Below are 72,089 nucleotides of genomic sequence, written 5' to 3'. Positions count from 1 at the left end.
GACCTTCTTCTTCGACATCTTGGCGAAATACAGAGCTTTTTTTCCGAAATCGAAATATTTATAAGTTTTGGGAAACGAAAGCAATACCGACGATTATGTCAGTATGTAATTAGTTCTGCCAAGTATAAATATAGATCCCTCTGTCTGTAGGATAGCTTCCTCTCACGCTTACAGATTGCGGTAGAAACAGCCCATTGGCATGGGAACAAGAAGAAAGGAACGATGTAAAGAGAATGAGAATGTAAGCTAATCATTTCGTTTTGATCACTGCATTTGTGCCTAGTTTAATTACTACAACTGCATGCCCAAAAGACAATAAGGAAGGAAGAAATAGGAATGTGAATGTTTGAAAAGAACAACGACATACTCCATATTAATTTACTCTCTAAAATCCGATATCCCTTACACCGAAACATTAGTTAATAAAGAGTAGCGGAACAATGTTCAAAACATGACTAAAAGTACGTTAACTAAATAGAGATAGGTACATTTATGATTGACATGTCCTCTAAAGTCAACGTACAATTTTAAAATGTTAGAAATAAGGAAATGAAGTTATACAGATTGCTATGCTTGTAACGTACGTTGTTGTTCTGCATTGTTTAGCTCTGGTATTTACAGGGTCACTGAGAAAGCATCCTAGGTTTTGGAGGGAAAAGCCGTAATTCTAATGATCTGCACTACTACAGAAACAAGAATCACAACTAAACGAAAAATAATGTAATGTGTGTTTCAGCTCACAAGAGACATTGAAGCATATAGTTTCTGTGACTTAGTATGGGAAGAGGTTATATTCTACAACAATAAATTAATAACTGGCTCCTTTTACCGACCCCCGGTCTCAGATGTAACAGTTGCTGAACAGTTCAAAGAAAACTTGATTCTCATCACAAATAGGTACTCTACTCATACAATTGTAGTTGGCAGTGACTTCAATCTACCTTCCGTATGTTGACAAAAATACCTTTTCAGACCCTATTGTAGTTAGAAAACAACTTCCGTAATTGTTCTAAATGCTTTTTTAACTTATTTTGAACAATTAGTTCACGAAGCCATTCAAATTGTAAATGGTTACGAAAACACACTTTACCTCTTAGCCACAAATAATCCGGAGCATCACGACGGATACAGGGATTAGTGAACACAAAGTCGAGCGAGGCTCAATTTCGTAACAAAGAAATTCACCGAAACTAAACGCGAAAAATATCTATTTATAAAAGCAGCTAAAAATTCGGTTGACGTCTTTCTAAGAGACAGTCTCGAATCCTTCCAAACTATGTAAGTGAAGACCATATGTGGCTTAGGTTCAAGGAAATAGTATCAACAGCACTCGAGAGAGTCATACCAAAAAAATTAATAAGAGACGAAACTGATCCCCCATGGTACACAAAACACGACAGAAAGCTGCTGCAGGAGCACCGAAAAAGGCACTATAATTTAGACGAGCGCAAAATCTCCAAGATTGGCGAAGTTTTACCGGGGCTCGAAATTTGGAGCGGATTTCAATGCGAGATGCATTTAATAGTTTCCACAACGGAAGTCTCTCTAGAAATGTGGCAGAAAATCCAAAGAGTTTCTGGTCCTATGTTAAGTAAACCAGCGGAAAGGCTCGGTAAGTACCTTTACTGCTTGACAGCTATGAGGAGGAGGAGAGGGAGACAAGGGATCCAACCCTTCGGAGCAGGTAAAATGGTGGCAAATGTCCAGGGTAGCAAATGTCCGGCGTGGCAACTGTCCGCACCCCCCCGCATATCTTTGCCGAGTTGGCTTCCCGCTCGCTGGGAGGCGACATTAGGAGGAAGAAGGGGGTTGCGGTGGTGTGAGCTCTGTTCGGCGCGTGACGTGCGACGTCAGTGTCGGAGGTCAAGGCCGCTTGGTCGGTGGTCCCCGCGGAAGCAGTTGGGGACGGAACGCCGTGGGCTCGAAGATCCTAGTGTGGAGGGCCGGTGCTGTCCCGATGGTGGTCATCGTTTCGTCATTCAGGGGTTGAGAAGTGATTTCTAGGTTCTGCCCTCGGATTCCGACAAAGAATTACGGCAAGTTTGGTGTATGAGGTGAACATAAAAATTCTAAAAAAGTGCACGTTGGCGGCGCGTATATCAGGCTTCTGAGTAGTACTGCAGTCTGCAGTTAGAGCGTTGATTAGGAGGAGAGAGTTGATATCTGCATTGTCATCTATTTGGCTGCTTTAAGGTAAATGACTGTTTTGGGTCGAGGTGGACCCAAGTGAGGAACCAAGGCATTGCTTGTCTTATTAAGAAACCTAATCGGCCCCCAGCGTGTTAAACTCTCTAATCTACAGTTGTAACGAGTAATTAACAATCTGGAAGTGTCCACGAGTGAGCTTTGGAGGTACTGTTAAATGTATGTAGTAATGGAAAGGTTGATTGTGGAGCTTTTCAGTCGGACGCATATGAATCGTGTTAATTGCACTTCACTTCTTATGGCATTTTACGGTTCTACTTGTCGTGGCGAAATCGCCGATAGTATTTTCATAATTTAGTTTGGGACGTCATTCTGTGGTTTGGTGTGGCACTTCCAAGAGTTTAAAGCCCCAAATATTTTCTTACTGCCTTTTCTGAGGCGCCTCGCAATAGTTGTTGATTTATCTCTTGTCTACCCCACCGTAGTGCTCTTTGGTGCGGTGCGGTACAGTCGAAGTGTTCAGTAGTAACGCATTTACTCCCTCGTCCGTTTTAAGGTTTGCGAGCCGCATCGATATCGCCGTATAATCCGAGCATGCAATTTTGTGTAAGTTGGTAACCCCCTGTTAAGGTTTTGTACATCGTGGAAAATCTTTCCAGTGACGCATGTGATCCTGAAGGACAGCACGGTGCACAACAGCTCATGACCACGACGAAATCAAAAGACATGTATTGTATAATTTTTTAACGGATGTAACCACTGAGCTTAAGAGATGATTTGTGTTTTTTTTATTTCATTTGAAAGGGAAAGATTTACATACCTGGTTAATTATAACATCTGTGCTTAATTATTTGTCATAATTCGTTGGGTGTCGTATGCATCACATGTAGGGAGGTTTGCGGTGTAAAGTATCTAAAAGGAAGGAAAATATTTTGTGATACAGTGCACGACGTAGAGGCTGCGGGGTTTGAGTGTACGTTGACGGTAATCAGATTTTATTGCATTTAAGTTGATGTTGAAATTAAAATTTTGTGATCAATATTTTATTGCCTTTTGAGATCACAGGTGATATCTAGTAAAATTTTGGTATTGCCGTATGGCGTTAGAATCTTTTAATTAACCTTGCATTATGCAATTAGTATTTTTTTCCTTTGCTTGAAAAGAGATTTTAAGTTTTAAGCGTTGTAAATTGATTCTCAGAGCTGTTCTTTGATCTGTTATTATTCAAGAGATTGTTGGTTAAATAATGCTTCAAGAACTTTCATTATGAAACTATATTGCGGATCTTGCTGTTTATGGTAACGAATGTTCACTTAATATTTTAAAATCAAGTTAATAAAGTTGTAAAATTTTGAAGGGAAAAAAACTTTTAGTAGAGAGACGGTGCCTGCCCGTACTCGCCACGACTTCGACGTATTCAAGGTATTGGCATGTGGGCGTTGTCTGATGTTTTGCCCGGTATCTGTCCCAGCTAACGCCTGCCGGGCCATGTCGCCAACTAATCAAGCAGAGATAAACGAAAGACGCCCCATTTCCACAGGCCTCGTCCTGGTCGTGACACAGCTACCTTGCGCGACCACCCACACACGCGCTGGATCGTACTCCACACCGCGCCACACAGGTGACTGCCACTTTGAGGAGCGAAAATAATTAATTGTAAAACCTGTATTTAATGACAACGGATCTCTTATAATCGAGCATCTTTTAACAAGGAAACAACAATAGTAGCGATAATCACTGCTCTCTTTCCACGAATACAGGGACAATCCATTTTATTTTAGTTTTATGAGCAAAATCGGTATAGTTTTACGTTCGACTGCAGGATGCTATTCGCATCTCTTTATTTTGCGACATGCAACGAAGCGCACCACCGCTGTTTACAACTGATCAGACTACAAAGACATGCCCATCCTGTGTAATACCAGGAAAGAAAGTCTTCCACAATTTTTATGCGAAAACTGCCGGTCACCGCAGAATGTTCTAGTTATTTCTAAACCGCCATCGGAGTAAACAAAAAGCGAGAATTTAAGCTGTGAAGATAAAAAAATCTAAATTAAGCAACATATTTCAGCCTGGTGGACAAATTACGTGACTTGAGAGCGTCTCTCAAACTCAAATAAGTCTCTGTAAATAAACTGTGATGTACGTATGCACACTCCTGGAAATTGAAATAAGAACACCGTGAATTCATTGTCCCAGGAAGGGGAAACTTTATTGACACATTCCTGGGGTCAGATACATCACATGATCACACTGACAGAACCACCGGCACATAGACACAGGCAACAGAGCATGCACAATGTCGGCACTAGTACAGTGTATATCCACCTTTCGCAGCAATGCAGGCTGCTATTCTCCCATGGAGACGATCGTAGAGATGCTGGATGTAGTCCTGTGGAACGTCTTGCCATGCCATTTCCACCTGGCGCCTCAGTTGGACCAGCGTTCGTGCTGGACGTGCAGACCGCGTGAGACGACGCTTCATCCAGTCCCAAACATGCTCAATGGGGGACAGATCCGGAGATCTTGCTGGCCAGGGTAGTTGACTTACACCTTCTAGAGCACGTTGGGTGGCACGGGATACATGCGGACGTGCATTGTCCTGTTGGAACAGCAAGTTCCCTTGCCGGTCTAGGAATGGTAGAACGATGGGTTCGATGACCGTTTGGATGTACCGTGCACTATTCAGTGTCCCCTCGACGATCACCAGTGGTGTACGGCCAGTGTAGGAGATCGCTCCCCACACCATGATGCCGGGTGTTGGCCCTGTGTGCCTCGGTCGTAAGAAGTCTTGATTGTGGCGCTCACCTGCACGGCGCCAAACACGCATACGACCATCATTGGCACCAAGGCAGAAGCGACTCTCATCGCTGAAGACGACACGTCTCCATTCGTCCCTCCATTCAAGCCTGTCGCGACACCACTGGAGGCAGGCTGCACGATGTTGGGGCGTGAGCGGAAGACGGCCTAACGGTGTGCGGGACCGTAGCCCAGCTTCATGGAGACGGTTGCGAATGGTCCTCGCCGATACCCCAGGAGCAACAGTGTTCCTAATTTGCTGGGAAGTGGCGGTGCGGTCCCCTACGGCACTGCGTAGGATCCTACGGTCTTGGCGTGCATCCGTGCGTCGCTGCGGTCCGGTCCCAGGTCGACGGGCACGTGCACCTTCCGCCGACCACTGGCGACAACATCGATGTACTGTGGAGACCTCACGCCCCACGTGTTGAGCAATTCGGCGGTACGTCCACCCGGCCTCCCGCATGCCCACTATACGCCCTCGCTCAAAGTCCGTCAACTGCACATATGGTTCACGTCCACGCTGTGAGCTCCGTATGCCACGGCAAACTGGCTGACACTGACTGCGGCAGTGCACAAATGCTGCGCAGCTAGCTCCATTCGACGGCCAACAACGCGGTTCCTGGTGTGTCCACTGTGCCGTGCGTGTGATCATTGCTTGTACAGCCCTCTCGCAGTGTCCGGAGCAAGTATGGTGGGTCTGACACACCGGTGTCAATGTGTTCTTTTTTCCATTTCCAGGAGTGTATTACATGCATTGGAGACACGTTAAACAACATTAGAGAATATAATCTGTCACGCCATTAACTCACACGCCGGAAAAAAACACAATCATTTTAGGTTCGACAACAACAAAGTATAATACAAGAGGACGTTGCTGTTTTGTATACTATGGCAAGTCATTTACCCACCTGGACCCCCGGGGTCAGCATGGCGGCGGTCCCTGTCCCGCTGAGATAATTTGTTCTTTTAGGACAATTATCTGAGCAAGCACCCACGCCAGCAAAAGGTTGGCACGTGTAAAAGTTTTCGTTTTGGAGTGACAGACATGTCAGTATTGATAACTGAAGTTGGTTAGCAACCACTACAGTAAATAAGGGGCATGTTATTGTCGTCTGTACAGTATGTCCTCTGAATCGACTTCGAAAACTTCTATTGACGCTAGCGAGCTGCCAGAAATAGTAAGTACACTTCTATTACAATGGAAATTTAATTTCATGTTAAATTCGTATAGGTTTCCAGAATGTTATATATTTAATAAAAGTGAGAATGCTCCAATGATTTGTGAGATCGTAAATGATGCATTAGAAGATTGTGCAAAAATAAGAGCAGGAATTCCAGTTCCATGGGAAACACTTGGTTTAATCACAATGTCTTCTTTTGACATTAGTACATTCTGGCAAAGTAGATTCAAAATTAAATTATTTTTTTACGAAGTAACTTACAAGCATTTTGTATATACTATTTGTTAGAACTGTTTATATAAATTATCCGATTCATGGCAAAACGTGCTATTGAAACCACTTCTTATTGGAATGAAAATTAATATGGTAACTAAGACACCATCATTTTCATATGGGGTAACTTGTCCACCACATATTAAACAATATAGTCATTGGTGCATGTTTTGTGCAAATACTCCATTATTCAGAAGTGTACGTTGTGGTGGCTCGTTAAGCAGTGTATCGGATTCAGAGGAAGACGACGCTGATATAGCTGATTTGTTGTTTGCAGATTTGTAATGGAGAATCTCTTGGAAGCCGTCCAGACGATCTTCACTCTTTTGGAAGCAGAAATACCAACACCATCGTTGAAGGCAATGATATACTTAATGACGAGATTGAATTGCAAGCTGGCACAGAGAGATGGACTCTTAGGCGAATACATCTTTACCATTTTGAACTATTTGACGCAATTCGAAAGTTCTTCATTAGTCTCGTCCGTTGGTTTCCAGAGCTTCTCCGAATATCTGAGATCTCTGAAAGATGGTATTACACTGACGTTATTGTCCTCAGAGGAGAGAACGAAGTTGATGAATTCTGTAGACGAATTAGTATCATTGCACAAACCTACCATGGCCAGATTATCATGTGGAAACATGATGGGGAACCACATCCACCTCATACACGACTGTATCTACTCATCAAGACGGTGCCGCTGTAGGTTTCGAACTGACAGATTTATTGCCAGTCGAATTAAGAAAACAACAAGACGCACTAGAGCAATCGCAGCCATGTCAGACATCGACTGGCTCAATGTTCTTTTATATCTCTACTTGCAGAAACGGCCAAGTAGGGGACAAGTTCGGCTTAGAGGAACCGATAAGCGATTGCCTGGTGTGCTTGAAATTATACAATGGAACAGTTTCGTCGAGCAATCCCTCACAGTATTGGAGGAGCAAGACACTGGAAATGTTAATCAATGTGGAAGCGGACTCGCCAGTGATGCAGCATGTAAATGGCCTCATAGCAAGCGCCAGCCAATCGTTACAGGGAAAGGGTGCAATGCTGAAAAAACAGCGAAAAAGGTAGTATCCCTTTTATTAAGTTATAATTGTATCCCTCCGGAAAATATAGTCAATGTAATACCATCTGCTCATCCATATTTTATTAATTTGGTTGACCCTAAATTCAAACGATTTTTTGATATGGGCTTAGAATTGTATAAAAAAACTAAAAATGAATTGGATTTACATGGTATAGAAAATTTATTGTGCTCTGGTTCTGAAGATAATATTTTTTATTCTCATTCGACAAATGTTTGGGAATATTATTATACTCTTGAAGATTCTCTTTCTTGGCTAAATAAAATTTTATTATTTCAATGTGAAGATGATACTGACGAGGCTACCAAATTTTTAACAAATCTTGTATCTTGGATTAATAAGAAAGGATTGTATCAATGGCAAGAATTTGAAGGTAAAAATATATATGTACCAAATGAAAAGTTAAACACATTATGTATTATTGGTCCACCAAATAGTGGCAAAAACTGGTTTTTTGATTGTATAGTTTCACTTGGTTTAAATGTTGGCCACATTGGACGTTGTAATAATAGAACGAATCAGTTTGCATTGCAAGATGCTGTTAACAGACGTGTCATTGTTGGAAATGAAATTTCTTTAGAGGAGGGTGCAATTGAGGATTTTAAAAAAGTATGTGAAGGAATTGCATGTAACATCAGAGTGAAGTACAAAGGAGACGCTATATTAAGACGTACTCCATTACTGTTAATTTCAAATTCACAACCAGTTATTTGTTCTCACCCAGATTTTAAAGATATTCGTGTACGTACAATTAGGTGGAGAAAGTTTGATGAATTAAAAAATGCTTGTAAAAAGCCGTATCCTCTGGCTTTCTTTCAATTACTTCAAATGTATAATATTGATTATTGAAATGAAACACTGTTCTAATGTAATAATTCATTTATTTACAATTTTATACAATACAAATGTTTTTTACAATAAATACAAGATATTATATTCAAGCTTGTTTAATTTCATATTGTCCCTTGTACACTGATGATTGCTGATTCCTTTTCACATTTGATGTATAAATCATATCAGATACCTGAACATTTGGCACATTTGCTCTGGGATAATGAGTTTAAGAAACAAATCGTGAGAGCCTATCCTGTAGTAGAATCTCCTACAAAATTTTACTCCATCTCTCTCTCTTCCATTACATAAAAGCCAGGTACCATATGCATGCCTACATTTGTAATTTTTTGCTCCATAACTCCCCCTGTGGAACATGTCTGTAAAGTTTCTATTATACAGCAGATTCTTGCGTTATAGTTTTGTAAGCAATTTGATCATATCAGCCTGTTTCACTTATCTACTCACGTGTCGGGAAAAAAGACTATCATTTTTAGGCTCCACAACTAGCTATAATTCTAGTGGTGTCTATAATTACAGATTATGAAGTATGAAATAATAAAGGTCTTGCAATATCATATACTTTTAGTCACACAATCGTAGCAGTAATAATAAAAACAGTCATGATTCCATGAAAATAGATATATCTGATTTCTGTAAGTTTTGTGAACAAAGTCGGTGTAGTTTTGAGAGAACTATTGGCATCCAACCATTAACCAGTATTACTACTCACTGTAACAGATCTTCCTATACAATTTTACCACGTCTCTCTTCCGATATATTTAAAAAGCAAATACCGCCGGCATGTTGTCATCGACCTTATTACATATACACGTATCGCCCAATTGGAGCATGTGGCCAGTGAAGTCTTGCACCATAGGAACCAAGGGAAAGGATGTTGTTTGGTGGCCGGTATACTGTTTCCACAACAAAACTACACACATGTATTAACAGGGCTATTTATTTACTTGAATAGGAAGCTACCTGTCTTTGAGAGAGTCCGTGTGTTGCGGAACAAGCTCTTCCACAATAGTCCACTGCTGGTGAAGTACAAGTGCCGCAATGCGATGAATGACAGACGCCAATCTGGAGTGCGAGTTGGTGGGCCAGTGGCTGAGCAGCTGAGCTAGTGGCTGAGACTGAGACGGAGCTAATACTTGTGATCGAAAGGGAGAGTATGAAAGGAGGCGTGACAGGCGCAGCACTAAGCCATGATTTGTTGTTACTGCTGAAGAATGTAGACAGTATTGTCACAAAATATCGGTAACATAACTTGCATCAAAGATGTTATGCCCTTCAGCAGGATGAATTTAAATGTGCCTTACATCCCATACAGAAACGTTTTGCGAAAAGTTTTTCACTCTTTGTGGGACTGCAGCATTGTCGAAAATAACGTATGAGTGGTTGAAATTGAGACTTCACGATTGTTAATATGCAGTCATATTTGTATGTGTGTGCAGTTGTCAGCGGAGCACGTTTGTGGTTCGCATGCATAACGCTAATTTTTCGCCGCTTTACCTCCGAGGATGTCTCCCGCAGTCGGAGACGAAACGTCAGGAGAGTGTTTTATACTTCGACCACGGCCTATCAGCCCGGAAGTTTTAAGTGAAGACAATACTGGCCGTGAAAGCTTACATTGTATGATCAAAGAACCGGTAAGCCGGCAATGACATTATACAAACGGAAAAATATGAAAAACATGAAAAAACGTTATGAGGCGTAGTGCCCTGCATCGCGTCTATTTAAAAGACAGACAGACAGCTACATACGTAAGTCATGTCTCGTATGATAGATGCCATCGCATCCAGAAGTTTGCTACACGTAGTTTCGGCAGTGATCGAAACGTGTCAGCATCTTACAGACAGTGAAATTATCAAGTATATTTGAGAGTATTGCGAGTTTCATTAATTATTTGTAACATGTTTAATTATTAGTGTGAATGCCAAGTATGAAATAAATGAATATTGTTATGTCTATTACTGAGTTTACGCTGGTGTGAGAACTGTACACTGGGAGAGTGAATCATACTAAGGGGAAATTATTAAGAGCATTTAGTCAGGTTATCGGACTGAGGGAACAAGATACATTTTACTATAATTCTGTTACTTAAAGAGGAACTTATTTTGATATCTGTGAATGTCATAAATTTGTTCATTTAGTAAGTTCCTCATAAAAGCTATAAAGTTATGATTCGTCGAACGTAATAGATGCAGGATTGCACGGGTTAATACTATTATTGCCGCGCGGGGTAGCCGTGCGGTCTGAGGGGCCTTGTCATGGTTCGCATGGCTCCCCCGTCGGAGGTTCAAATCCTCCCTCGGAAATGGGTGAGTGTGTGTCGTCCTTAGCATAATGTTAGTTTACGTTAGTGTGTAAGTAAGTGTGATCTCAGCAGTTTGATCCCATAAGAAATTACCACCAATACTATTATCGGACTAGCTATGATGTTTATCAGCCAGTCAGAGGACAGTACGTTAGCGCGTATTTTGTGGGCTAACGAAATGCTTTGTAAAGTCTTAAGAGTTTAGTTCGATGCAAGTTGTGATCATGTTCGGATAAGGAACTCTGAATACATGAGAAAATCTTACGGAATAATTGTTAAAACTTGACTGTGAAGTGCTACAAAGTAGACGCAAACGTGTGAAAAAGACAAACCCCTCAAATTATAATTTTAATATGTACACTGTGACTTCCGAACAACCAAAATTCCCGTGGTTTGTTACACAAGGCGCGACGGCAAAATGAGCATTTGCGGAGGTCAAATTGCGTAATATTAGGGCGAGCATTCTGTCACAGACGATCTGCTTGTTAATACTTTCGGTAACGGGTGTGTTAATTACCATAAGTTGGCAATTACGAGTGAGTGTGATTGCGTGGGAATGTCAAAACCGTAACTTAAAGTTTAGCACAGACCTGGCCGTATTTTGTAACAAAGAATTCACAATATACACTCCTGGAAATGAAAAAAAGAACACATTGACACCGGTGTGTCAGACCCACCATACTTGCTCCGGACACTGCGAGAGGGCTGTACAAGCAATGATCACACGCACGGCAAAGCGGACACACCAGGAACCGCGGGGTTGGCCGTCGAATGGCGCTAGCTGCGCAGCATTTGTACACCGCCGCCGTCAGTGTCAGCCAGTTTGCCGTGGCATACGGAGCTCCATCGCAGTCTTTAACACTGGTAGCATGCCGCGACAGCGTGGACGTGAACCGTATGTGCAGTTGACGGACTTTGAGCGAGGGCGTATAGTGGGCATGCGGGAGGCCGGGTGGACGTACCGCCGAATTGCTCAACACGTGGGGCGTGAGGTTTCCACAGTACATCGATGTTGTCGCCAGTGGTCGGCGGAAGGTGCACGTGCCCGTCGACCTGGGACCGGACCGCAGCGACGCACGGATGCACGCCAAGACCGTAGGATCCTACGCAGTGCCGTAGGGGACCGCACCGCCACTTCCCAGCAAATTAGGAACACTGTTGCTCCTGGGGTATCGGCGAGGACCATTCGCAACCGTCTCCATGAAGCTGGGCTACGGTCCCGCACACCGTTAGGCCGTCTTCCGCTCACTCCCCAACATCGTGCAGCCCGCCTCCAGTGGTGTCGCGACAGGCGTGAATGGAGGGACGAATGGAGACGTGTCGTCTTCAGCGATGAGAGTCGCTTCTGCCTTGGTGCCAATGATGGTCGTATGCGTGTTTGGCGCCGTGCAGGTGAGCGCCACAATCAGGACTGCATACGACCGAGGCACACAGGGCCAACACCTGGCATCATGGTGTGGAGAGCGATCTCCTACACTGGCCGTACACCACTGGTGATCGTCGAGGGGACACTGAATAGTGCACGGTACATCCAAACCGTCATCGAACCCATCGTTCTACCATTCCTAGACCGGCAAGGGAACTTGCTGTTCCAACAGGACAATGCACGTCCGCATATGTCCTGTGCCACCCAACGTGCTCTAGAAGGTGTAAGTCAACTACCCTGGCCAGCAAGATCTCCGGATCTGTCCCCCATTGAGCATGTTTGGGACTGGATGAAGCGTTGTCTCACGCGGTCTGCACGTCCAGCACGAACGCTGGTCCAACTGAGGCGCCAGGTGGAAATGGCATGGCAAGTCGTTCCACAGGACTACATACAGCATCTCTACGATCATCTCCATGGGAGAATAGCAGCCTGCATTGCTGCGAAAGGTGGATATACACTGTACTAGTGCCGACATTGTGCATGCTCTGTTGCCTGTGTCTATGTGCCTGTGGTTCTGTCAGTGTGATCATGTGATGTATCTGACCCCAGGAATGTGTCAATAAAGTTTCCCCTTCCTGGGACAATGAATTCACGGTGTTCTTATTTCAATTTCCAGGAGTGTATTTAAGTTTTTACTCGGAACCTACCTTCCAATTAATCTTTCAGCTAATCTGATACAGAAAACCATTTGTGGCACCATTAGTGCATAGTGTGCCCGTCCAACAACAACTGATCGCCCCGGAACACAGTGCATCGCATTCTCGTCGCAACAGGTGTTCAAAGTGGCCTCCAAGGGAAGCAATGCAAGCGTTCACTTGTCGCATCATGCGCTGTCGCACTCATTTGCACGTCCTGGACTCTGTTCGAATAGTGTCACAGGTGACACGGATTTGCTGATGAAGGGTCTGCACATCAGGATCCACAACATACACAAAGCTCTTCAGATGCCCTCAGAGGTAAAAATCCCAGGGGTTTAAGTTCGGTGATCTAGTACGCCATACAACAGGCCCTCTGAGTTTCACCCAGTATCCAGAGATGCGGACGTGGAGTGGTGCTCCGTCATACAGAAACAACACAACCTGCCTTATTGTCAAAGGCACGTTCTCAAGCACGCCAGGCAGCGTATTTCGCAGGAAGTCCTCCGTCGAGGCGTTCTGGAATAAAAACCGGTCCAAGGGTGTGGTCGCAAAAATCTCTGCCCACACATTGACGCTGAACCGATATTGACGAGACGCCTAAACCATTCTCCGGAGATTGTCTGTAGCCCACAGATAACGATTATGCAGATTCATGATGCCAGTTCTGGTAAAGGCTGCTTCGTCGGTAAGTAAGACTTACGACAGAAATCCCATAATTGTGATGGTCTCGTGCAAAAACCACTGACAAAATTCTTCCCATACAGGGAAATTCGCTGCTAATTGTCCTAGCACTCGTTGCATGTGATAGGGATAATACCGGTTATCATGCATGATCCACATAATTGTACTTTCGCTAACACAGTGATGGCGGGCCATTTGCCTGGACCTTGTACTAGGGTTCGTCTCAATCAAATCTATATAAGAATATATAGCCTACAGTTGCAGGTTAACTTTATCGTTTACCTAGATTTCAACGTTAGTAATAACGTCTTCTTCAGAACCTGCAAAAAGTTAATATTATAATGTGTTAATAAATTATATTAGATACGGCCATCCTACAGGATGCAACGTGTAGTACTTACATAAAATATTATTTAAATGTTTGCCTAAAACAAGCCATGTCCTAAGTCAGCTCTGTAAAACTTGATGCATAACCATAAGGTTTTGTCACTTCTATTGAATAAGCTGTAGCAAATTCACTTTAGGCCCGTTGTATGGGCCTTGTCGGGTGACTAGAGACTGCGGACCGCGAGGGCTTACTATTGTAACTTAATTACAGTATCCAGCATGACTAAGTTTTACATTCTACTACAGAACCTTATAAACTGACCAAAAAATCTCGTATGAACACCTGTGGGAAGGGTTCTATTTTTACAGAAACTGTAATGTTCACATGTTCATCCGTCGATACTTTTTATGCTCCAGTCATACTATGCCTTGTGTTCTTTTAATTGTCGCAGTGTCTGGCTTTTGTGTGCGCTACTTTTACACAGTTTTTTCATCTCCATTTTACAGTCGCCCCTTTTTTTGTCTATTGCCTTCCATGATGTTCCCCCTTTTTTATATCTATGTTCACCATATTTTCTCCTTTGTATATTTTTAAATGTCTTCTATTGTTTGCTCTATGTCTTTTGGCTGAAGATCAGCGCATATGCTGCTGCCAGCCCGCCCCAATGTGGAATTGAAATACATCTCCCCCCCCCCCCCACGTGTCACCTGCCTCTCCGTGTATCCGCTGATGCCCCTACTCTCTTCATCCCGCCGCTCCCCCTGCTGCCCCTTGCTCTCCCATTCTCTCTGACCTTTCCCTGGGCAAGTCCCACCTGGCAGTTTTATTCTTCGTCGTGTGCACTATAAGTGGGTTTTAAGTGTGTTGTTCTGTTTTTAATACTGTGGCCGGCTTTCTGGTGACTCTTTTAACTGTCCCCCAGGAACATCTCCATGTCAGTCTATTTTTACCTCCATTTTCTCCCTTTACTCTGTTTCATGTTCCCTTTTTTTATCTCCTTATGTATGTAACATTTTATTCTTATTTTAGTTGCCATGTCACTCGGCTGAAGAGCGGTGGATTGTGCCGCTGACAGCCCTCCCCTGCCCGTATGGGGCAGGGGAATGAAATCACAATAAAGAAAAGAAATGGTCACATGCATTATGAATTATTGTAAACCTAATTATAGGCTGGAAGCCTTCGAAGTATGGCCTATTTTTTAGATACAGTTGATCGTTCAGTAAATTGCCTCTATCTGTAATTAGGTATGCATAAATTTGTAGTTCCTCAAGCGTGTCGAGTCTATATCCCTTAACTTCATGATGTAGTAGCTCTATGTCACGTAAAGGTTTAGGTGTATGAGCCATTTGCACCAGATGTTCCGCAAAGGCTGACCCCGTGTTCCTACGCCCTTTATTGGAAGATGTTCTTTAAACCTTACTGCTATAGCTCTGCCTGTTTGACCTATGTAATAACATGGGCAATCATCACACATAATCTTATATACGCCTGATTTCGCTGTATTATCGCAGTCTTTCTCAAGTGTATGAACCAAATTTCGCTTTAAACTAATACTCGTCGAGAAGGAAATTTTAAAACCTGAATTTTTCAACAGGTGCCCTATCTTGTAGGAGACATTACCTGTATAAGGAACTGACAACCATTTCTTGGTCTGATCTTGGCTTTGAGTATTTGTGTTTACTAAAAATGTTAAAGATCAATCAAATCTGGTGTACACCACCTCCCTGCACTTTCCTCTGTCTGAAAGGACCCATGATCACACAAACACTCAAAAGGGCTTGAAATTTTGTGTGATGTTGGTGTGTATGAGGGTTCTTGTTTTGGTACATCCATGCTGCCTTTCGACCGTTTCCATCTGCTCCGCCGTACACAAACACCACCTCATCTTGTTCCCGACATGACTACTGGAACATTCTGCTGCTTCCAGTACACTGTGTCAATCACATGAGGAACACCCATGGTCAGAGGAACTGTTATTGCACAGTGCCAACTACCGCGCCAATGATGTATTTCCTGAAACAACTTCACAGGACCTTCCTCCTTCCATTTCCAGTCAGGAATCCACCCCAGTAGTTTGTCAGTTTCATTGATGTTTACACTATATACTTGTAAAGCAGGAAGAATTTAAGGTATAGTTATTCTCCTGACCCTAGAGGTGCCTGTCGTCTATTCTGCTGAGAACACCAAAAGATCATCGCAGATGCAGTGCCCCTCAAGTTAAACAGTCATCGAACTGGAAAAAGACCTAGGGATTATTTTAAAGCTGTGGGTTAAATTTTTACGATTTCGTTTATTTTTATTACTCACCTGAGACTCTACAGACAAATTACCTATTTATTTATGGGTCAGTTCAAGGTAAATGAGAGGTTTTGAAGAACGCAACAAACAAAATGGGTAGTACCTTCAACTTTCAGGAATTAGCTGTTGGGTTAAACGTATTAAAGATGATTGCTGGAGCTGCAGCTATGGCATCTGAACCGTGTGTAATCTCTGGGATATGATGAATAGTACGAGGCATCGTTAATATGATGAGCTCAACTAGTTAAAAACCGTGTTGAACTATTGTTGGAAAGAAAGGTTGTTTATTTGTGTGCGTGGTGCGTTTTATTTGGAACCCACAATAATATTAAATAGCGTTTGAAGGCATATTAAGTGACACAAACAGTATATTGTTATGAATAGACAATTTTTTGATGCATTATAAATTATAGGATCATTTATGTATTTGTTTAAAAACATGTAGGCAACGACAATTGAACGAAGGAAAGAGGAATGGAAACCATTCCCTCAAGGAGGTTCCGAAGTGCTGACATGTAAAGGAGGAGAAGCAGCCAGCATATCAATTGTTTTGACGCCGAATCGATTAAATTAGGCAAAATATAGTCGGTTGCAAATACTTATATAATACGAGGTACAAAGATGAGGGGATAAAAGAGTAAGAGAAGTTATAAGGTCGTATTATTTTCCTCTTTCACGTTTTAATAAGAGATAATACCGAAAGAAATGATGCCATCCAGGGATAGAGAAGAATTTTTCACTATTTTATGGCTCGCTGATAACACACTGATGGTACCATACGCTCCGAATAAAAATAAAGCAGTCATTCTAGCGTTTACTCTACGTGGAACATTTGACACTAATGCAGATGAGAAGAAAAAGCCAGAGGTTATTTTATTTTACAACAGCATAGAATCTGGAGGAGGTAATGTTGACATGATGGCAAGGCAATATTCAATTAAACGGGCTAGTAGGAGGTGGCATAGTGCTATTTTTTGTGATATGATAGATATGGCAAGTATCAATAACCATGTTCTTTACTGTAACGTAACCTCTATGCATGAAAAAGAGCAAGAAGGCAGTTTGCAATAGGCCTTGCTAAAGAAATGGCAGCATTCAAAAAAGGTAGAAGAATCAAACCCATGGAAGAGAACTAAGGCCAAAATAGGTATAGTAAACTCAAGTGGTTTTCAACATCTGATAAGATTCTGACAGTAAAGGGGATGGGGAGGAAGAGAACTAAATGTGTCTTGTGTTCGAGGAAAACAAATTGAACATGTTATGGCTGTGGTGTCTTTGTATGTAATAATCATTTGATGTGAAAATTCTTTGTAATAAATGTCTTGGTCATTCTGTGAAATAGAATTGTGAGCTATTGAAATGAACACTTGGGTGGAAGAACTTTGAATGTTTTATGTAAGATTTATTCTATAATTTTGTTTAATGATTTGATTGATTCCACATAATAATTATCTTATAATTTTTTCATGAATTATTTAAGTGTAACAATTGAGTAACTTTGTATATCAAATTCTTAATTAATTTATAACAATAAATAATGGAAACATCACCAAAATAAAAAATAAAAAATTAGAGAACAGTTAATAGCTTCAGAATAAGAATATAACAGACATAAACTACACATGATGCACACACAGAGTTAATGTGATTCTAGAAGAAACTGAGTGCTGAGGTTAAATAGCGTGCTTGAAGTAGGAAAATTGAAGAATGATATTCAATTGGCTATAGAGAAAATGCTCTTCTTATTTCCTTAGAGATCAAATAAAACCACATAAAACAACATTCAAATTAGATATTATCAGAAATGTCAAAGCAAAATCGATGAAAACTACCTTAAATGTTCTCAAGTGCTCCAATTCTGATAGTACTTTCAATAAAATTTTAAGCTCATATCAGTCATGATATATACAAAACTAGTGATAAGTTTTAATGCATTATTTTTACATCATATTGCAATGGTAAATGAATTGGTACCACACTATACCACTCTATTGGAATTCTGCATGCTTCTAATGTGTTGCTTTCTAGCTTTGTATCATACTTATAATTACATATTGAATGTTGTGAAACAATTTTCCATAACACAGCTAAACAGACGCTTCCATATACACATTCATATAAATCCGACAAATATACAAATAGAATATATGAGTGGTTTCTGTCATTATTCCCTGCGTGGTGGTATTAATGTGAATCAGAATATACAGTTGGTATATGTGTTCATTATTCATGTTAACTCAAACTGCTCATACTGGAACCTTTTGTCAGCTCTTATATCAGATAAATGTCTATACATGACAAATATGTGCAAACTAAGCATTTCAGACCTCTCAGAATTGACACATTAGTATACACTAGTTACATATATATATATATATATATATATATATATATATATATATATATATATATATATATATATATGGTCACTATAGTAACAATAATTTAAAAATAATTACAGTATTATGATAAGAATAACATCTATAAAGAGATCAGTGGTATTTTAAATACTCTACCAACTATAGTTAAAAATAGATTTACTTTTCTCTTTCAGTGTCATGGACACGAGACAGTAGATGAATAGCTGTAGAGAATAAAAGACATGCAGGATAAAGTGGAAGAATCCTTGATTGGAGCATGGAACTTGAGTCTCAAGGCAGTTCAGAGGAACCATGAAATATTTAATTCTCATACTGGCGTGTTTGTTTAAAGGTTTGCATTGGATATAACAAGTATGAACTTTATTCCTGGTGGAAAGGAACCACATTTTTCCATTACCAAGAATTTATGAGTTGTTTCTGATTCTTTGAAAAAAAAATGTAAGGAATGAATGGCGTTCTCATGGATGGACAACAACAGAACATTACTACATAAGATTATGAGAAACGACTTCATTAATATTTTTTATTGTGTATTATAGCCTATTGCCCAGTATCTTAACTCAAAATACTACCAATATACAAAATGTGTTTCAGGACCAATGCTCACGTCGTTCAAAATGTTCAAAGAACTGTAAGCATTATTTTAAAGGCAATAGTTGACGTTTGTAAGACATTATTGAAGGTGAACGACAAGCAAATTATGTAAGTAATCGGCGGAAGGCAAGTGAACAAATGTACAAAAGTACAGTACTGCTTGCCCAACTGGAACCTGTTGCAGGAATGAACAGTCGAATCTGTGAGGAACCTCCAGTGGGGTCAGGGACATCTGAAAGACGAAATGTGTTTATTAGGAAACTTAGAGCATCGATGTTACATTTCATAAGAGTCTGTATTCCTCATGTTAGGCATACTGTTATGATCTATGAGGCTTGCATACCAGAGGCTCGGGTGAAGTAAGGCAGGACGCTGAGTGGAGCCGAGTAGTTGGTGAGCCAGATAGGGCCGTCTATGACTGGGTGTTTTGGGTCCGCCTCATCCCTCCAGCTGCCCCTGGGCAGGTAGATGTCGCGGCTGACGGCGCCCTCCTCCAGCACCGGCGCCACCAACAGGTCTTCTCCAAGCAGGAACTCTGCACAGAAAACAGCACATGTCACAACCGTCTGCATAGTCCAGTCTCTTGGTAAGGGAAGAGCAGTACGAAAGTGCCAGACACGCAGTGGTATCACGATACAACATATTAGTTCCTTAGTATTTACCAGTCCAGTGTGTGAGGCTATGCAATCCACTATGCTGAATTCCAGTTTTGGTACTGTGTTATTGGAATCGTCATTGTTTCCTTAATTTGAGGTTAACATCAAGCATTCCTATGCTCTGCCTGATTCACAATCTCTACGTAAGTTACATCATCATCATCATCATCACGCAGGTTTTCACATGGTAGTTCTTCAGGCTGTCCGGTCTTCTGCCATCCTCTTCAGGTCTGCATAATTTCCTCTTCCCTTTATGTCGTCTGTCACCTTGTGTCTCCTTCTTCCTCTCAGTCTTCTCCCACAAACCAATCCTTCCAAAGCATCTACTAGCAAGCACTCCCTTCTCAATGAATGTCCCAGCCAGTTCTTTTTCCTTTCTCTTACAACCTTCAGCAGACATCTTTTCTCACCAACCCTTTCCAATACTCTTTCATTACTCACTCTTTCCATCCAGCTGATTCTCTCCATTCTCCTCCACATCCACATCTCAAATGCTTCTAACCTTTTTTCATCCTCTCGTCTCAGAGTCCATGTTTCTGCACCATATGGTGCCACACTCCAGACAAAACATTTAGCAAGCCTTTTCCTTAGTCCTTTATCTAATTTGCCACATAAGAGTCTCCTCTTTTTGTTGAATGCCTCCTTCGCTATGGCAATTCGAGTTTTCACCTCCTGGTGACATTTCAAGTCTTCAGTTATTGTGCTTCCGAGGTATTTAAATTCACTTACTTGGCTAATGGTAGATTGTCCTACTTTAAGTCTGCGTCTTGTGCTGATGACCATACTCTTTGTTTTTGCTGTGTTTATTTGCATCCCATATTCCAAACAAGCTTCATTCAGATCTTTGAGCACGTTATTCACTGTCCGCTGACTTTCTGCCACTAATACCATGTAATCAGCAAATCTTATATATTCTATTCTCTTTCCACCAATACATATTTCTCTTTTCCCATCTAAACTTTTTGCAATAATCTCTTCAAGGTATACGTTAAACAACAGTAGGGAAAGGCAACAACCTTGTCTAACGCCTCGTCCAATGCTGCTTCCTTCTGACATTTCATTTCTAATCCTTATCCTTACTTTCTGGTGTAAATATAGATTCTGTATCAGTCGTCTCTCTTTCCAATCTACTCCTTTCTTCTTCAAGATATCCATCAGCTTGTTCCACTGAACTCTGTCAAAAACCTTTTCTAAATCTATAAAAACAGCAAAGATTTCTCTACCCTTTTCCATATATCTTTCCCCTATAGTTCTTAGCAGACCAATAGCATCTCTTGTTCCTTTTCCTCTTCTAAGTCCGAACTGCACCTCTGCAATCCCTCTATCCAGCTTGCCATATAACCTTCTGTTCAACAATCTCAGCAAGTCTTGAGCAGCATGAGAAATTAGACTGATGGTCCGGTGCTATTCACATTTTTTAGTATTTCTCTTTTTCTCTATTGGAATCGTAACTGTTGCAGCGAAATCCTCAGGCCATTCCCCTTTGTCATATATCTCGTTACAGAGGTAGACTATTTCTTATCTTGCCTTGTTTCCCAGACTCTTCAACATTTCTGCTGGCAAATCATCTATTCCACATGCCTTCCTACTTTTCTACTTCTGCTTCCAAGATGGTAAATCCCTTTCCGTCTTCCGGCACATATTGCTCCTCTTCAACCTTAATTTCGCTTTGTATTTCATCCCCCTTATACAGACATTCAATATATTCTTGCCATCTGTTCAAAACCTCCTGTGGTTCTTCTGCTAGAGTACCACCCGCTCTTTCTATTTCCATGTTATTCCTCTTTCTTTTACGTTCAAAAACTATCTCACATAAGTTGCAGGGAATGTTCATATCCTGGATTTGCATGTGCTGACTGATTTGGGGGTGATTCCGTTGCTCCTAGGGTAGAACCCGTAATTCTATATCCGACCTTCAAAAACCAAGCGCGAAATGTTCATATTCTTTCGTGTGCAACGCGCATACAATTGGACCTACAGAAGAAAACTGAGAATGATTTTTCTGTATGAAATTGAATGTAGTTAAATTGTACTGCGATTCGTTTTCTCTGGAAGACCCGCTTTTCGAGTTATTCAAGAAAAAAGTACAAAAGTGACCTCCAAACGCACCTCCAGTCCCACACTCACTCCTAGGTAGTCAGATTTCCTGTTACGTTGCTCGTGGTACTTCCTCCTACCACTTTACAAAAATTCCGACTACACGAACTATTCGCGATATTAGACCTTTTTGCACTCTATTGATTGGGCAGTTACATCATTACCTTAACATTATTAATTTAAATGTCCTATTGACGGTGATGAAATGAAAACTATTTTTGTAAACGTTACCCTAAAGCGTATTACGTTTTTCATTTCGATCGAAACTTTTAAAAGCACTATAGATTCGTGGTCAGAAGGCCTGAAGAACACAACGATTTATTTGTTTCTTTTGTGCTGTTAAATCTCCACTATAAAGATGGTGTCTTCCTGAATAAAGACCTAACACTGTACATCAAACTGATGGTGTACAAAGCTGTAGTCATTTCCACCCTGCTATATGGTTGCGAAACCTGGACGTTATATTGCTGTGATCTGAAGAAACCAGAACGGTTCAACCAACAGAAGCTAAGATATATCATGAACCTGAAATGGGATGACTTCATATCCAACACGGCTGCTCTTGAGAAAGCAAAAATGTATAGCATGGAAGCTCTTATCATTGGGCATCAACTCAGATGGGTCGGACATCTCCAGCGGATGAAAAATGACAGACTTCCACGCCAAAAGCTGTACAGCGAAGTGAGCATAGGTAAAAGGCCACGAGGTGCCCCTCTCAAACGTTATAAGGATCAATGCAAGAAAAATCTGAAAAATTTGAACATCGATCCGAGTAACTGGTCCACAATAGCAGGAGATCGAAGTCGCTGGCGCTGAGCTGGAACGTCGAAGAATGGAGAATGACAAACGCCAGAGAGGTAAACTCCTCCAGGCTCAGCCACGTCCTCCACCTCCCATCAGCTGTAATGTCTGTGGCCGCCTGTTCCACGCTAGGATTGGATTGCTAAGCCATCAACGACACTTCCACGTCTGAACCGTGACAAAGGAAATCTCAGGAGAGAAATGAAAACTCGGACACGAGTATCAGGCGACGACGACGACGATAAAGATGAACATGGAGTCTGTGATACCGTTGCACAGTCGACACCGCATAGTGTTCGGTCACCGTCGTAGACGCTGAAGTTGGCAGCACAAGTGCAACGGCCGTCCACCAGCGGTCTCTAATGAAACGTTCGCCTTCCAAACGCAAGCGGCGCCAGGCCCGCGACTCTTGTGCGACAGCACCTACCAGGGTGCGAGACACAGCCGCGTGTAGAGGCGTCGTCTGCAGTGGCAGACCATGTACTCTCCAGTTACTCTCCAGTTACCCTCCAGTCACTCTCCGAGGCCCATCCAGGCCAGTCCACGTCGACGCCAGCGGAGCCACTTAGCAGTACAGTGATGTACATCGCTATTCAGTGTTTACCTGACCTCAGACAGGGGATGTCAAATTGATTCCATATTTTTAGATTTCCAGAACGCTTTCGAAACCGTTTCTCACAAGCGTCTTCTAACCAAACTGCGTGCCTACTGAGTGCCGCCTCAGTTGTGCGACTGGACTCGTGATTTTCTGTCAGAAAGGTCACAGTTCGTAGTAATAGACGGAAAGTCATCGAGTAAAACAGAAGTAATATCCGGTGTTCCCCAAGGAGGTGTTACAGGCCCTATATTGTTCCTGATCTATATTAACGACATGGGAGACAATCTGAGTAGCCGTCTTCGATTGTTTGCAGATGATGCTGTCATTTACCGTCTTGTAAAGTCATCAGATGATCAAAACGACTTGCAAAATGATTTAGATAAGATATCTGTATGGTGCGGAAAGTGGCAATTAACCCTGAATAAGGAAAAGTGTGAAGTTATTCACATGAGTACTAAAAGAAATGAGCTAAATTTCTATTACACACAAATCTGAAGGCTGTAAATTCAATTAAATTCTTAGGGATTACAATTACAAATAACCTAAACTGGAACGATCACATAGATAACATTGTGGGTAGAGCAAACCAAAGACTGCGATTCATTGGCACAACACTGAAGAAGGTGCAACAGGCGTACTAAAGAGACTGCTTACACTACGGTTGTCCGCCGTATTCTGGAGTATTGCTGTGCGGTGTGGGATCTGCATCAGGTGGGACTGATGGATGACATCGAAAAAGTACAAAGAAGGACAGCTCGTTTTGTATTATCGCGAAATAGGGGAGATACTGTCACAGACATGATACGTGAACTGGAGTGGCAATCATTAAAACAGATGCGTTTTTCGTTGCGACAGGATCTTCTCATGAAATTTCAATCACCAGTTTTCTCCTCCGATTGCGAAAACATTCTGTTGACACCCACCTACATAGGGAGAAATGATCACCACGATAAAATAAGAGAGATCAGGGCTCACACAGAAAAATTTAAGTACTCGTTTTTTCTCCCGCGCACCGTTAGAGAGTAGAACGGTAGAGAGACTGCTTGAAGGTGGTTCATTGAACCCTCTTCCAGGCGCTTTATTGTGAATAGCAGAGTAATCACGTAGAAGTAGATGTAGATGTAGATACTTCGCTTCATAGGTAGGGCAGGTATCTTTATGAAACTTTAACTTCAGTCAAGGACAACAAACTTATCGAAGAAAGACTTACAATTATGCATGTCAAGGCCATCAACAGAGAACGGACTTTACTGCACCACATGCATATCTTTAATGTGTAAGTTGACTATTCACAACACAACTATTTTACAGTGCTGTTTGTTTATTCGTTCGACGTTTCTTTTATGCTTCAGTTCCTGTGCGCTTCCCTGAAGAGAACTGTTTTTTGTAGACGTGTCTACCACTCAGTCGCATGAATGGTGCAGGCTTTGACAGTTGACCCTGAATGTAATAAATGTACCATAGTGCGTATACAATGGAAAAGAAACCCGCCACTTACACTACTGATGACAAATTTCTGGAAACAGTGCCTTCCGTAAAGTATCCAGGAGTAAGTAGCCACAGGGAGCTTAAGTGGAATGAGCACATGAAACAAATAGTAGGGAAATCAGACGCCAAACTGAAACTGGTAGGATGAATGTTAAGGAAATGTTACTCATGTACAAAGGAAGATGCTTATAAGACGCTTGTTCGACCGATTATTGAGGATTCTAGATTAGTATTGGATCTCTCCAACGAAGAGCAGCGCATTTCGTCACGGGATCGTTTAGCCGGTGCGAGTGCGTTATAGAGACGCACAACAAGCTCCAGAGGCAGACGTTACATAAGAGGCGTTGTGCATCACGGAGAGGTTTACTGTTGAAATTTCGAGAGAGTACTTTCCAGAAAGAGTCGTGAAACGTTTTGCTTCCTCCAGCATATGACTCGCGAAATGACTACAACGAGAAAATTTGAGCAATTAGAGCTAACACAGAGGCATTCCGTCAATCATTCGTGCCACTCGCCATTCGCGAGTGGAACATGTTAGGGTATCCTCAGCCGAAGATTGTAATATGACTTGTAGAGTATGATGTAGATATAGATTCAAGGAATATCATACTGTCAAATTAACAGCTATAGAAACATGACTGCACTACTGAGTACTCCGTGTACAATAAGTAAATAGTATTTGATTTAGTGTCAGTACCATTACTACGAAAAAGGAGCAGATGCTATGTGGTGTTATGAAGTAGTATTTTCTAAGGCGAAAACTTATTTTGCGTCTAATGGATACTGATGGGTCATCACCCACATGTGATATAATCAGAAACAATAAAAAGCGATCGTAAGTATCACCCATGGGTGTGTGAAAACACCAAAACTGTACTGTAAGTTGCATCAGTATCTGGAGACTTGTTGCTGGTGATTAAGATCATCGGACCTTCTTACTTCAGTTTACAAGCTGGTATGGTTGGTAAGCAACCACCAAAGTATAGAGATAAAAAGAGTAATCAAGGGAAAATGTCATTGCGATGGCATGTGGACAAATAAGTAAGACTTTGTAACCCAGCTTTGGTTAGCAACACTGCATCTGTCAGTAAGAGCAAGAAATTCAGTACCTGTCTGGAAGGGCAGGAAATTACACTGAAGCAGCCAGCTCAGAACTTAAATTAATAAGGAAAGATTTATTAAACCAAAAAATGTAATAATATTTGAAAATATTCCCATTTGAAACGCTACCACACACATTTCGAAAGCCATTGCGACTATACTATACTTCTATTGCATGTTGTTTTTTGTCTTCATTGTGGTCGATACTGACTCTAATTAACTTTTAAATTACATTATAATGTGATGGGTAAACGTAAGACATCACTAGAAGTCATAAGAAGTATCCGAGGTGAGAAACTGTAACAGTAGGATGAACACACACACACACACACACACACAGTGTCAGAGAGGGAACCCTCGCCCTCCGTACCTGAGTTTATGGCGAGGGCCGTGTCGTCGATGGGGTCGACCCACCATACTGGAGGGTTGACGGGGCTGCCATCCTCTGCCGCCTTCCTCATCAGCTCCACGATGCGCGGGGCGTACTGGGCGTGCAGTGCCACCAGCTGACGGCTAAGCTCCACAGTCTGCAACAGCGCCGACACTCCCAGAACTCGCTGGCCAATTCACCCACACTCCACAGAGCAAAAGAGAGTGCCGTTATCAGAGAAAAAAAGAGTGGGTAACAGGAACTGTAGACCCTGTTACGATTAACCCTTCTGAATACTATAATTCTTTCACTACACGGAGTGGAACATGCCTATAATCTGTTTACAATAAACTTATCAGGTACAATGCTATGTCTATTTAAAGTATTACCAGATTATAATTCATTCTGTCTTTTTAAATAACATAACAGTTTGATGAGGTCGCTCTTAAAGACATTATACACTGAGATAACGAAAGTCAAGGAATGGCTCGTAATATCGTGTCGGACCTCCTTTTGCCCGGCATAGTGCTGCAAATCTACGTAACTTGACTCAAAAACTCGTTGGAGGTCTCCTGCACAAATTTTGAGCAATGTTGTCTCTATACATGTCCATAATTCCGGAAGCCTTACCGATACAGGAAGAATTGACACCACTCGATTATGTTCTATAAATGTGTGATGGGATTCATTTCGGGCGATCTGGGTCCCCAAATAATCAGCTCGATTTGCCAGAATGATCTTCACAGCGACCGCGAACAGTTGTGGCCCGGTGATGTGGCGCGTTCTCATCCATAAAAATGTCATCGTTGTTTGGGAACGAGAACTGCGTGAGTGGCTGCAAATGATCTCCAGGTAGCCGAACATAACAATTTCAAGTCAATGATCGGTTCAGTTGGACTAGAGGACCAAGTCCATTCCATGTAGACACAGCCCATGCCGTTACGGCGGTGGCTGAGCGGTTCTAGGCGCTCCAGTCCGGAACCGCGCTGCTGCTACGGTCGCAGGTTCGAATCCTACCTCAGGCATGGATGTGTGTGATGTCCTTAGGTTTAAGTAGTTCTAAGTCTAGGGGACTGATGACCTAAGATGTTGAGTCCCATAGTGCTCAGAGCCATTTGAACCATTTGAACCATGCCGTTACGGAGCCTCCACCAGCTTGCACAGTGCTATGTCGAGGACTTGGGTCCATGGATTCATGTAGTCAGCTCTTACCGACTGAAGTCGGGACTCATCTGTCTAGGCCAACATCATGCTGTCAGCTAAGACACTCTTCTGACGTCTGCCGCTATAGCCCATCAACTCCAAATTTCACCAGACTGTTCCAACGGATAGGTTCGTTGTACGTCTCACATTGATTTCTGCGGTTGTTTCATCCAGTGTTGCGTGTCTGTTACTTTCTCTGTTACGTAAGCCCCTCTGCTTGTGGTCTTTAAGTGAAGGCCGTCGGCCACTGCTTTGTCCATGGTGAGAGGTAATGCCCTGAAGTTTAGTATTCTTGGCATACTTTGGAAACTGTGGATCTCGGAATATTGAATTCCCTATCGATATCCGAAATGGGAAGTGTAAGACATCATGGTCTCCTGACCTTCATTGCTTACATATTCCGCCCTCACAATCATATTCCGCACATCAAGACGTTTCATTCGAACCCAAACTCGGTAAGATAAAGTCAATGTTGTATGAATTCATGTAAACGATATGCAAGTAACTAACTAATCGCAAATGTGCACCGAGATTGAAATACTCGAGACTGGCGTACACACACACACACATTCAAGACACGATGGTTGCAGGGGCTTTTAGTTCAGGAGACGCAAATTGCACGCCGGGGAGCCGGTCCCCTCAGAGGACGACTCAGCCTATCTATGTCGGCCGGTGACCGCCTATAGTGCAGATAGCGTTTGTCCGAGTGAAAGGAAGTAGGACCCCGTGTTCAACTTAAAAGCAAATTCCGATACATTGTGTGGGAGCGCCCAGCCTACGCATTCTTTAAAACATAGCACGCAGTTTCAGAGATTTTAATAGGGAGACAGCAAACGCCAAACGCCGATGCTACAGATTTCCGGATTGGTCGCCTTGAACGGAACGTCATTCTCCCATTTTAGAAAAGCAATGCCGATTGGCAGACGATATTTCTGACGCCTTGAGCTGAAGGAGTAATGGAAAAGACCGAAAGATATACCCCTTCACGTCTGGCGTGGAGTGGGGCCGTTCCGTTGTCGCTCTTGGTGCGAGAACATGTAACGAGAGCGTGCGCGCTCGTACGTGTACTCAAAGAGCGAGGAACAAGTCTCTCCTCAGTCCTTCACTGCGAGAGCACCTCTGTCGAGAGCGAATCGGAGTGCGACTCTATATTGAGTCCTTGCGATTAAGTGTTGTTCACTGTGTTGGCCGCCACACTTATTGTGCGATGTGAACGGACAGAGTTATAGTTAAAACACCTGCGAGCGAATTTTTGAGTGGCATCGCAGTGGACTGGTTATCTGATAAGTGTACCACGCCAATAGTTAGACTAGGGGTGAATAGGAGTTCTTGACTTCATCAAGGCGTAGGGAGAGTTTGATTGGCGAAGGTCAATCCAGATAGAACGAGAGTTATATTTGTCAGCAGCGAGCGGTACAGACAGCAGTCATCGCAGCTTACAGTATTGTGCGCTACAGCTCTTGCGAGCCCCATATTTCCTCCACAACAGTAATACTTCACTGCACTTCACACGCGACAGCCTCGATCATACCTAGCAACATTCTAACGGATAATTATTCAAGTTGAGTACCTGCGGCTCTCAGCCATTCTGCCAAGTCAATAACAATCTTAAAATTTGTATAGAAATTTCATTAGCGAATCCTGTCCTTGAGAGGTAACTTCACATTCCGAAAAGAACCCGGAAATAACTTGTTCAGTTCATAACTAAAAGTGACAGTGTGATTTCTCAGAATTTTTGCAAAATAAATAATAATTTTCGTTAGTTTCATGTTTTTCTTACACTAACTAGCACTACTGTAGTAGCCGGCCGGAGTGGCCGTGCGATGGGCGCTACAGTCAGGAACCGCGTGGCCGCTACGGTCGCAGGTTCGAATCCTGCCTCGCGCATGGATGTGTGTGATGTCCTTAGGTTAGTTAGGTTTAAGTAGTTCTATGTTCTAGGGGACTGATGACCACAGTAGTTAAGTCCCATAGTGCTTAGAGCCATTTGAACTACTCCTGTACCCGAGTATCCCACTAGTTACATAAGAAATTTTGGGAATTTTTGTGTCATTTCCTTACAGCAGACGACTCCAGAAGATATTTATTGCTGAAAGATTTTCAGGCATTTCTCTTTAGAACGTTAGGAGCGTCTGTCTGACTTCTGTAGTAGTGTGGGGGTGGAAATTGCATCTTGCAAGACCCACAGGGAAAAGGGTACATCTCAAATTAATCCGTTGCGCAGAATGACATAATAGCACCCACACACTCACAAAAGTTCCATGCGCCTAGTTACAACAACCATTCCGCTTTCAAAACCTGTTTATTTCCGTCGCCCGCCACTATCAAGTCGAAAACCTTTTCGCAAGGACCACCTGAGTACAAGCGACGGCTCCGCCAATGCACTGCCCACTTAAACCTTGTGTACGAGATATTCCGGCCATCTGTATATGTGCATATCGCTAACCCATGACTTCCGTCACCTCTCTTCGTGTATTCTCTTCTTGAAGTATTGCGCTGTCCCCAGGGAAGGTAACTTTACGATCAACACATTCTCCGAGTTAGTATTCGTACTCTAATCACCATAGGGTGTTGTAATGTGGCTTACGTCAAAACATTATGACCACTGCCCATCACGACATCGGGTTATGCCTAGTGGTGTTGCAGGCACGTGACGCGCTAACAAAAGTATATAAGCGGTGCAGAGGCGGACGGATGATCACCTTAGTGAAGATATGGGCTGCAAATGGGGAATAAGAAACTTTTACAAAGGGATAATTATTATTATGCAGAGCCCGTGAACGAGTACCTTGAAAACGGCGAAGCTGGTCGAATGTGCACGTGCTACTGTCGTGAGCACCTGCGGAAAAAGGTAGAAGAGACAGTGAAACTAAATGACTGGACGTCCACGACTCGTCACAGAATGTGAGGCTTGTCTGCTCTGTGAGGTAGGATAGATTTTAATCGATAGCATCTCTGCCGAAACAGCACAATTTTGGTGCACGCACAACTATTTCGGATTACGCCGTTCATCGTACATTGTTGAACATGGAGCCCCTAATAGATCACCCTTTTGGGTTCACATGTTGACCCAACATCATCAGTTACGATTTTAGTGGGCATGGGAAGATCAGGATTCGACTGTCGATCAGTGGCAACATGTCAGCTCTTCGGGTGAATCACAGGTCAATGATCATCTCCACAAAAGACGTCATCGAGGTGAACGGCGGCTCGAAACGTGGAGCGCGCCACGGATGCAGGCTGGTGGGAGCTGTATTTTGCTACGGGAAACACTCTTCTGCACTTACATGGGACGTGTGGTAATAACCGAAATCACGCTGAAGCTGCAAACCACGTGGATCCCTTTTTACTTGATGTCTTCCTTGACGGCGATGTCGTTTTTCAGCAGTATAATTGTACATGTCTACCCGCCAGGTTAGTCGAGCGCGCTAACGCGCTTCTTCCTGGACTCGGGTAGGCGTGCCGGCCCCGGATCGAATCCGCCCGGCGAATTAACGACGAGGGCCGGTGTGCCGGCCAACCTGGATGTGGTTTTTAGGCGGTTTTCCACATCCCCCTAGGTGAATACCGGGCTGGTCCCCACGTCCCGCTTCAGTTACACGGCTCGTAGACATCTGAACACTTTCGCACTATTCTATGACTTACACTAGTCGCAGACAGTTGGGTACACTAATTCCTTCCTTTCTCAACTGATGTGAACGATTAAGGTGGCACCATGGCAGGACACCAGACTCGTATTAGAGAGGAGAGCGGTTCAAATCTGGATTCCACCATCCGCTATTTCCTTAGTTTCTCTATGTCGAAGAGAAACGCCAGAATGCTTCCTTTCAAACTGACTTGGCCAACTTTCATACCTATTCTTCCTCAATCTTATTGGACTCATTGCCCTTACGGTTACTCTCGTAGATAAGTCCGTGAACCCTAAACTTCCTCCACTTAATATGCTGTAGTAAGCATAGAGGTAGTCATGGTCGCTCCGTTTCGGACAATATTACTCAGTTGGGCTCGCTCACCTACTTTGGTAAACATTTCCGTTGTGACAGAAATTTAACTCTGCGCTGCTCCAATATCATATGTTGTCAGGCCTGGATTGTAGGCTAATATCTCAAAAGAGACTGCAGCACCAGATCAACGCATTTACACAGCCGATATACAGGGTGAGTCGCGTAAGACGTAACACCCCCTTTATTCCGGGGGCGATTGCACGTATCGGCATGCGGTTTTCGGCGAATCGTAGCGGACTATGGGGCACATACGTTGCTACATGCACAATAATCACAACGTTTATATTGACCGAGATAATGAGGCAAGTACATGTTTTTTAAATGGGACGGTATACTTTTTTTTACCATGATTCGAACGCTCTGGGAAAGAGGCGTATAGTGATGTAATGCATGCTACTATTGTGATTCAAAATTTGCTTAAAAAAGGGCAGATGAGGATTTACCTACGTAGCGTAGGCCGCGCATGCTGCATAGAGCACGGCAACTCGGTCTGCGGGTCGCGCGAGGCGTGTTTCCGGTCTGCAGCCGCTTCCGACCGCCTCGACCTTCAATCGTACAATATTTTCCAGCGTCTTTTAAGCGAAGTTTGAATCACAATAGCAACATGCGTTACATCACTATACGCGTCTTTTCCAGAGAGTTCGAATTATGGTAAAAATAGTACAGCGTCCCATTCAAAAAACATGTACTTGCCTCATTATCTCGGTCAATATAAACGTTGTGATTATTGTGCATGTACCAAAGTATGTGCCCCATAGTCGGCTATGATTCGCCGAATACCGCTTGTCGATACGTGCAATCGCCCCCAGCATACTGGGGGTGTTACGTCTTACGCGACTCACCCTTTATATCATAATCACCCACTCAACTCCCAACACGATATTTATTGCTGTAGTGGTACGCGAACACTTAACACGTACTTCCAACGTGAAATAAGGACAGAATCAGCAAATTAGATGACATAAATTCTTTACTGTAATTCTGTGACAGCCGCGATTTATTTTGCTGGGGACTAGTTTCCAACTACCAAGTTCATTTTCAAGCGATCCCTATTGATGCTAAAATGCAAAGCACTTATAAGAACACATAAAATTTTTTTAAAAGAATAACACAGTTACTGAAAATTTCCGTAGTTGTTCACTAAACTGTAAATCTATCTATCTATCTATATCCGAATCCCGCTCCAGCTACTGCCGGGTCTGGGTGCTGACGAGTCCTCTCCATTTGGCTCGGTCCTCCCACCACTTTTCTTCCTCCACTTGCTGCCAGGTCACACCTCTCCTTTCAACAGATATTCTCACTCCCATTTTCCACCGTGTTCTTGGGCGCCCTCTAGGTCGTTTCCCATCCATCTTTAGTTCTTCCATAATTTTGGGGAGTCTCTGCCCATGCATCCTCTTAACATGCCCATACCATCTTAATCTCTTTCTTTCAATTTCTTCTCTCATACTTTCTTGTTTGAGGTCCTTTCTAATCTCTACATTCCTTACTCTGTCCATTCTTGTTTTTCCCTTTACTGCTCTGAGAAATTTCTCAAACTGTAAATACCTGGAGTAATAGTGCGTGGTTGGGTCACAACAAATTCACACATAGATAATATACACATAACACAAAGTCGCATGGAATCTCGGACCAGTTCCACAGTATAGATGTATTCATGATGTGCAGTTAAACCAGACAAAGAGCTTCCGCTCGGGACAGTTCCAGAGGAAAGCAGCTGGTGTCACCAGGGTCACGCCATATGTATCCGTGCAAGCTTCTGCGTCTCAAATCCAAACACTTCATGTATATGGAAGATTTGCATAAATCAATCTACCGTAACACAGTTCTAATTACATAATTTACAGTGCCATTTACTTATGACTAACAGTTATTTTGTTACAATCACGAAACCTTATTGAAAAACACGGACTTCAGCGTTAACATCCTTACATAGGAGTAATACAAATAACACAAGTTTGACATGCATATCACTCCTGTGTGATGCCCTATATAAAGAAATACATGAACAGTTTGGATCTGATGTGCAACTCCCCGTTGGTTGTTGGTGGGCCCACGTACACTAAACGAGACATCAGCTATTTTCCTTAGGAACTTTCTCCAGCGATAGTCCGTAGTTTAGATTAACTGCACTTCATGAATACATCTACAAAGTGGAACTGATCTGACATTCCATGTGACAATGTATTATGTGTACATTACCCATGTGCGAACTGATTGTCGCCTAACCAAGCAATATTAGTGAAGGTATGCTACAGTTCAGTGAACACCGACTGAAATTTTAATAAACGTATTTTTATGATTCCTAATTTTGTTTTTACGTGTTCTTACAAATGTTTTGTGTTTTACTTTTAGCAGGCCTCGCTTGAAAATGTGTTTGGTAGTTCGAAACTAGTGGCGGAGTTAAAATAAGGCATTAATGCAAAAAGTTTAATTATGCGATGTTTCAGCAACACTGATTCCTGTTGCTCCAGAAACCGAAATACGTTTAGTCGGTCTTTGTTTTCCTATTTTTGTCTGTGCCCAATGTAAGCCCATGGCGTCAACATGTCGTACCATTTTCATTAATATTCACAAACTGTAAATACACTCCCCAAACTCTCATCTACATCTACATCCATACTCCGCAAGCCACCTGATGGTGTATGGCGGAGGGTACTTTGAGTACCTCTATTGGTTCTCCCTTCTATTCCAGTCTCGTATAGTTCGTGGAAAGAAAGATTGTCGGTATGCCTCTGTGTGGGCTCTAATCTCTCTGATTTTATTCTCATGGTCTCTTCGCGAGATATACGTAGGAGTGACCCTGACTCCTCGGTGAAGGTATGTTCTCGAAATATCGACAAAAGCCCGTACCGAGCTACTGAGCGTCTCTCCTGCATAGTCTTCCACTGGTGTTTATCTATCATCTATGTAACGCTTTCGCGATTACTAAATGGTCCTGTAACGAAACGCGCTGCTCTCCGTTGGATCTTCTCTATCTCTTCTATCGACCCTATCTAGTACGGATCCCACACTGGTGAGCAATATTCAAGCAGTGGGCGAACAAGTGTACTGTAACCTACTTCCTTTGTTTTCGGATTGCATTTCATTAGGATTCTTCTAATGAATCTCATTCTGGCATCTGCTTTACCGAAGACGAACTTTATATGGTCATACCATTTGAAATCACTCCTAATGCCTACTCCCAGATAATTTATGGAATTTACTGCTTCTAGTTGCTGACTCGCTACATTTTAGCTAAATGATAAGGGACCTTTCTTTCTATGTATTCGCAGCACATTACACTTGTCTACAATGAGATTCAATTGCTATTCCCTGCACCATGCGTCAATTCGTTGCAGATCTTCCTGCATTTCAGTACAATTTTCCATTGTTACAACCTCTCGATATATTACAGCATCATCCGCAAAAAGCCTCAGTGAACTTCCGATGTTATCGACGCCGGCTGCGGTGGCCGTGCGGTTCTAGGCGCTCCAGTCCGGAGCCGCGCTGCTGCTACGGTCGCAGGTTCGAATCCTGCCTCGGGCAAGGGTGTGTGTGATGTTCTTAGGTTAGTTAGGTTTAAGTAGTTCTAAGTTCTAGGGGACTGATGACCACAGCAGTTGAGTCCCATAGTGCTCAGAGTCATTTGAGCCATTTTTGATGTTATCGACAAGGTCATTTACGTATATTGTGAATAGCAACGGTCCTACGACACTCCCCTGCGGCACACCTGAAGTCACTCTTACTTCGGAAGGCTTCTCTCCGTTGAGAATGATATATTGCGTTCTATTATCTAGGAACTCTTCAATCCAATCACACAATTGGTCTCATACTCCACATGCTCTTACTTTGTTCATTAAACGACTGTGGGGAACTGTATCGAACGCCTTGAGGAAGTCAAGAAACACGGCATCTACCTGGGAACCCCTGTCTATGGCCCCCTGAGTCTAGTGGACGAATAGCGCTAGCTGGGTTTCACACGATCGTCTTTTTCGAAACCCATGCTGATTCCTACAGAGTAGTTTTCTAGTCTCCAGAAAAGTCATTATTCTCGAACACAATACGTGTCCCAAAATTCTACAACTGATCGACGTTAGAGATATAGGCCTATAGTTCTGCATCTGTTCGACGTCCCATCTTGAAAGCGGGGATGACCTGTGCCCCTTTCCAATTCTAGGAACGCTACGCTCTTTTAAAGACCTACGGTACACCGCCGCAAGAAGGGGGGGGGAGGGGGCAAGTTCCTTCGCGTACTCAGGACTATTTCTTCATAATGGATGTTGAAAGTAACGTAGAACGATCTTCATGAACTATAACTGACAAAGGGAGAGCGATGATGTGTCCACAGAGAGTTACGTACCTCGTCGTCAAAGTCCCAGGGCACGTAGGAGAACTGAATGGCCGGCATGAAGACGGTGGCCTGCAGCCAGCGTATGAAGAGCTCCTTTGTGGGCGCCTCGCTGCCGTAGCCGTTGCCGCCCACCATGTCTGGCAGGACGAAGGGGTAGCCGACAATGTTCATCTGCAGCAGCGTCGTCACCAGCGAAGCCAGGCCGTTGTCGAAGCCCCACCTGCTGTCCTTGTCGAGCATCCGGACGTAGTACGGGAACTGCTGGCTGTGTTGGCCGACGCGAACCTCTATCATCGACCCGAACTGGGCGGCGTTCTTCACGTAGTCCACGGAGTACTGAACGGGGTTCGTCTCCGTGGGCCTCAGTACGGGAAGCTCTGGCAGCCAGCTGGTCTCGCCGGCGTCGAACTTGAACGAGTCGATTCCCGTCTCAGTCTTGATTTTCTGAAAGGAATTTGCGAACAGGTAAATATTGAGGCTTATGTGTCACGAAGCTGGTGATATATTGTGTAAGTTAAAGACAGCTGTGTAATGAACGGACACTAATGGCTTGGAAGTTAGTAGGGTCGGTGTATTAGTTTATCACTCTAAGATTTATTCCACCTGACTACCATTATGACTAAACCGAATGCTGTAATGTGATATAACCTGAGCTGCATACTATTATTAATGTATCAGAGTCAGTGGTTAGTCACTTGAGAGGCCTGGCGCTACTTGTTGTTGTTGTTGTGGTCTTCAGTCCTGAGACTGGTTTGATGCAGCTCTCCATGCTACTCTATCCTGTGCAAGCTTCTTCATCTCCCAGTATCTACTGCAACCTACATCCTTCTGAATCTGCTTAGTGTATTCATCTCTTGGTCTCCCTCTACGATTTTTACCCTCCACACTGCCCTCCAATGCTAAATTTGTGATCCCTTGATGCCTCAAAACATGTCCTACCAACCGATCCCTTCTTCTAGTCAAGTTGTGCCACAAACTTCTCTTCTCCCCAATCCTATTCAATACCTCCTCATTAGTTACGTGATCTACCCACCTTATCTTCAGCATTCTTCTGTAGCACCACATTTCGAAAGCTTCTATTCTCTTCTTGTCCAAACTAGTTATCGTCCATGTTTCACTTCCATACATGGCTACACTCCATACAAATACTTTCAGAAACGACTTCCTAACACTTAAATCATTACTCGATGTTAACAAATTTCTCTTCTTCAGAAACGCTTTCCTTCCCATTGCCAGTCTACATTTTATATCCTCTCTACTTCGACGATCATCGGTTATTTTACTCCCTAAATAGCAAAACTCCTTTACTACTTTAAGTGTCTCATTTCCTAATTTAATTCCCTCAGCATCACCTGACTTAATTTGACTACATTCCATTATCCTCGTTTTGCTTTTGTTGATGTTCATCTTATATCCTCCTTTCAAGACACTGTCCATTCCGTTCAACTGCTCTTCCAAGTCCTATGCTGTCTCCGACAGAATTACAATGTCATCGGCGAACCTCAAAGTTTTTATTTCTTCTCCATGGATTTTAATTCCTACTCCAAATTTTTCTTTTGTTTCCTTTACTGCTTGCTCAATATACAGATTGAATAACATCGGGGAGAGGCTACAACCCTGTCTTACTCCTTTCCCAACCACTGCTTCCCTTTCATGCCCCTCGACTCTTATAACTGCCATCTGGTTTCTGTACAAACTGTAAATAGCCTTTCGCTCCCTGTATTTTACCCCTGCCACCTTCAGAATTTGAAAGAGGGTATTCCAGTTAACATTGTCAAAAGCTTTCTCTAAGTCTACAAATGCTAGAAACGTAGGTTTGCCTTTTCTTAATCTTTCTTCTAAGATAAGTCGTAAGGTCAGTATTGCCTCACGTGTTCCAACATTTCTACGGAATCCAAACTGATCTTCCCCGAGGTCGGCTTCTACCAGTTTTTCCATTCGTCTGTAAAGAATTCGCGTAAGTATTTTGCAGCTGTGACTTATTAAACTGATAGTTCGGTAATTTTCACTTGGATTGTATTAAATCGGTCGCGCAGCGGGCCAACGTCCAACTGACGTTTGTTACGTGTCATAAGTACCTCAGACCACGACCTTTATATTTCTCTAAGATGTTTGGCTCTCAAAGATAGTCCAGCACTCCTGCTCTCAATGCTACTCACTGTAAGCAATCCTGGGAAGCAACAAGTCAAACAAGTAATATTATAATGAAAAAGGGTGTGGCAGAAAACAGGAACATGGACCTACCGTGATAAATAAAACATGATTCAGAGGCGCAGTGTCCTCCAATAAAGCATATGTCACAACTAAAAGGCATTGTTATTACAGTAGTGTTTGGCACCTGTAGTTAATCCGAGAGCATACATATGACATAGCATGAGGCTAACGTCTTCCCACACACGACATATGGTGACACATCTGTCATGTATCTTTTGTATGTCCAGCCTTTTAGCAGGACGTCTCTGGGATGAAGGCCGTTTACTATCGCGACAAAAAATAAAAACACCTACAGCCGTCCTTATGGTTTTATTTTGTTTTGTCGCTACCAGTTTTGACGCTTCATTGCGTCATCTTCAGGCTGTTTTGATGCGGTACAGGTTGATACGATCTCCATGCATAACCCAAAAGTTGCCAGCATTACTGGATTTTTAGATAATGTTTCAGCACTCCAACTATCAACTGTCTCTCATTTATGTTCATAAATTATCATCACGATGAATAAGAATGTATCCTTCAGAACAATGCAATATACGCTGGCTGTCTCTTTGACAACGAGATAACTTTATTGCCAAGCGAATTATGCAGTACTGGCAATTAAAATTGCTACACCACGAAGATGACATGCTACAGACGCGAAATTTAATCGACAGGAAGAAGATGCTGTGATATGCAAATGATTAGCTTTTCAGAGCATTCACACAAGGTTGGCGCCGGTGGCGACAACTACAACGTGCTGACATGAGGAAATATTCCAACCGATTTCTCATACACAAACAGCAATTGACCTGCGCTGCCTGGTGAAATGGTGTTGTGATGCCTCGTGTCAGGAGGAGAAATGCGTACCATCACGTTTCCGACTTTGATAAAGGTCGGATTGTAGCCTATCGCGATTGCGGTTCATCGTATCGCGACATTGCTGCTCGCGTTGCCGAGATCCAATGACTGTTAGCAGAATATGGAATCGGTGGGTTCAGGAGGGTAATACGGAACACCGTGTTGGATCCCAACTGCCTCGTTTCACTAGCAGTCGAGATGCAAGGCATGTTATCCACTTGACTGTAAGGGATCGTGCAGCCACGTCTCGATCCCTGAGTCAAAAGATGCAGACGTTTGCAAAACAACAAGCATCTGCACGAACAGTTCGACGACGTCTGCAGCAGCATGGACTATCAGCTCGACCATGGCTGCAGTTACCCTTGACGCTGCATCACAGACAGGAGCGCCTGCGATGGTGTACTCAACGACGAACCTGGGTGCACGAAAGGCAAAACGTCATTTGTTCGGATGAATCCAGGTTCTGTTTACAACATCATGATGGCTTCATCCGTGTTTGGCGAAATCGCGGTGAACGCACATTGGAAGCGTGTATTTGTCATCGCGATACAGGCGTATCACACGACGTGATGGTATGAGGTGCCATTGGTTACACGTCTCGGTCACCTCTTGTTCGCATTGACGCCTATTTGAGCAGTGGACGTTACATTTCAGATGTGTTACGACCCGTGGCTCTACCATTCATTCGATCCCTGCGAAACCCTACATTTCAGCAGGATAATGCACGACCCCATGTTGCAGTTCCTGTACGGGCCTTTCTGTATACAGAAAATGTTCGACTGCTGCCCTGGCCAGCACATTACCCAGGTGTCTCCCCAATTGAAAATATCTGGTTAATGGTGGCCGAATAACTGGCTCGTCACAATACGCCAGTCACTACTATTTATGAACTGTGGTATCGTGTTGAAGCTGCATGGGCAGCTGCATGGGCAGCTGTACCTGTACACTCCATCCAAGCTCTGTTTGACTCAATGCCCGGGCGTATCAAGGCCGTTATTACGGCCAGAGGTGGTTATTTTGGGTACTGATTTCTCAGTATCTATGCACCCAAATTGCGTGAAAACGCAATCACATGTCAGTTCTAGTATGGTATATTTGTCCAATGAATACCCGTTTACCATCTGCATTTCTTCTTGATGTAGCAATTTTAATGGCCAGTAGCGTAATTCTAATATAATGTATTGCCTCTTTGCTATTAAAGCACAGCTTAGTCTTCTAATATAAACTTCACCTTAACCTTTCTGAATGCCGGAAGCGCCGTGCTAACGGGAGTGGGTATCCATGCAGGTCGAACCAAATTCGAATCATTTTAAACTAATCAGTACCATTCGTGCCATGTAACTGCAAACTTCAGAACTTTCTCGTGCATGTTCGCATATTCCACATTTTGATTTTTTTGTACTTAATGTGATATGTTTTACACCGTAATCCTGCATATTATACTCCCTTGAGTGCATAATAATACACTGCGGACATAAGAGTGCATTTTCTTAATTTTTCTCCATAAAATATGGAAATTTCCGAAAGAACGTTAAACCATTTTATTCACAATGGTTTCGGGACTTTCAGCAAGCACAGATATAATCTGGTTACTTTACAGTGCTGTGTTTTGGCAAACAACTACGAGGCAGTCATGCTCTACTCTCCCTTCAGCTTCCAAGGTTATATTACACTCTCCTTTCAATTTAGATTTGAGCTGAGGAAGTGATCAGGATCAAATAACGTGAAATTTTCGGGTGGCAGCAGCCTTTTCAGTAGTTGCAGAGGCAACAGTCTGGATGATTGACTGATCTGGCCTTGAAACACTAACCAAAACGGCCTTGCTGTGCTGGTACTGCGAACGGCTGAAAGCAAGGGGAAACTACAGCCGTAATTTGTCCTGAGGGCATGCAGCTATACTGTATGGATAAATGATGATGGCGTCCTCTTGGGTAAAATAGTCACCCATTCGGATCTCCGGGCGGGGACTACTCAAGAGGACGTCATTATCAGGAGAAAGAAAACTGGCGTTCTACGGATCGAAGCGTGGAATGTCAGATCCCTTAATCGGGCAGGTAGGTTAGAAAATTTAATAAGGGAAAAGGATAGGTTAAAGTTAGATATAGTGGGAATTAGTGAAGTTCGGTGGCAGGAGGAACAAGACTTTTGGTCAGGTGAATACAGGGTTATAAATACAAAATCAAATAGGGGTAATGCAGGAGTAGGTTTAATAATGAATAAAAAAATAGCAATGCGGATAAGCTACTACCAACAGCATAGTGAACGCATTATTGTGGCCAAGATAGACACGAAGCCCATGTCTACTACAGTAGTACAAGTTTATATGCCAACTAGCTCTGGAGATGACAAAGAAATTGATGAAATGGATGATGAGATAAAAGAAATTATTCAGGTAGTGAAGGGAGACGAAAATTTAATAGTCATGGGTGACTGGAATTCGAGAGTAGGAAAAGGGAGAGAAGGAAACATAGTGGGTAAATATGTATTGGGGGAGAGAAATCAAAGAGGAAGTCGTCTGGTAGAATTTTGCACAGAGTATAACTTAATCATAGCTAACACTTGGTTCAAGAATCATAAAAGAAGGTTGTATATATGGAAGAATCCTGGAGATACTAGAAGGTATCAGACAGATTATATAATGGTAAGACAGAGATTTAGGAACCAGGTTTTAAATTGTAAGACATTTCCAGGGGCAGATGTGGACTGTAGATTAAAACTGAAGAAACTGCAAAAAGGTGGGAATTTAAGGAGATGGGACCTGGATAAACTGACTAAACCAGAGGTTGTACAGAGTTTTAGGGAGAGCATAAGTGAACTATTGACAAGAATGGGGGAAAGAAATACAGTAGAAGAAGAATGGGTAGCTCTGAGGGATGAAGTAGTGAAGGCAGCAGAGGATCAAGTAGGTAAAAAGACGAGGGCTAGTAGAAATCCTTGGGTAACAGTAGAAATATTGCATTTAATTGATGAAAGGAGAAAATATTAAACGCAGTAAATGAAGCAGGGAAATGGGAATACAAACGTCTCAAAGGAACACGTGAGGCAATACCGACCCTACGACTTATCTCAGAAAATAAATTAAGGAAAGGCAAACCTACATTTCTAGCATTTGTAGACTTAGAGAAAGCTTTTGACAATGTTGATTGGAATACTCTCTTTCAAATTCTAAAGGTGGCAGGGGTAAAATACAGGGAGCAAAAGGCTATTTACAATTTGTACAGAAACCAGGTGGCAGTTATAAGAGTCGAGGGGGAAGAAAGGGAAGCAGCGGTTGGGAGGGGAATGAGACAGGTTTGTAGCCTGTCCCCGCTGTTATTCAATCTGTATATTGAGCAAGCAGTAAAGGAAACAAAAGAAAAATTCGGAGTAGGTATTAAAGTCCATGGAGAAGAAATAAAAACATTGAGGTTCGCAGATGACATTGTAATTCTGTCAGAGACAGCAAAGGACTTGGAAGAGCAGCTGAACGGAATGGACAGTGTCTTGAAAGGAGGATATAAGATGAACTTCAACAAAAGCAAAACAAGGATAATGGAATGCAGTAGAATTAGGTCGGGAGATGCTGAGGGAATTAGATTAGGAAATGACACACTTAAAGTAGTAAAGGAGTTTTGCTATTTAGGGAGCAAAATAACTGATGATGGTCGAAGTAGAGAGGATATAAAATGTAAACTGGCAATGGCAAGGAAAGCGTTTCTGAAGAAGGAAAATTAGTTAACATCGAGTATAGATTTAAATGTCAGGAAGTCGTTTCTGAAAGTTTTTGTATGGAGTGTAGCCATGTATGGAAGTGAAACATGTACGATAAATAGTTTGGACAAGAAGAGAATAGAAGCTTTCGAAATGTGGTGCTACAGAAGAATGCTGAAGATTAGATGGGTAGATCACATAACTAATGAGGAGGTATTGAATAGAATTAGGGAGAAGAGGAGTTTGTGACACAACTTGACTAGAAGAAGGGACCGGTTGGTAGGACATGTTCTGAGGCATCGAGGGATCACAAATTTAGCATTGGAGGGCAGCGTGGAGGGTAGAAATCGTAGAGGGAGACCAAGAGATGAATACACTGAGCAGATTCAGAAGGATGTAGGTTGCAGTAAGTACTGGGAGATGAAGAAGCTTGCACAGGATAGTGTAGCATGGAGAGCTGCATCAGTCCGGTCTCAGGACTGAAGACAACAACAACAACAACATGATTATTAGCGACAGAGTTGTTGGGATAAACAGATCTGATGTTGGTGTGTTCGACAGACTTGCTAGGGCAATTTTTGGTAGAGAAAATGCAAACGATCTGGAATTATTCAACCTTACACTTTACGAAATTTCCTTCCTTAAATGTTTATCTGTCGCTTCTTGCAGTGGAGAAACATAAATCTCTGCAGATGTACGCGTTAACCTAAATTAGGTGATTTTAGGTTGTTATTTAACAACGGAAAAATTTTCCTATCAGTGCACAAAAAGATGAATATGCTCCTTTTTGAAAGACTGACTCGGAAGTACTGTGCCAGATGCCTCATTCTAGATTCCTCAGCACTTTTCAAAATTTTAGCGAACGTTTTGGTACTCTTTTCTAACGTGCAACTCACCCTCTCTCTCAGAAGCTCCAGTAACTTAACTCGCCCACACCCACTGCTCCATCGCTGTTCGTCACTCATATCCATCCACTCCCACTTGTCCAGCTCAGTCACTTGTTCAGCCTAACTCACTGTCATGATCTCTTTGTGTCCCTCTGTAATTCTCTCCTGTCTCATGGCCGCAGTCTCCTTCGTTCTGACCTACTAGTACTGTCTTGTGCCATTCTCATTGTCTCCCTCTTGCTCTCTGTGGTGTCACCGCCAGACACCACACTTGCTAGGTGGTAGCCTTTAAATCGGCCGCGGTCCGTTAGTATACGTCGGATCCGCGTGTCGCCACTATCAGTGATTGCAGACCGAGCGCCGCCACACGGCAGGTCTAGAGAGACTTCCTAGCACTCGCCCCAGTTGTACAGCCGACTTTGCTAGCGATGGTTCACTGACAAATTACGCTCTCATTTGCCGAGACGATAGTTAGCATAGCCTTACGACCTAGCAAGGCGCCATTACCAGTTACTATTGATGCTGTAAAACATGTACCGCCGAGAGCGATGTTCACCAATTATGGATTAAAGTTAAGTATTCCAGAAGATACGTACGTTTTTTGCTAGTATAATTCCTTGTCCTGTTCCAGACCTCACGCCAGCCTGCGTGAGCTTAAACGCGTGCCTTTCGGCTACCTGTCATAGTGGATTGGCTGTCTTGCCAGTCCACAACACTCTCTCTTACTGCTACTATCTCATTCATTCATTCTCACTGCTGCTGTCTCTTCTCACTGTTACTGTCTGTCCCTTCTTCGTTGTTATTCTCATAGAGCCTGTCTCTCATTACCACTGACTCTCACTCATTTTTCCACTTTCTTCATCTCTTTATCCCCTCCCCACTGGCACTGTGTCCTTCACTCTTTTCCCAGCACTGTTCTGTCACTGTGAACTATGTTCCGCAGCCACTCTGTCCCTCTCTTTCTCCCACACTGCCATCGTCTTCTTCGATCTTTGTTTACCACGATCACTGCTTACTACCATCCAGTATTGGCTACTTCTCCATCTCTCTCCCACTGCCAGCATAACAAAGTGCGAATAAGTATGCATACCAAACTATTAGGAAAAATTTTAAAGGTGCCAAGGAAATAGAATGCGGTAGCTGGTATCCCAACTTTTCAGTCAGAATTTTTTAAACGTGAACATATTCACCTTTTTTGTGCTCCAGTAGAGGCATTTTTCCTTCTCTTCCCTGCTACACCAGAGCATGTTACCCATATGGAAAGAACTGTATGGGTCAGTTACATTTTGATAGTTTACTTATGTGAAATTGAATTTTACGTGCACAAGTATTTCGCATGTGCTTCAGTACTACAGCATGTGGTTCCCAGAACCCTTCTGATGATAACGGAGAAGCTTTACAGTATATTTGTCTGCGCTACGTAGTTTTATAAACTACATTTTCGCCTCACCCCAGACTTTACGTTGCATTTTACATTTACAAGTACGGTGACGTTTGTACTTCCGTATCTCAGAAACAGATAAAGATACCAATCAAATTTTCGCCATTGTTTGAGATCGGGATCGTAGGAAGCTACCGTAAAACTTTTAACCATTTTCTGTGCGTAACCGTCTTCGAATCCGCGACTTCGTTTCGAAAAATGGTAAAAAAACCTTTTTGTGTGTTTTAATGGTGCCTACATAAGCCCCTTAAGGCCAATCGTAGACCACAACAAATGCAAAAAGAACCAAACGATGTTCTCCATTTGCCTCAGCAGGAGTAAGCGTCTAACAGTCATATTTTGACCCGGTACTGTAGGATAGTGACACTAAGACTGTCGTTCTGTCACATCCGTACCGATTTATCGTGAGGTTCTTATCGCTGGGAATCTACGAAGAGATACCCTGTTCGCCTTCGATACAGTTCTTTCCCTTTAAGCAGTGAGGCTGCATTTAAGAGAACTAGACTCTGTGAGGAAAGAAAGGAATTTTGAAGGAATTGGCTGTGACCTGTAATAAGCGACCAACAACGGCATTCGCCTAAATTGAAAATGCGAAACCAAGGAAACCCATTTCAAGGTAGCCGGCGGATATATTCGAACAACCATGTTACCTCCTGAATTCAGGCGTTGTTAGTTCAGCGCCTTTACACATGAATCTAGACCGGTCATTACAGAATTTGGGAAAATCTGGTTGTTGTAAATTGTTTTAGCATCGAATGGATCAGAACAGAAGGAAAAATTTTGATACCGCTTGTTTTTCTTTAATTGTGTGTATCTGGTCATTTGATAGTGTACGAATGCATGCATTTAGATTAAATTTACATGGAATATCTGGCTTCGGTTATTACAACATTGGAAGACCGTAATAGATTTTGTACGAAAGGGCGGAGCAGATGCAGACCGCAGTTAACTGGATCGAATTCAAGCAGCTCGCTGAAAAAAATCTTTAAGAAACGAACGAACTGTAGGCTGTGCTGTCATAACATACTCTTGTCAATCTGCACAAACCCCTCCCCATCGTCCCATACCGGAACTGGTTTTCGTAATTGATTACCAACTGGGTGACCAGACTGCGCGATATTTTGCCATTCGGGCTACTAATGGTAGGTTCAAATGGCTCTGAGCACTATGAGACTTAACTTCTGAGGTCATCAGTCCCCTAGAACATAGAACTACTTAAACCTAAATAACCTAAGGACATCACAAACATCTATGCCCGAGGCAGGATTCGAACCTGCGACCGTAGCGGTCGCGCGGCTCCAGAAATGCAACCATGGATGTTTGGGCAAAATTTTTGTTTATCAACACAATTTTTGGGCAACACAGGCAAGTCTAATTGCGTTTTGATGCACTGGTCTTACCACTCCGCTTCTTTGTGAAGCACTGAATTATTTCAGCTTCAGATTGCTACCAGTATCCAAATAATGACTCCTGTGCGAACATTAAACAGCTGTAGGTAGGATATGACGCTACTATAGTTGTGCGAGTATAATTTTAACTTACCGTAACGCTAGCGAATGACTCAAAATGCTTTTTCCTCTTCTCTATTGTTAAAAAAACTTATCCGTAATTAGAAATTATGAAAACAGCACACAGTACAAAAACAATAAACGGTAGCAATCACATTAAATGCAACTACAGATAGGAAGTGAACTGATTAATAGAACAACAGCTGAGTTCAAGTGAGGGCAACAATGCACACTAGTTGATCTTGGCTTAGTTAGTGGTTGGTGGTAACCGATAGAGCTATCAGTATATCGATAGTTTAAATCTGCTGCACACTTTGGTGACTATCGATACTACGTATCCCTTTTTTGACGTATGGTTGAAAATTAAAATATCTTTCGATAAACTACACAGCAACTAGGTTGTGTGTAACTTTATTTAGGTAATAGAATGATCTGGACAGCCCACACTCAGCCTCTTCTTTGGCGAAGTCCTTGCCTGACAAGACACTCTGAGGAAGGCCATTTGCAAAGTGACTGGAACGTCGGAGAATTTTAAATATTGACACTGCTGCCACATACCCAGAAGTATTTTAACGGCAGTGACAATAGCTGCATGTTTCCTTGGATCAGCGGTGAACAAAAATGACAATTTTTACTTCATGGACTGTCTGACAGCAACTGAATGAGACACAATTTTAGTGCCATACGCGTTTCGCCTTTATTTTCTGCAAGGCATCTTCAGTGGCAGGTTGCGTGGACGATTTCCTACAAACGGTCCATAAAGTAAAAGTTATCAATATACCGTAATATTACACGCAACTGAGGAAGACAGGACTGCAAAAGATGGACGTCTAACAATTTTCTATGTGGATCGTTTACTTTTTCTTACGACATTTCTATATCTCCCATTATATTACACTGTTAATGTAAATGTCAAATACGATTCATATGAACGTATGGTATCTTTTGAATTCAGCTATCCACAACTTACCTACCGCAGATGGGTTGGATATTACATTGTTGTTGTTGTGGTCTTCAGTCCTGAGACTGGAGCTCTCCATGCTGCTCTATCCTGTGCAAGCTTCTTCATCTCCCAGTACCTACCTCAGCCTACATCCTTCTGAATCTGCTTAGTGTACTCATCTCTTGGTCTCCCTCTACGATTTTTACCCTCCACGCTGCCCTCCAGTACTAAATTGGTGAGCTCTTGATGCCTCAGAACATGTCCTACCATCCGATCCCTTCTTCTAGTCAAGTTGTGCCACAAACTCCTCTTCTCCCCAATTCTATTCAATACTTCCTCATTAGTTATGTGATCTACCCATCTAATCTTCAGCATTCTTCTGTAACACCACATTTCAAAAGCTTCTATTCTATTCTTGTCTAAACTATTTATCGTCCACGTTTCAATTCCATACATGGCTACATTCCATACAAATACTTTCAGAAACGACATCCTGACACTTAAATCTATACTCGATGTTAACAAATTTTCCTTCTTCAGAAACGCTTTCCTTGCCATTGCCAGTCTACATTTTATATCCTCTCTACTTCGACCATCATCAGTAATTTGCTCCCCAAATAGCAAAACTCCTTTACTACTTTAAGTGTCTCATTTCCTAATCTAATTCCCTCAGCATCACCCGACTTAATTCGCAACATTTACAAATTTTGCGGGAAGTTACGTGGCCAGTAGCAAAGTATTTACAGCCAGACTACACTGCAAAGGAAGTTAGCTCCTGACTCCTGCTATTGTGTAACGTGCAGTGCAACACAAGAAGTTTAACCAAGTACAAATGTATAATTACAGAGATATTTTCAAGTCACAAAGATCTATGATGTATACATGCAAACTGAAGCGACAAATGAAAATTTGTATCAGGCCGGGATTCGAAAACCGTTCTCCTGCTCACTAAGCAGACAATCTGACCACTATGCCACCCTGGCACCATGGCTTTGCACATCCGCGTGGAGAGCATTTCAGAGGCTCTCAACTATATCGTTTTCCAGAGGAGTTGGAGATCCTCAGCAATACTGGTCGAGTTTAGGGGGAGTACCGAGGGAGCTGAGGCGTGAATGGGAATTTGGATTCAGAAGGGAGGCATGCTACTGCAGTTTGTGCAGTTGTGCAAAGCCACTTCCCCGGTGTGGGGTAGCGGTTAGTGATTTGCCTAGTGATCAGGAGATCCGGGTTCAAATCCCGGCCTTGGTGCAACTTTTCATCTGTCGCTTCAGTCTGCATATGTATATATCACAAAAAGTTTAGCTGATATGCGTACCATTTTTACCACAACCAGAAAATATTCTGCCATCGTTTGGAAAGAAAAGAGTCGGAGCCACAGATGTCCAAAACTCGCAGCAGCGCAACTCACCCAGAGCATGCAGGACCATTGGCCCGCAGCTGCAACGCTGTTGAAGTCGATGATGCCGCCCTCGCCGTTCCACCAGCTGGTGTTGGTGTTGCCCTCGGAGTCACTGACGAACCAGTCCTCCTCCAGCGCCCTCGAGTAACGCGGTTCGCAGTCAGAGTTGATGAACGGGTGCACCCACAGCGTGACACGGAACCCCATTGCGTGCAGGTCGTCTACGAGCGCTCTGACATCAGGGAACTTATTGGGGTCGAACGTGAGGCTGCCGTAACAAGTCTCCCACTTGTCGTCTATCTCAATCTGGCTGTTGCTGAAGCCGTGTTCGACTATCTCGTTGGCGAACTGCCTCACTGTCGTGTCGCTGATATCTCTCTTGTAACGCGCCCACGTCGACCATATGGGATGCGTGGTCATGCGCTCGTCTGGAATGCCTAGGGGTTTGTCGAAGTGTTCTGCGATGGCCTCTTCGTGTGCTACCCTTGCATTTTCGTAGTAACAGACTGTGAACTCCAGAACAGTCTCTGACCGATTAACTGGGTAAGGTGGCTTGTTCTCCGCAATGAAACATAGTTGATCCTCCGACGTGTTTGTGTTCTGTTCTATGAAAAGAGGCACATATGGAGGAATGTAAACATACCGGCCATCGGAGAAGAGCCAGTAACGCTCGGCCACACCGACGTTGTCTTGCTGTTTGCTGACGTACGAGTAATCGCTGTACACATTGTTCTCTATTAGCCAGGTCTGATTGTACTGCTCGGCTCCTCCATAGATATGGCTGCCCGAATGGTCGACACAGCTCCGAATAATGATTCCACTACCCCCCGATTCCATCTTTGATGTGGCACAAACGAGGGCTCGACCTTGACGATGTGTGGTGATTGTTGGCTCGGGGAATGGTAGACAGTCATCCTCAGACTCGGGGTCAGAGCACAGTTTGCGAGAGCCCGTGGTGTCTTCAACTGTGACATAGCCGACTTCAACATCCTCGCCATCTGAAAAATTAACGCAGCTATTATTCGAGTCATTGAATGTTGAACTCTTCTTATGGGCAAAAATGATGCACTTGATGATGACTTACAGTAGCGAAAACAATATGCTGGTATCTGGTTACTTTTAATTGCACTGGTACACTCAAGGGGATTTTATAACACGGTTTCGGTACTAGATTCATCTGGACACGAGAAAATATCGCTATTTGTAGTAAAAAACGGCTCCCAGAATAGACTGAGGATAAGCGTGTGAAATGAATTATTGTTTTTAGTTAGTTTTCTATAGCTAACACATTGTGACATTCCAAACAGTATTCCTGAAATCTGTTGTGGCAGCCATATATGCTTTGTATGCTAATTCGCTGCTTCCTGGACTCGGGTAGGCGCGGCGGCCCCATATCGAATCCACCCAGCGGCTTAAAGACGGAGGCCGGTGTGCTGGCTAGCCTGGATGTAGTTTTTAGGCGGTTTTCCACATACCACTAGGTGAATACCGGGCTGGTCCCCACGTCCCGCCTCAGTTACACGGCTCGCAGACATCTGCACACATTCACACTATTCCATGGATCCCACTAGACACAGGCAGTTGGGGTACACTAATTCCGTCCCGGGGGGTATGGGGTGGTGGCAGGAAGGGCATCGGGCCACCCCTTCAATTAACCTTGCCAAATCCTATTAACCTTGCCGACCCTGCGTCACTGCAGGAAAAAGGAGCTAGCAAAAGAAAGAAAGCAATATATAGTTTGTAGTACTGAAGAGCAAGTACCGTGAGCTACAGTGGAATCTTAAATTAGAAATAATGGGGCAGTAAAATCCGTAACACTGAAATTGCTCCATGAAAATATTTTATATAAACAATGAAAGGGCCTGTGATATGTAAACGAAAATGAAAACTACGTATTTTTCAAGACGTTGCATCATCTCTGGTGTCTCTCTGTATTGGAAATAAATTAGTCTAACGATGTCTGAACTGCTTGCACCGGCTCGGGAAAATATAAAGTACTAGTGTGGAACGCTGAGTTACAATTCGCAAGTCGCTTGAACAACAAGAATCATAGTTGGCAGGTAGAGTCGCTTGAACAATAAGAATTATAGTTGGCTGGAAGAAACAACCATAATACTGATCTCGAATGTCCATGTATGGTGTGTAATATCGTCTCAAGGAATCAACTGAAGTTGTACATTTTTATAAATGCTGTATTTCGATGTCGAGGTGCTATACCGTGTTCTTCAACTCAACTTTACAACCGCTAACTGCGATAAAAGAACACTGACGTTTGTGATATTGTATTTCACTTACTGTTGATCTCACGGGTTAGATTATTCGAATATTCAGCATCACAATGCAGCAACTAGTAATGTATGACTGTTGTAATTGTAATTGTTTTCGAATGACGATGGATTTAGCCATCGTGAGTTTCTAAACACAGCGACTTGAACTTATCATGACTGTGAATAATGAACAAAAATCAGTACATTTAAAAACAGTGGCGAATTTATAAAGCACCAGGAATCATCTCCTGGGGTTTGTATCGCGGATTATACCACTTGACCTGTCTAGCCTAGTAATACGGTAATGTTGTCTCTTGACTTATAGTTTCACTGAGATGATGAGTAGTGGCGTGTAGCAGCACGTCGAATACTAGCTGAAGTGATTAAATCCGCGTGAGTAAGCGTCCAATATATTATTGCAACTCGGCGAGAAAGGGTAGAATACGAGTTTATTAAATAATAATTTTGTTTACTTGGTTTAAATTTTATTTCGTGTTCCACTATACTGTGACACAGGTTGTCAGTCTCCAACTAGCGAATATAATTGGTGTCTGTGGTAAGGGCTGACTCACATTATAGGGTAACTCAGTCCAGACCCGAGTGACTTAGTATCTAAACGTGTTTGTCGAAAGTTAGAGTACTCAATGTAACAAAAAGGTATCAGACATTCGGGTACTTTCCTACACTGGACGTGCTGCAAAACAGTCTGTTCTGTAGGGTCCTCCCTGTTTTTGAGGTGCTGTAATGTACTGGAGTCAGGATAAGACAGTCCAATTTATCACTGCTTATGCTGGAAAGGCGTGCTTGCAGAATCTGAATTAGCCTAAGGAGTTGAGTAATCTGCTCGAAAGAAGTGCGTTATGGTTATTAAAGTGCATTTAGTGCAAAGCATAATAACAAATCTGAGAATTTATAGTTATACCTTCCTAGCAATATTTAAGAGCGGAATGGATATCAGCCTTTACCTTCTTATCAAACAGTGGAGCATGTTTTTGACATTTTAGTGTCTGTAATTATTCTTTTGTGTTTCCAGACAAACATATCACTACTCTTTGCCTGCCATATCCACAGCTAGATTCCCGTATACTCTGCTGTTTCTTCAGATACCGATGAACGCTGTGATGCCGGGCTAGGCACTCACCCTTTGTCGTGGTGATTACGAGGCGGTTGCTGCTCTCATCGAGTCGAGTCTGGAGGTCAGTGGCTGCTGACGTCACCAACAACACCAACAGCAGCGCTGCAACCTCGGTCACTGAAACGCGGCCAGGACATAATGAGATCTCTTACCATAATACATCCCGTTACTCAGTACACAATAATTACTCGTACATAGTATACAATTGTTCTCTAATTAATTTCCATTATATATAACTTCTATGTGTATAGGTCCTTTAGATCGGAGCTTGACACCCCTTATTGAATGTAGTTACACACTCTGCTTAAAGTCTGTCAAAATGAAATTTTATATTATATACGCATTAACATAAACGAAAAAAAATTCAATTAGACTAAGTTCAGTTTCTAGGCAACTAGAAATTATGTTAGGAAATGTATAGCAGTGATAAAAATATAAACAACGGCAGTAAATAAGGGATTTAAATGTTTCGAGGAGACAGTTATTTGGACAGTAACTTTTGCAGCACTGGATGTAAAGGAAGAACAAGAAGAGATGGAATCAGAATAAAAATACAAATGATGTGGAGGAAAGGTGTATTTGTTGGACAGAGATAAGTTACAGTATATACACAAAGAGAAAACAGAAAGTATGGAAATTTGACAGAGTGTAAATGCAGATTTCTGTTTCTATTGTATTTTGACACACTGGAGGCAAAAGACGACAGGCAATTGTTATTCTGATTTGCACTTGTATACCACAGCAGTTCACTAATTCACCATGAATGGTGCTTATCTGCAGCCAGTGGGTACTGACCGTTCATTATGTAAGACTACTTCAACACTCTCTGTCGTATTAAACACAGGAATGGGGAGGAGTGTTGTAATATCGTGGAGTTTTCTTGATTGCTAACATAAATCCCCAAATAATTATTGGCAGTGTAAAGTTAAATCGCTTTCAGTTCTTATAGGGATTGTTACACTTAAAACGTTGCGTGGAACTAGAATACTATAACTGAACAAAACAGATGTCTCAGATTATAGGACACGTCTAATAAGATCCTATCCATACATCTGGCATTATATGTGTGACAGCGTAGTCTTAAAATCTGAGCTTTCATTTTCATGGCACTGAAAGGGCTTCTTACTTCCTAGAGCCTTTTTTGTTAACTATTTTTTGTACTTAGATTTTAAAGACTGCATATACCAACAGAGGCGAAACACATTAAAAGTAAAATACTGGTTATCAAAAAGCGTGAAATGGTTATAGATGCAACAAACAATGACACTCAACTGTCTTGAAATGATGGTTTTCATTCTAACACTGTTGATTTTGAAACATAAATGCCACCAATCTATAATATGTATATTGATAGCTCAGTACATAGCTTTGCCAGGCTGTGTATTGATGCTAATTTTATTTTGTCAGTTTCTTCTCCCCCAAGCCTTCGTCAACCACCTTCACCACTCCGCTGACTCTCTGTCTACACCTTCCTACCTCTCGCTCTGTTCGTGTGCTCCTTGACTTTCTCTCCATCTCCTCCTCCCTCTCAAACTCCATCCCCCCCCCTCCTTCTACTCACTCCATGCTTCCTCTCTCTCTGTCCATCTCATCCTCTCCCTTTCTCAGTCCATCTACTTCTCTATTTCCTTTCTCTCCCTATCTCTTCTTCCTTGTTCTCTTTATCCATGTCCTCCCCTTTTCCTGCGGATTTCCCCCTCCCCTCTTCTGTTCATCACCATCTCCTCATATCTGTGTTCATCTCCTTCCCTCCCCCCCCCTCCCCTCTGTATGTCCATCTCTTCCTCTCCCTTCTCTCTTCCCACTACCACTGTCACCCCAATAGGAGATTGGTCGGTTGATTTGGGGGAGGGGATCAAACAGCGATTTCATCGGTCCCATCGAATTAGGGAAAGATGGGGAAGGAAATTGACTGTGTCCTTTAAGAGGAACCATCCCAGCATTTGCCATAAGCGATTTAGGGGAATCACCGAAAACCTAAATCAGGATGGCCAGATGCAGGTTTGAACGTTTGAACTGTTTTCCTCCCGAATGCGAGTCTTGTCTGCTAACCAGTACGCCGCCTCGCTCGGTACCAATAGAAGGTTGCTAGTTCTTAGCCCCACTGAAGGTCTTTCCAGATAGTAAGTAATGCGTGTACCAAGTTTGGCTTAAATCGATCCAGGGGTTTAGAAGGAACTTTTTAGCTGCGGATTTGCCAACAAGAGTACATGGCTCATATATTTAGCATATTTCACCTGTATCTCTAGCAAATTTCGACCTACAGTTTCGTTTGTACGCGGATCAGTGTTTACGACGTCGTTTCTTCTGAACTGTAAATCGTAGAATGGCATAATTTTACAGTTGTATTTAGTAGTATATTAGACATTATCTTCGAATGTGTGACGGATAGCATTATCAGTGATATGCATCGTACAATGATGTAATTTTTCAGGTTTGTTTAGTAATATATGTAGGCAGTGTCTGAGAAATTTGTTAGAAATAGAGATATTAGTAAAAACATAATGAAAGGACATGCCTGCTGCAGTAGGTTTACTGGACGAAAGTGAAAATGTAGTAAGCGACATACTTTTCTTCCTTTCATCATTTCGTGAGGGGAGTGAGCGAGAAAAAGTTCGTACGGATTTCAAACTATGTCTAAGGTTTGTTGCAAATCACTAAGTGCTCTCATTCTCAGGTACTGCATGAATATTGTGAGGCCGTGTGCGCGTAGCGAACCGCGCTCCTTTACACACCCTTCCCCACGCCTTTAATTAGTCCATGGTTCTTACGCACTTAATGATTCTTTTCAGACAGTAAGGGATTGTGTACCAAGTTTGCTTGAAATCGATCCAGTGGCGTGGGAGGAGATGTGGAACACAAATACATGCACCCACTTTTATAACATGTATTGGTAATTCCTGCCAAGAGCAACCTGCTGGTGTCAGACACAGGCCTTAATTCGAGCAAAAAATTTTCGGAACTTACGCTACGGAAACAGAAGTGAATGGAAGTATTTGAGCCGTTATGATACAAAGTAGTGTTGAAATTGAGTAGACTGATAAGGTAAGGAACGAAAGAAATATATGGAAAACACTGACAGGAAGAAGGTACTGGACGATAGGATATTATAAAGACATCAGGGAATAACTTGCCTGGTAAGAGAGGAATTTGTAGAAGGTAAAAACTGCAGAGGAAGACAGAGACTGGAATGCAACCAGCAAATAATGGAGGACATATGTTGTGCTACTCTAAGGTGAAGACGTTGTCATGTGGAAAGAGTACATGGCAGGATCCATCAAATCAGAAGTCCGATGGCTCAAAAACATGGGTAGTTTATGATATATATTTAAGTTATAAGTGGCTGTTAATATAATTTTATGGTAGTCTCAATACCTAATGGACACATTGTGTACACTTATGCCACAGTTTATAAGAGTATGGCTCGTCTCAGATTCACATGTTTGCCCGGCGTCCCTACTACTTTGCATGGTGCTGAAAGAGATGAACTGTGGTAGCATGGTATATAGCGACAACGTGTCGAGAAGTAAAGTAATCTTCTGTGGTATGTGTGAACTGATGCTTAATTCTGTGTACGTGACAACCACTCACCTTTTTCCATACTAATTATGCAGTCCACACCTGAACAGCTGCTTCCAACTGGTCTACTCTGCCTGCCGTGCATATATATAGGAACGCTTTATCACTGCAGCGCTTCCTTATCACTTACGACTCCTAGCCAGTGCGTCATACATTGATAGAGATAACTAATGATTCAGATCTCATGATTAGAACTTCCGGAGCAGTTGCGCAAATTCATCTCGTAAATGGCGTGGTGGTACGAGTATTTCCTTATGGAAGTACTCGAAGCATGTGGAGTATGGTAGTTGTTTTGGAAGAAATCCCAGATTGCACAAACGTTACAATAAGCTCATGATCTGCAGACATAGGAACAGAATATGGACTCCATAATCAATCTATTACTTAGCAGTATTGTTTCTTCTAGGAGTGATAGACACGGGAAGTATACTGGAGAACTTCTGTGGAGTTTTGGATGTACAGGAGAGGTACGGGGGGAAGTAAATCAGCGCGGAGTATTAGTGAGCTATAGCTAATTAACTCAACAAGTAAAGACATTATTCGTGAGAGACGAAGTTCTGAATTATATCCTGCTGTTCAAGTTGTGTATCTGAGAAGCAATTATGTAATTAAAAAGTAGGTTCAGGTGTGGGATTAAAATTCAGTGTGATGGGATGTAAAACATGATTCACTGATGACATTGCTATTCTCAGTGAAAGTTATGGAAAAAAGAACAACAACAGAATGGAAGAGCTATCTAAGGAGCACAGAATATCGACTGAGTAAAACGAATATTACGGAAATAAGATCTCTAGCAGATATGAGATAAGGTTAACATCAAAATTTGGAACTACGTAATAGGGAAGTGAAGGAGTTCAGCTACGTTGGTCGCAAAATAACGCGTAATGAATCAAATGCGTAAGGAAGCAGGGCAGTATGGACATAAACGGCAATCTGCTTTAAAACAAGTTATCAAAAAATGGTTCAAATGGCTCTGAGCACTATGGGACTTAACTTCTGAGGTCATGAGACCCCTAGAACTTTGGACTACTTAAATCTAACTAACCTAAGGACATCACAGACATCCATGCCCGAGGCAGGATTCGAACCTGCGACCGTAGCGGTCGCGCGGTTCCAGACTGTAGCGCCTAGAACCGCTCGGCCACCCCGGCTGGCCAAGTTATCAAACGCAGGCCTTAATTTGGGAATAAGTTTCTGAGAATTTATGTCTGGAGTGCAGCAATAAATGGCGCTGAGTCGTGGACAATGGTAAAACCGGCGAAGTTGAGAATCGTACCGTTTGACTTATGGACACCGAAAAATGAGTTTAGGAGTGAGTAATTCGTCTGATAATAGGTCGGGGGAAGGAATAGGAGAAGAACACTGGCAATGTACAGTACGGCATACGTTAAGATATGAGGTAATAGCTCCCAGTCTAGCAGACAGAGCTGCAGACGACTAAAACTTAAGGGAACTAGAGACTGGAACATGGACAACAAACATTCGAGAACAATGAGTGGAGACGTTTCCGGGAGATAAAGGGGTTGTCGTGAGAGAGTAAGTGGTGGCGGATCGCAAGAAACCAAATTAGAAGTCTAACAGAAAGAAAGAAAAATGACAAGGAAGTTAAGAAGGCGCCGGATGGAACCATCAGGTTCGGTGCCCATGTGAGCGGGTTCCTCACCGGTGCCGGAAGGCGTCAGGTTCGAAAGTCGGACCATGAAAGACTGGAGAGATGTACGTTAATTCGTATCACCTTAAGTGTCGGTTATTATCCTGTTGTATCGTTCCCTACATGGATCTGCTGTTCAAAACACTATTGGCACTGAAGAAGAATGTAGGATAATGTTCCAAACGTGAAGGTTTAAAGTACAATTTGGAGCTGAGGCTCCTTTCAATTCCTTGCCCCATTATAAATCAGTAATCATTTAGTCTAAATTTTCCCCACTATTTCTTAGGTCACATTATGAAATTCGTGTTGATGAAATAAAAATAATGACAGCTGCTGTCATTAATATTTAGTCTTTGTTTACCCTATTATGGCCATTTTCACTGCTGTGTCACACCAAACATCCACAATTTTTACACATTAAATCTATTATCTCCTTTGCCCACTACACTTCTCGACATACTGCTATCTTTTACTGGCCCTTGGATTAGCTTCCAAGGATGTAGCTATTGGTATCTTACGCGTAAGGTATTCAATGAAACTTCTTTTCAAGTTACACGTGTTATTAATTATTCAATGAAAATTCTTTTCAAGTTACACGTGTTATTAATAATTCCATCACTGTTACACACAGACAAAAAGAAAGAATGCGACGCATCACCAAGGAGTTATCCGAATTGTCGAGTGGGACGGAAACCTGTGTAAGCCGTGGTAAAATTTGCTGTTTTGAAGAGCGCGCCGCAGCGCGTAGTGTAAAGCAGTCGTCCTCAGTTTCTCGCGGTGGCGCTGCTGTGGCAATCGCAGCTTTGGTGTCTCACTCTGGTGTGAAAGGGGAAAGGTTGCCTGTTGAAGTGCATTTAAGGGGCGCTATAATCTCGCCAGTGGCAGTTGGGCAATCTGTCAGTCTCGGCGAGTCAGGTCAGTTGGTCAGCCGGGTCAGTGTGCGCCAGTTAGTGTCTGTCCGTCGTTCGGAGTTCTAGTATGTCTGTCGTTTGGATCAAACTTTAAAGCCAGCACGAGGGAGCGAGTCTGGGCAGTTGGTCAGCCGAGTCAGTGTGGGCCAGTGAGTGTCTGTCGTCCGGAGTGCTAGTCTGTGTTAGGCCGCCGGTCTGCTCGAGTTTGCTCAGGCAATGGGCATTGGCGGTTGGATCGATCGGTTGGTCGGTCGCGCACTGGGACACCAGATGACTTGTCCGCCTGGAGCGTTGGGGCATGTGAGGTCCCCACGTCAGTCCAGTGTTTAAAGTAATCTGTTGTGTTACAGAGTTGCACCAGTGTACTCTTTGAGAGGTTGTTGTGAGCGGTCATGACTACGGCCGTGTTGAAACGGAGCAGGCAAACTTCTCAGCCCGAAGGCTCCTACTGTTAATATTGTTGTCTCTCCCTCGAAATAAAATTGTAACTTGATATTTCGAGGGTGCTCTTCTGCTTATAATTTTAAATCTGTTTTTGAAAAGGCTTTTAGGAATAAAATTCACATTTGTTAAAAGTAATTTCATTTTCCATCAATTACTTCCTAGCAACTACTTCCACGCTCACCTAGTGTGATTAAATGTGTTAATGTTCTTGAAGAATCGCTAGGAAATAAAAAGAAAAGATTTTGAAAGTAAATTCACGCTTCACTATGATGTGATGCACGTGCGCAGACAAGTAAATGAAGAAATGATAATAATTTGAGAAGAAATGGATAATCGCACAAGAGAAAGAACTTCAGAAATAGAACAATAACGTGTTGGTCTACTCCGGGGGCCATTATGCATGCAGTTATTCGGCTTGTCATTGATTGGAAGAATTGTTGGATGTCCTCCTGAGGGATCACATGCCAAATCCGGACCAATTGGCGCGTTAGATTGTCAAAATGCCGAGCTGGCTGCACGGCCTTGCCCATTAGGCTACAAACATTCTCAATTGGGAAGAGATTGGCTACTTTTCCGGCCAAATTAGCGTTTGACAAGCACGAAGACAAGCAGTAACAACTCTTTCCGTGTGAGGGCGGGCATTATCTTGCTGAAATATAAGCCCAGGATGGCGTGCCATGAAGAACAACAAAACGGGGCGTAGAATATCGTCAACGTACTGCTATGCCGTAAACGTGCTGCGGATGAAAACTAAAGGGTTCCTGAAATGAAATGAAGAGGCACCGTACATCGTCACTCCTCCATTTCGGGTCATACGGTGAGCGACAGTCGTGTTGGTGTCTCACAGTTGCCCGCAGCGTCTCCAAAGACTTCTTCAGTAGTTATCGGGGCTCAATTCGAAGCGGATATCAGCTTTCACCACCCCTACTTCGAACTGAGCCCTTATGACCAGCGACGATGTGTTTGGTTACACCCCAGACAGTGATGGGATACCAACATCCAGGAGTGATGGTCTGGGGTGCCATTTCATTTCATTGCAGGACGCTGTGACTGTCATCGGGAGCACCCTTAAAGAACAACGGTACGTCTACATCTACATCTACATAATACTTGTCTAGACACCAAGCGGTTGATCGCCCGCTGAACCCGCTGGTCAGAACAGGTAATAGGATTGGGAAAGGGCCAAATAGGTTGAGGTCAGTTTCACCTTCTCATTGTAATTTATTGTAATTTAATAACTTTTACAACCAAAGCGGCACATAGCCTGACCTTTACCGAATGCAACTCTTTCACGGTTGAAGGCCGCCAAACAAGAAATCTTAATAAATCAACACGATAAAATCCAATTAAGATACCAATAAAATAATTTTAAAAAAATCACAACGAAGTTGATAGAACAAACATATGCGAGGTGCAAAACAAATGGCTGATGGCCAAAATTAAATTTCAAAATTTTAGAATATATTACCATAGACTTTTAAAAGCAGAAGGTCAGAATAAAAATAAGAAATCTTAAAAATCAACAAGATTAAAATGCAATTAAAGAGCAAATAAAATAAATAAAACAACATATCTCGGCTACGTGGAAAGCCTTAAGGATAAGCAGATAGAACATACATATGCAGGGTGCAATACCAAAGGCTGAAGGCCACAATTAAGTTTCAAAATTTTAAAATATATTACCATAATATTTTAAAGGCAGAAGGCCGCAATGTTTAAGCTTGAAAGATAAATTTAAGAAATAATTTTGCAAAATTTTTAAGAAAAAAGAAAAAATAACCATAAGTTTTAAATTTAAAGTAGTACACAACAGATAATTAAACATCGGTGGTACTCAGAAGCCTCCAGAGAGGTCGGTCTGCCCTCGTTCACTTAGGCGAGACAGGTGGTGAGCCCAATTACACTTGATCCGTCGGAACCCAACCAGAGGACAGCCACAGACCGACCGACACAACGACTTGCTTCCTGTCAATCAGTACATGAGAACACAAACCGGCAATGTTACAAACGTGATAATACACAATGGAGTATATATTAGCTGTTAAAATTACACACCATGTTTGACAGCGACAACAGGTGAAGAAAGGAACGCTGCCTGAAATTGCGTTAGTGGCTGGGGCAGGTAACAGGAACACTAACGGCCACTGGGCAGAAAATTCCGCTGGTACACTTGAAATTGAAACACGGTAATATAGTTAACTTCACCCAAAAGAATACTGCCCGAATTTACGTCAGTGCCCAGGTCAGGTAACCCGAACACTAACAGCCACAAGGCAAAAAATTCCGCTGGTGCACTCGAATTGAAGTCAACCAAAATAATTAATTGCACCACATGGCGGCTAAATTTCAGCAGTAGAAACACTCTGCGTTGCTCACAGGAAAACCTCCCCAACAGGAAAGCACCGAAACGAACCACTACAACATGGATGGACGCAGCTTTGGTAGTTGAAACCACTACTCAACTTTGGCGTCCTGGGTCGGTGAACCACGAAGCTCGTAGCGATCGCACAGCTCCACACACGCTCCGACACTGTGCAGGGGCTGCCAGCGGTCCCAGCCGACTGCACTGCGAGGAGATAACTTCCCTCGTCCGCCACAACCGACCGACTGCTTGCAGAACACCTAGTCGGAAACTATATGCACCAAACCAAAAATGGTACACATCACTGCTGTCACACGTAGAAGGAAGAAGAACCACGATGTAACCGCAACAAGAGTGGGAAACCAAACAAAGATAGACAGCGAAGTTCAAGAAAACACATCGCTGGGAGTGAGCACGGCTCAGCGGTGCGTGGCGGAGGGCACAATTCGCGCCAAAGTCATATTTGCCCCCTTCTGTTCCACTCGCGGATCGCACAAGGGAAAAACGAGTGTCTGAACGCCTCAGTACGAGCTCTAATTTCCCTTATCTTTGAATGGTGATCATTGCGCGATTTGAAAGTTGGTGGTTATAATATATGCTCTACATCCTCGGTGAAGATCGGATTTCAGAATTCAGTGAGCAGCCCCTTCGTTTAGAGCGCCGTGCATCTGCAAGTGCGTCCCACTTCAAACTTTCTATGAGATTTGACGCTCTCGCGATGGCTAAATGTACCAGTCAGGAATCTTGCCGCTCTTCTTTGGACCTTCTCAATCTCCCAGGGTCCATGCAGAAGAACAACACTCTAAGACTGGATGAAATAACGTACTGTAAGCTATTTCCTTTGCTGAAGGACTGCATCGCTTCAGGATTCTACCAATAAATCGCAATCTAGAGTTCGCCTTACCCGTTACTTGTGTAATCTGATCATTCCATTTGAGATCATTTCGAATAGTCACACCCAGATACTTGACGGATGTTACCGCATCCAAACACTGGGCATTTATATTGTACTCGTACGTTAATGGGGATTTTCGCCTTGTTATATGCAGTAGGTTACATTTACTAATATTGAGAGATAACTGCCAGTCATTACACCACGTTTTTATTTTCTGCAAGTCCCCATTGATTTATTCACAACTTTCGTGTGATATTACTTTCCTGTAGACTACAGCATCATCGGCAAACTGTCTAATGCCGATGTCAATACCATCAACCAGATTGTTTACGTAAATCGTAAAAAGCAGCGGACCTATTACTCTGCCCTGGGGCACACCTGAAGTTACGCTTGTTTCTGTTGAAGTCACCCTGTTCAGGACGACATACTGCTCCCTGTCTGTTGGAAAATTTACTATTCAACCGCATATGTCATCGGGTAGACCGTAAGCGCGCATCTTTTGGAGCAAGCGACAGTGCGGAACTGAGTCTAGCGCCTACCGAAAGTCGAGAAATATGTGGGACTTACATGCCTTCCTGGCGTCTAAGGATGTTAACTGTTTTACAATCCCAGATACACTGAACACTATGTCAGCCATCCTTGCGTTTGTTGTATAATTGAAAGGGGGAATGGTGCTGCAATCCTCTACCGTAAACGTGTTTTTGAAAGCTAGATTTAGGATTTCGGCCTTCTGTTTATCATTATCAGCTACATTACCCATACTGTCAGCAAGAGAAGGTATTGAATTATTTGTAGCGTTGGTAGATTTTTACGTACGACCAAAATTTATTGGGGTTATTTTTAGAATCTGCAGATAAAATATTGCTTTGAAATTCGTTATAAGAGTCTCTCATTGTCCTTCTGACAGCTGCTTTCACTTCGCAGAATTTATGTTTATCAGCGGGGCAGTGACTACGTTTGAAACGACTGAGCAAAATTCTGTGCTTTCTCAGTAACTTCCTAATATGTTTGATGTACCAAGGTGGATCCTTTCCCTCCCCTATATCTTTGCTAGGCACATACTTCTCTAGCACATGGTGGACAATACCTTTAAATTCCGACCAAAGATGCTCAATATCTTTGTGTCCCGTGGCGAATGCTTGGAGCTGACTATGAAGATATTCATTACATTAATAACAATTTTGTTTGCTTTCCCAAACAAGAATACTCTACACTGTTTTTTTTTTTTTTTTTTTTTTTGAAACTTCCATTGACATAGAAGCCATAAAGATATTATGGTCGCTAATACCTTCTTGTAGATTAACTTCCTCACAAAGTTCAGGTCTGTTTGTCAAGATATCTAATATGTTCCCAATTTGGAGTTGGTTTTCTAAACAACTGCTCAAGGTTGTATGTTGAGAGCGCTCCTAGAATAACTTCACACGAATCTTTGCTTCTGCTCGCTGTGATAAACGTGTAATTTTCCCAATCAATGGATGTCAGATTGAAGTCTCCAACTAGAAATAATGGATAATTTGGATATTTACTTCCTATGTACTGAAGACTTCCCTGAAACGTTCTGCGACGTTTGTTGCGGATGCTGGTGGTCTATAAAAACATCCTAATACAGTGGTCAATCCTTGTCTGATTGACAGCTTTATCCTGATTATTTCACAGTCAGACCCAGTATCGATCTCAACTGCGTTTAAACAGCTTTTAACTGCAATGAACACACCACCTCCCATAGCATCAGTCCTATCCTTCCTAAACATTGCCCAATCCGAGATCAAAATTTCACTGCTATTAGTGTCTGGTTTCAACCAGCTTTCGATACCTAATACATTATTGGCATTACTACTGTTTATTTCGGAGAGTAACTCGGGGATCTTGCTACAGACACTTCGACAATTTACTAACATGAAACTAAGCATATTTAAATGCTTTGGAATGAGCTATTCAGGCGAACTAACAATTTTTACAGTTGGCACACCCAGATCAGTGACATGAACTGGTAAATTTTTCAGGCCAACGGTTTGTTTCCCTTGGGGAGGAACCTAATCTAAAAAAAACCCATGTGTACGCCACAAGTACTGTGCAACACATGTAGCTGCTTCCTGTGTGTGGTACACCCCTGATCCATCGAGGGGCGTTGTACAACCTTCTACCCCATAGCGTAGGTCGAGCTCGACATCCCGTTTTGTTGCCATTCACGGCAAACCATTCGTCGCTTACGTTTCAGCAAGACGAGGCCCGCTCGCACACACGGCGGGATTTTCTACTGCTTGTCTTGGTGCTGGCCAAACCCTACCTTGACCACCAAGGTCGCCTGATCTCTCCCGAATTGAGGATGTTTGTAGTGTCATGGGCAGGGCCATCCGACAACCTGGACACTTTGACGATCTAACATACCAATTGGTCTTAGTTGGCCACGATATCCCTCAGCAGGACAACAAACAGCTCTATCAGTCACTGCCAAGCCGAATAACCGCTTGCTTAGGGGTCAGAGAAGGACGGACGCGTAACTGACTTGAGCAGTTTCTCAAGCTCTTTCTCTTGAATCAGTCTACCAATTTTTCTGTAAATGTAATCATTTGTTTGTCTATACATGCACATTATTTTAATTTCTGTCCCATTTGAATAATTCCTTAGTGGTGCGTCGTTTATTGTCTTAGGGTGTATAAAATAAGGAAACAAGAGGTAAAGTGGAATAAATTTGAACGTGTATATACACTCCTGGAAATGGAAAAAAGAACACATTGACACCGGTGTGTCAGACCCACCATACTTGCTCCGGACACTGCGAGAGGGCTGTACAAGCAATGATCACACGCACGGCACAGCGGACACACCAGGAACCGCGGTGTTGGCCGTCGAATGGCGCTAGCTGCGCAGCATTTGTGCACCGCCGCCGTCAGTGTCAGCCAGTTTGCCGTGGCATACGGAGCTCCATCGCAGTCTTTAACACTGGTAGCATGCCGCGACAGCGTGGACGTGAACCGTATGTGCAGTTGACGGACTTTGAGCGAGGGCGTATAATGGGCATGCGGGAGGCCGGGTGGACGTACCGCCGAATTGCTCAACACGTGGGGCGTGAGGTCTCCACAGTACATCGATGTTGTCGCCAGTGGTCGGCGGAAGGGGCACGTGCCCGTCGACCTGGGACCGGACCGCAGCGACGCACGGATGCACGCCAAGACCGTAGGATCCTACGCAGTGCCGTACGGGACCGCACCGCCACTTCCCAGCAAATTAGGGACACTGTTGCTCCTGGGGTATCGGCGAGGACCATTCGCAACCGTCTCCATGAAGCTGGGCTACGGTCCCGCGCACCGTTAGGCCGTCTTCCGCTCACGCCCCAACATCGTGCAGCCCACCTCCAGTGGTGTCGCGACAGGCGTGAATGGAGGGACGAATGGAGACGTGTCGTCTTCAGCGATGAGAGTCGCTTCTGCCTTGGTGCCAATGATGGTCGTATGCGTGTTTGGCGCCGTGCAGGTGAGCGCCACAATCAGGACTGCATACGACCGAGGCACACAGGGCCAACACCCGGCATCATGGTGTGGGGAGCGATCTCCTACACTGGCCGTACACCACTGGTGATCGTCGAGGGGACACTGAATAGTGCACGGTACATCCAAACCGTCATCGAACCCATCGTTCTGCCATTCCTAGACCGGCAAGGGAACTTGCTGTTCCAACAGGACAATGCACGTCCGCATGTATCCCGTGCCACCCAACGTGCTCTAGAAGGTGTAAGTCAACTACCCTGGCCAGCAAGATCTCCGGATCTGTCCCCCATTGAGCATGTTTGGGACTGGATGAAGCGTCGTCTCACGCGGTCTGCACGTCCAGCACGAACGCTGGTCCAACTGAGGCGCCAGGTGGAAATGGCATGGCAAGCCGTTCCACAGGACTACATCCAGCGTCTCTACGATCGTCTCCATGGGAGAATAGCAGCCTGCATTGCTGCGAAAGGTGGATATACACTGTACTAGTGCCGACATTGTGCATGCTCTGTTGCCTGTGTCTATGTGCCTGTGGTTCTGTCAGTGTGATCATGTGATGTATCTGACCCCAGGAATGTGTCAATAAAGTTTCCCCTTCCTGGGACAATGAATTCACGGTGTTCTTATTTCAATTTCCAGGAGTGTACTTTGCAAAAATTATTTCCCACTCATGTTTAAAATTCTGACTCTCTCTCTGCGAATTGACAGCGGTACTTGCTTGAGTTTTCTGCGCTTCCTTAGATCATGCAAGACCATTTCGATGATAGGTACTCTTCAAAACCTTTTGCTTTTTCCAATTTTGTCTGTTTCGGTCCAGAGGGCCATCTCTAATGACGTCGTAGCTGGTTTGGTAGCGACAGCAGTTGTTTTGTTCCGACAAATTCCATCGTACTAACGTCCGGAAAGTTCCTACAGAGACGTTTTCTTTCGCACGTAGTTGCAGTTCTTGGAAGCGGGCTACTTCAGACGTCTATTGTTCTCTTTATTATTAAAAAATTCAGATTAGATGATATCTGAATTTGATGAAATCATGATTTGCGCAGACAACAGTACATCTCTTGAGTGGAGCCAGCACGTGATTGTGACAACATGAAAAGGCGTATTTCAGCACAAAAGCAATGGATTTCCTGAATGGAGCCAGCACGCGATAGTGATAAGAATGTCGCACAGCGTATCTCAGTGATAAGATATGTCGACAAGAAGTCGTTCTTATCACAGTAGCAAAGCATAATTAATAATCTACGAATGATTTTTCAGTCTCGGGAATGTACCCTACAAATGACAGATTTAAAAGGTGGAAATAGGCTGACCAAATAAGCTGTCACCAAACATTTCAGTTATGCGCAACCATCTCGGAAACCTACGTGAATCCATGTTGTAGATCACGTCAGGTAAGCGTGTTTTTAACGTGATCGTGAATTAGGGGTTACCTGTGCTCCTTACTTTACCCTATCCAACGTCTGAGTTACTCTCCAAATTAGCTGAACAGACAGTTTAGACGCTGTTGTTTTCATTCTTGTAATTACATAATTCTATTTTAGTTTGTTTACCGTTACAAAAATACTATCGCACCTGAACATAGAAGATAATACGTGTTATACGCTAGTGGAACTCAATATGAAGGCATCGATAATCGCGGGGAAATTAAAACTGGCGGATGGAACAGTTATGCACAGTGTATATGCAATAGTATGAGATCCAGTATACCGGTAAATACATCAACGATTCATGTGGTAGAGGGTGGAATTCGACATGAAGTCAGCCAGCTCTGTGCGATGTTGATGTGCGCGTACCTGTGTTTACAGCAGCTAAAAAATAGAAACCATTAGTAACAGTGCATGTTGCGTACATAAGCCACGATTGTGGCAAGGCCACATGGTAAACAGTTATCACGAGATGAAAAACCAAAAATCGGTGCGTAAAAGGAAACGGGACTCCATAAACGTTAATGCCAAAGAATTCTAACCGTCGAAGTACAGAATTCGATAATATGGTCAGTCGGGGCGCGCGATATGCACAGAACGCCAGGCAGAACACAGGAAAAATTCGTCTGAGGCATCAAAATGGTTACTTTTGCGCAAAGCAGGAATCAAAAGCCGTTATTTTTCGCAACTTGCTGCTGACTTACAGTTATCAGTAACTGGGAGGCCTGTAGGAAAAATTTTGTAGAGCTGCAGAAACCGACTAAAAAAAAAAAAGAAAGTGATCAACTGATCTTCAGAGATGAGAATAAGGAATAATTTTGATGGGCTGTTCAGATTTCAGTATTATGGGCATGATAAGAGAACAGAGCAGCAGGTAAGAACGAGCAGAAATTTTGGTGGTGGAAATGTTATGATTTGGGCAGCCTTCTGCTCTAAAGATAAATCACGCATACCTTGGATGAACACCAGAATGAACTTTAACACGTATAATGAGACGCTAGAGGCGGAGTCGATTAGATTGTATGAGATCCTATAGGATGAAAGTCTAAAGTTTCAAGAAAATACTGTACCTTCGTATGTTTATAGTGCAACCGAAAAGTGGTTTAGAGGTCAAGATATCGATGTCTTGCTCTGGCCTGCACGTAGCCTAGATACGAACGCCATGGGAAACCTGGGGGGTATACTTGCAAGGTGTGTTAGTCTCAGTGGCAGATAATTTAAGGTCGTATGTAACCTGAAGAGAGCGATATGAGAAGAGTGCGCGGCAATTTCACTGCAAGAACTACAAACCCCAACAAAGTCGATGCTGAAGAGAATTTTTGAGGTAATTAGGGAGACTGGAGGTAGGTTAGAGTACCATTAATGCAGTAACACAACAGGATACAGAGTGCCTTGATACAAATTTCAATTCTGGAACTGCAAACACCTTATTTTGTTACTCGTTTTATGAAATTGACTATGTAATTCCGTCATGATTGTTTACATCTTACATGTTTCTACCACTTTCATAGTAAATTCGACACATGTATGCTTCAGAAATTTTATTTGCGTAAGAACTCAGCCGTTATACTGTTTTTCACCACTGTAGTGAGAAAATACGTCGGAACATGAAAAAGCTCAGTTATAATATTTAGTATTACGAACATATCAGCAAATATGTGCTATTGTATTTGTGTAATTTAGCTGTTTCATAAAATTATTAGTTACACATCATCAGACTAGCATTTATTACTATTTATTTCTATTGTTTAGTGATCCCGAACGCGTGCAACAAATATGTCATTGTCCCGTAATTTCTCTCGTGCCCAGTGGCAGAACTGTGCACGACGTTAAAAGTCGTCGCCATGCAATTCCTGGTGCATAGAAATATGATACGGGTGCAATCGATGTTGATGTCGCAGTCTCAACACCGACGTTTTTGAGATTCCCGATTCTCGAGCAATTTGTCTGCTACTGATGTGCGGATTAGCCTCGACAGCAGCTAAACTCCTACTTGGCATCATCCTTTGTTGCAGGTCGTGGTTGACGCTTCACATGTGGTTGAACACTTCCTGTTTCCTTAAATAACGTAACTATCAGGCGAACGGTCCGGACACTTGGATGATGTCGTCCAGGATACCGAGCAGCATATTGCACACGCCCGTTGGGCATTTTGATCAAAACAGCCATACGTCAACACGATATCGACCTTATCCGCAATTGGTAAACGGTCTATTTTAACACGGGTAATGTATCACGAAGCAAATACCGTCCGCAGTTGCAGAATGTTACGTGATACCACTTACTTACACGTTCGTGACTATTACAGCGCCACCTCTCACAACGCGAAAAAAGTGGTCCAGCTAACATATTCATATTTCTTTAAGTATTACACGAATATGTAATACAAAATGGGAGTTCCTATTTAAAAAAAAAAAAGAAATAAAAACGCAGTTGATATCCGTTTGACCTATGGCAGCGCCACCTAGCGGGCCAACCATAGCGCCATTTGGTTTCCCCATTCAAGCTAGATGTGTGTGTGTGCGTGGTGTGTGTGTGTGTGTGTGTGTGTGTGTGTGTATACTACCTGAGTACTCAGCAATGGGTACATGTTTATGCCACTAGCCTATCTTCTCCTGCGTCCTCTCTTTGTTCACTCTCTGCCTATCTCTTTCTCTCCCCCTCTGTGCCTGCTATACCATCTCCCTCTATCAATCAGCTCCTCACAACTGTCTCTGCCCATGTGCTTCTGTCTCTTCTGTCCATCTGCTCCTTCTCCATTAGTCCACATCTTTCTTCCCCTCCTCTGTCTGTCCATCTCTTCCTCTTCCTCCTCCTCCGCCTCCTCCTCCTCCTCTTGTATACACGCTATAAAGCCATCGAAGTAGGAGGTTTCTGGTTCTTATCGCCGCAGTATTTCGTTCCCGGTAACAGTAAGTGTATCGAGTTTGGTTCAGGTCGATTCAGGGGTTTGGAGGAGATTTTTCCCCACAGATTTTCCAGAGCAAATATATTTCACATATATTTAACTTATTTCACACATATTTGTACATGTGTTTCACCTGTGTCTCAAGGGAATTTCGTCCTGCAGTTTTGTTTTCACGTCATATCTCCTGAACAATGAGTAGTACAATGATTTAATTTTGTACGCCCATTCAGCTGCACAAGACGATACTGTTTGCGAATTTATTTGAGAATTGTAGCGCAACTTTACGCTAACACAGGAAAGGTTCAGTTAATGAAAGGACTAACCCACAATTCTTAAACATGATTGACTTTATTACAGTATAACTCTCTGAGCAAGTTTCATTCTTTGGTAAATATTAAAGAAAGGAAAAACAAAAAAAATCACAGAGCCTAAAAGTTTAAGACAAAGTTTGTCATAAAAACATTACTTTAATTAAATATAGAAATGTCTAAAACAAATTCAAGCTGACGAGTAAATGACTTTAGAGTTAACTTCTGCAATAGTTCAGCACAGGGTCATTAAACAATATTAAACAAACTCGTGGTTTTAAAGTTAAGCCACCACTCACGCAACTACAAATGCATCAATAGATAGTTGGTTATAATTGGAGGCGCATACTTAAAGCAGGATTACACATCTTTCCTTTAATTACACATGAGCTGCCGCTCTTGGTAGAAGCCCATTTACTCTCCACCAATCAACAGGCCCAGCTCGACCGTCTTCTCAGGCAGAACGTTGTACACACCGGGATAGAACACAAAGTAAAAAGACAAGCTTCTAAAACACACAAGCAGATGGTGTTAACTCAACAAGCATGTCCATACGTGCTTAAGGGAATACAGGCCAGATCATAATGACAACTATGGCCCGGAAAACTTCAAGCAACCAACTGATCCAGTAAATAAAATAAAAAATAATTTAACTACATTTGACAAACCATCAAAACACGGGCATTTCACTACTAAGGAAATCGTTCAGGACTGCCAGTTCGCAATACCCATAGCACAGATTGAAGTAGCTGACGAGAATTTCGAATGAGGCAACAAGAGGCAGCAATACATAAAATTACGTTGTTACCAGAGTTCATGGGCTGGAATTTAGCTCACCCAACAAAAATACTATCCATGTTACCAATGCCGTCGTGAGCAGAAACAAGGCTGTCCACTCAGAGTCCCGTCAAGCAATGACCGTCATAATCACCAACGCCAGTACCAACAGTCTCAGTTCCACGCGTTGCCAGCTCATACTGCCGCGCAGCGTGCTTCCGAACACAGTGCATGCGCGACTCACTCCTCCTAGCGGCTCCGTGTTCACTCTTTCTTTTCGTACCTTCCCTCACGTGCGCTATATAGGCAAACTTTACGCCAGATGGGATCGATAACTGCTAGATCGATGTGCACACATCACGAATATAATTTTTGGCAGTGGTAGCACACAATAAAGAACAAAATAAATCTATAGACTAGTTATGCGGATTCTAAACAGTAACTACACTCCTGGAAATGGAAAAAAGAACACATTGACACCGGTGTGTCAGACCCACCATACTTGCTCCGGACACTGCGAGAGGGCTGTACAAGCAATGATCACACGCACGGCACAGCGGACACACCAGGAACCGCGGTGTTGGCCGTCGAATGGCGCTAGCTGCGCAGCATTTGTGCACCGCCGCCGTCAGTGTCAGCCAGTTTGCCGTGGCATACGGAGCTCCATCGCAGTCTTTAACACTGGTAGCATGCCGCGACAGCGTGGACGTGAACCGTATGTGCAGTTGACGGACTTTGAGCGAGGGCGTATAGTGGGCATGCGGGAGGCCGGGTGGACGTACCGCCGAATTGCTCAACACGTAGGGCGTGAGGTCTCCACAGTACATCGATGTTGTCGCAAGTGGTCGGCGGAAGGTGCACGTGCCCGTCGACCTGGGATCGGACCGCAGCGACGCACGGATGCACGCCAAGACCGTAGGATCCTACGCAGTGCCGTAGGGGACCGCACCGCCACTTCCCAGCAAATTAGGGACACTGTTGCTCCTGGGGTATCGGCGAGGACCATTCGCAACCGTCTCCATGAAGCTGTGCTACGGTCCCGCACACCGTTAGGCCGTCTTCCGCTCACGCCCCAACATCGTGCAGCCCGCCTCCAGTGGTGTCGCGACAGGCGTGAATGGAGGGACGAATGGAGACGTGTCGTCTTCAGCGATGAGAGTCGCTTCTGCCTTGGTGCCAATGATGGTCGTATGCGTGTTTGGCTCCGTGCAGGTGAGCGCCACAATCAGGACTGCATACGACCGAGGCACACAGGGCCAACACCCGGCATCATGGTGTGGGGAGCGATCTCCTACACTGGCCGTACACCACTGGTGATCGTCGAGGGGACACTGAATAGTGCACGGTACATCCAAACCGTCATCGAACCCATCGTTCTACCATTCCT

At 43.1% G+C, this 72,089-nt stretch overlaps 1 protein-coding gene across 1 annotated transcript; it reads right to left on the bottom strand.

The window, feature by feature from the left end:
* Nucleotides 1-18,425: 18,425 nt before the first annotated feature.
* On the bottom strand, nucleotides 18,426-55,618 carry LOC126094503 (myogenesis-regulating glycosidase-like). The gene is made up of 7 exons (XM_049908916.1): nucleotides 55,550-55,618; nucleotides 51,965-52,075; nucleotides 48,566-49,554; nucleotides 35,647-36,081; nucleotides 26,098-26,254; nucleotides 19,330-19,521; nucleotides 18,426-19,218 (listed from the first exon to the last, which is right to left on the bottom strand). The coding sequence occupies exons 1-7, from the start codon at nucleotides 55,557-55,559 to the stop codon at nucleotides 19,091-19,093; spliced, it is 2,022 nt and encodes a 673-aa protein (XP_049764873.1). The 5' UTR covers nucleotides 55,560-55,618; the 3' UTR covers nucleotides 18,426-19,090.
* Nucleotides 55,619-72,089: the final 16,471 nt, after the last annotated feature.

Source organism: Schistocerca cancellata, chromosome 8, assembly GCF_023864275.1.
Source record: "Schistocerca cancellata isolate TAMUIC-IGC-003103 chromosome 8, iqSchCanc2.1, whole genome shotgun sequence".
Lineage (NCBI taxonomy): Eukaryota > Metazoa > Arthropoda > Insecta > Orthoptera > Acrididae > Schistocerca > Schistocerca cancellata.
This window is presented reverse-complemented; position numbering and strand designations above follow the sequence as displayed.

What these genes read in the sequence shown, in the direction of transcription:
- LOC126094503 (XM_049908916.1), bottom strand. An exon ending in AATGGTCCTGCATGCTCTGG is followed by an intron (nt 36,082 to 48,565) that starts GTGAGTTGCGCT and finishes AATTCCTTTCAG; the next exon opens with AAAATCAAGACTGAGACGGG. An exon ending in GGCCCTCGCCATAAACTCAG is followed by an intron (nt 19,522 to 26,097) that starts GTACGGAGGGCG and finishes TTTTCTGTGCAG; the next exon opens with AGTTCCTGCTTGGAGAAGAC.